Below are 59,276 nucleotides of genomic sequence, written 5' to 3'. Positions count from 1 at the left end.
TGACTGTAGAAGAGGTCTTTAATGAAATGTCTGTTAATCATGGTGTGGGTATTACCATGGACAGAGCATGGAGAGGAAGGAAGATTGCAAAGAAAATAATTGAGGGTGATGCAGATAAGGAGTATGCAATGATATGGAGATATGCAGCTGAGTTGAAGAGAGTTTGTAGGGATAATAATGTGAAGATAAATGTTGATGGTCCATCTGCAACTATTCAACCAAGGTTTTGATCTTTTTATTTCTGTTTTGATGGGTGTAAGAAAGGGTTCACATCTGCTTGCAGACCCTTTGTTGGAGTTGATGGTTGCCACTTGAAAACAAGATATGGGGGCCAACTGTTGATTGTTGTAGGAAGAGACCCAAATGACCAGTACTTTCCTATAGCTTTTGGGATAGTTGAAACTGAATGCAAGGAAAGTTGGAAATGGTTCATGCAGTTGCTGATGGAAGATATAGGTCAAGATAAGAGATATGTGTTCATATCAGATCAACAAAAGATATGTCTAGATCTATTCATGTTTCATCTATATATGTATCCATTGTTTCAGATCTAATCAGATCTATATCTATTTATTGTTTCAGATCTATTCAAATCTATATTTCATTGTGACCTGTGTATATATTTATTGTTATGCAGGGGTTGGTGTCAGTTTTTGATGAGATGTATGACAGTATTGATCATAGATTGTGCCTTAGACATTTGTATGCAAATTTCAAGAAGAAGTTTGGAGGAGGCAGTCAAATAAGAGATTTGATGATGGGAGCTGCAAAGGCCACTTACTATCAAGGATGGTTGGAAAAGATGAATGATTTGAAGAAGATAGATCTGGGAGCTTGGGAATGGCTTATGGCTGTAGAACCAAAAAAATGGTGTAAGCATGCCTTTACCTTTTACTCTAAGTGTGATGTGCTGATGAACAACATATCTGAATCATTTAATGCCACAATATTATCTGCTAGAGATAAACCTATTATAACTATGGCTGAATGGATTAGACATTATCTAATGAGAAGGATGGCAGCATCTGCTACTAAACTTCAAAAGTGGCAACATAATGTGATGCCTATGCATAGAAAGAGATTAGATAAAGAGATAACCTTAGCTGCTCATTGGACACCAACTTGGTCTGGAATAGGTGAACAATTTCAGGTTATACATTCATATAACCGTCAGCAATTTATTGTTGACATTGCAAAAAGGAGTTGCAGCTGTAACTTTTGGGAGTTAGTGGGAATACCATGTAGGCATGCTGTTGCTGCACTTGGTTATAGGAGGCAAAGGCCTGAATTGTATGTTGATGATTACTACTCTAGGAGTAAGTATGCCATGTGTTATAGTTTTGCAATTACTCCTATTAATGGTATGGATATGTGGCCTGAGGTAGAAGCTCCTGAACTTCTGCCTCCAAACTATAAGAATGGACCAGGAAGGCCTAGAAAGCTTAGGATCAGAGAGTTTGATGAAAATGGAGCTAGGATGAGAAGGCAAGGGGTGGCATATAGGTGCATAAAATGTGATAAATTTGGACACAATCAGAGGAGATGCAAGAGTGCTGTTCAGAATCCAGAGGCTGCAAAAAGGAAGGTACATTAATACATCTCAATATTGAATAATTAAACTTACTGATTATTGAATAATAATACATCTCATAATCTTAACTTGTGAATTTTTATGCCTGTTTATGTTGTAGAGGAAAACACCAAGGAGGAAGGCCACTTCAAAAGCAACTGTGCAAGAAGCTTCTCAACCAACATGGCCTCATGGATCTGGTTCTCAACCAACAGGGCCTCATGAATCTGGTTCTCAACCAACAATGAACACTGAACCTGTTCAAGGACCATCAAGGCACATTGCAAAAGTTGTCTATCACAACAGTCACCCTGAACGTCCATTCAAGATACAAAAAATGGCAAGTTCTAATGCTACTAAAACTGTACCAGAAATAATTGTTACTGACTTTTATGATTCCCTGCCTGCATCACAGATAGATAGTGGCCTTGGGCCAGATGTATTTGAGGATCTGGATGACCATGTGTTAGCAGCAATCACTGATCAAATGTTTGAGGCAGCAGAAAACAAATTCAAGACTGTGAATGATGTGAAGAGTTTGAAGCAACAGAAAGTGAAGACCTTGGGGTTGCAGAAATCTATAAAACCTAAAAATTCTATGAAGAGTTCTAGGCTGATGAAATTGAAGACCCAGGCAATCGAAGGTGATGGTTCCAGTATTGATCAACCTATGGTCATTGAAGAGTCTGAAGAGGGCACCTTGACTCAGGAGAATGATGATGTGCTACAAAGTGGGACATGTATGAATGTGTTAAGAGGCTTACCAAAACTGGTTATGAGAGGCTCCAATCCTGTTTGAACAACTGCTTTTGGTTTTATGCTTTTGTTTGTCTAAGTTCAGTTTAAGACTTATGCACTATAAGTGCTTTTGGTTGTATGCTTATGTTTGTCTAAGTTTAGTTTAACACTTATGCACTATAAGTGCTTTTGTTTGTATGCTTATGCTTGTCTAAGTTTAGTTTAAGACTTATGCACTATAAGTGCTTTTGTTGAAGTTACAGACATATGCACTATAAGTGCTTTTGGTTAATGTAATGACATATGCATATTAAGTGCTTTTCATTATTGCTTATGTTATGGCTTGTTTAGGATAATGCAAAGATTACTTCAAACATTACTTCAAACATTTTTCATAGATTACTAAAGGAGTTACATTAGTTGCTAAGATAAACAAAAGCATAACTGCTGACATAATTCTTACTACATAATCATAACATTACAATGACTTAATTACATTAACTTGAAAACAACTGAGAACACAATCCAAGACACAGCTAGCGCAACAATGAGGCCTAAATTTTTCTTCTTCTCAGCTTCAAACTTCAATTTCAGTTTCTCATGCTTCTTTGCACTTATTTCTTTTCCATCTTCTTTTCCATTTTCTTTCCCAAACTCTTTCCCAAAGTCTTTGCCAAATTCTCTCAAAAACTCCATTGTCATTACACAGTTGTTGCAACTAGATTCAGACTTCAAACAACCTGGTTCGTAGTACCTTCCAGATCTTTTTAGAAATTCATCAAGTTCATCATCCCAAATGAACAGCTCACAGCTATACTCAGCCTGCAATAAGTTTCAGGCTATAGGTTTAGCAACTATTACAAAACTCCATTGTTATTACACGCACAAAATTCACATCTGCAGAAAACTAAAAAAATCACTTACACCCGAAAATCGGCATCTCCAAAACTTTCTCTTGGGATTTTCATCTGTGTTTGAAATCAACAGCTTCATAACCTTCTCACAACCGCAGATTGGTGGTCTGTTTCCACCATTGTTACTAATTGATGAAGTTTTGCTTCCACCCATGATAAACCCTAATTTCTAATTTCTTCAATTAATTAGGATAGAATAGATGATAATGAGGCAACGTTGGATAAGAAGAGATGGAACAAAGGTCACAATGGAGGAATGAAGAGATGGAGAAGAAGGCAGAAATTTCGATGGAGGAAGGAAGAAGATGGAGATAGATTGGGTGGAATACTTTTTATATACTTTCTTTTTTATTTAAATTTAATTACTTTAATCTAGGTGGAAATTAAAAAAATGAAAAAATAAAAATAATACCTAGTTAGCACGCCACGTCACCATTTTTATCCAGTCAGCTGCTGATTGTTGGCTTCGGGGGGGTAAACCAAAGAATCTTGAAATTACAAGTGGGAATCTACAAGTTTTTTTTTTTACGGGGGGGTTTTTCAAAAGTCGCCCAAATGGCAGGGGGGTAAACCCCTATTAACCCTAATTTTTAAAAGTGTAAACAACTCCCTAAAACTATAGTTTCTAGGATGTGGGAACTGGATCTATCTTGTGTTATGTCATTCAAAACATGTTTGCATGAGTGGTCAATATACAATATGAGTATCATTCTTTGTTGTGGTGGTATAGAACCCACACAAAAAAAAAACAATGTTGTATCTGAATTTGGGGATATAGATTTCTTCTACAAAAACATGTTTTCTGTTCAAACAACATATGTGGATAAAACAAATTACTCTTGAAGTAGTGTTGTGGACTTACCGAGTTTGTTTGATTTTTACATTATAGATATACAAAAACCAGTTAATCACTTTGAAAGTATGTTGTTGCAGTCAGATGCAGGTCTCATCCACTCCATGTTCCAAATTTTGTTTCTATATTATTGTCAAACCCTTTGAACTTCATGACAAACTAGTATGTATTTGATTTGATCAGTTCGAACACTGTCACCTCGCCTATTAGTATATCATGATCTTTTATTTGCTCACACACTCAACCTTTGAGAGTTGAGACCTTCCAAAACATCACATGTTATGGTTATAGGTTATTTATAAACCATACATAATCAACTTTTGTTTGTGCAGCATGACATTATCCCTAATTACCATTAATTACCTCTATTTTTCATTTCCTCGTTAATATGAGTACATGACATTATCCCTAATTAATATTACAAACAAAACAGAACCAAACTGAACATTAATTGGTCAAACAAATAAAACATAAACTAAATATGTATTACGTAACAAATAGTTATGTACTTAGCAACAACACATTCCTCCTGTGATATTTATGTCATCACAAAAGAAATATTCACAACATATGTATTCACTCAATAATATACATGTTTGTCAACCATTGTCTCTTCAGTAGGAAAAAAAAGTAGATAAACAAAATAATTTCATCACGCATAACATAATTGTCCCTCTTGTTTTTACAGCAGTTGAAAATCCCATATCAAATATATGTTCAATTGAGAACAATTTAGGAGAAACAAGTTAATCAACAACGAGGTTTTTGGTAGTTTTTTTGCTCGAAGTATGGAGATTCCTTAAAATGTGACAGGTCAAATATGAAATATGTTTAAGAATAAATCTCCATACATAATTGCAGTTATTTACCAAACCAAACTAAGCCACTCTCTAGTTCATTGCAATAGATATCAGCTTGAAAATTTTAATTCTCGTCACCCCTCCCTAACTCTAGATCCCAGGACCAATGTCTAAATAAATTGTTGAGACAAGAGAGAATGACTGATTAAGAGAGATATGAACAATGTCACCAAAATCTAATGTCACACAAGTGCAATCCATCTTATGTAGAGGAAGATTAGATGAGATCACGCTTGTGTGAAATTTGTATGTAGAGTAAAAGTAAGATAAGCTAATATTACCCAGAAATAAATATACACCCCCCTTAAATAGACAGTTCTCTCAAACTTACATTTTTCTCCTGCTTTGTCATTACCATAATGGGAAAGTCAAGAAATATGAGTTTGATGTTCAATTGAAATGAAAAATCAAGAAAAATCCTATTGCATGATTTAGGAACTCATTGAAAATTTCTCTTGAGTGTGAGTAATCTAGATCATGATGTAAACCAATGAAGTAGTCAGAAATACACTTGCATTGATATAAAATTTATATGTGATATCCTCTCTTAGAGAGTTATCATCCTAACTATAATTTAAAATCAATTAAACTCAAACTCTTTCTTGTACTTCTCCCAGTAAGCACCTTTGGATAAGTCTGAAGATACTCTAAACAATTAGAATAGTCTCGTGAGACTCTAAACACTAGAACTTTATGGACTTGAGAAGAAGGAATATAGGTCTAAATTATGATCATTGTTGGGTAACTCATCATGATTTGATAACAACGAAGTGGTGGGAGCAACAAACTTATAGAGTATTGATGCTTCGTGAAATATTGGATGGATGCCTTGAGTATTGTAATAAGGTGATTATAGTTTATCGAAGTCTCTCTCGTGGATATGACAAATTCACCATGAATAAGATAGACTGAACTAGCCATCAGGTTGTTGATTAACCAATATAAACATATTATGTCATTCACTCTCTCTCTCTCTATATATATGTGTGTGTGTGTGTGTGTGTGTGTGTGTGTGTTTGTTTGTTTTACTTTGTACTCCCTCCGTCCCTATATGTAAATCCCCTTTGCATTTTTCACATTTCTTAAGAAAAGTTGTCAGTGTAATTAATGTGTCTGTTTTGTGTGTTAATATTATCAAATTGTCCATTGTTCGTATGTGTATTAAATTTGTTTTTTCAAATTTCAAGACAAGTTAGTAGTATTAATTAAGGGTGTGTTTAGGAAAAAAAATAATAAATGCATCTAGTAATTTGAAAAGGGATTTGCATTTAGGGACAAAAATAAAGTCAAATGGATGTTTACATGTAGGGACGGATGGAGTATTTTGTTTGATTTAATATTCTTGTTGGTTTAGTTTTTCGTTGGTTTACATGTCTCTGATGAAGTTAAATGTTTTGATAAATAAAATTTGTATTTCATAAAAATATTTGAAGTTGGAATTGACAAGAAAAAGAATTTATCAAAACGGAAAACACAATTCAAACCTCTCATTTATTTTGTTTTTTCACTTTCATAATCTTTTACATGTCGCATATATAAGTGATCATCACCTCCAGGTGAAAGGTAAGTTTTCTAATTCGATTCTCTAGATTATGCGTAAACCCTCACTAACTTGAGCATCAAAACACTTACAAATACACTACCTAGTTGGATGAGCATCTGTTGTCCATCCCCACATCAAAGTAGCTATGGTTGAAATTTGTAGATCCACTTCAGACTAGTAAGCGTACATGTTCCCTTGATATAATATAATATATGATAAAATCAAATGTAAATTATTTTTATTTTTATTCCATTTATTTTATGGAAGAAAACTCCATATGATTTGATAATTTGGACAAGTAACATGTTGGATTTATAATAGAGGTGGTCCATATACCTAATATAAGGTTTTAGATGAATATGTGATGTCTTCGTCTCTTATGATTTTAAAACATTGATCTATTGTTGCTCCCGTTCTACCATGCTCCCCCAACACTATGTTTTTTTAAGAAGTTAAATTAGTCGGCCTAAATTGACATTGAGGAGAATCGAAACTATGACATCACACAACAACAATTAAAAGGCATGTCAAATGTTTGCAAGATAACAACCTCAAACCATCAAACAACGTTGAAAAATCCTCAACTATAACTACATCTCACGAGAGCCATTGTGCACCCGTGTAAAAACCACTATAATGTTTTGATTTTATCTCATCTCATTATTGAAAGTTTGATGGCAGGGAGGGAGAAGGCGTAAAGGAAGGTAAAGTAGTTGTGACATATAGTGGATACCATTAACCATTAATATTCGTTTAATGTATAAAATAAGTAAGTCACTTACTACGATTTTTTTAGAGTAGTCACGGGCCGTGATTTATGTTTTTTTCTTCTTCGTGTATATTTTATGCAAACCAACTCATGCTAAATGACATAATTCAAGATACATCATTATAATAAGTTTCTTAAAATAAAAATTGCTAAAAAAAAAAAAGTTTCCTAAAAAATCATCATATGAAGTTTTTTTAAAGGTCAAAATAAAATATATTAACCAAAACGCAAATTTCTTTTCGTTATAAGAAGTGTAAAAAAAACACAAGAAAAGTTCATATAGTTACAACACAATAACGTACAAACAAAAGTTGAAACAACAAAACTAGCAAGTTAAGTGACTACTCTGGAACACATAATGGGATCAAGCCACAAAAAATAAAAGTAAAAAACGTTCAACCATAAAAAAGACAAGAACTTAACTTGATCGAGTAAATGTGCAAATATTCTTCCGTATGTTAAAAAATGCAGCAATTGTTTCCCTTCCAGATAGCTCAAACACACGGTTACCAGATTAGATGTATAAACGACCAAATATGTTTTCAGAAACCTTCTAGAGAACATAATTGAATTAGATGATCAGAGAGGCGCGCCGGGTTCAACAAGTATATACCCAGCCAATGCATGACTAATGACAAAACTCTTCCAAAGAAATCATAACCTAAAATGAAATGATCCACATTTTCAACGTTACCACAACCACTCACACAACTGAGCATCAACCTGAATAATACCTTGAATGAACACGTTATCTTTGGTAGGAATTCGATTACTTAACATCCGTCAAGCAAAAAGAGTTACTTTAAAAGGGACCACTTTATTTCATATAATGTTTGTAACATTAAACCGACTGCTGAGATCCACATATGACAACAAGTGGTAAACTTCACTAACTGTGTGCCCTTTAGCCGGCTCTAAGTGCCAGGACCACTTGTTCTCCACGCCATCCTACAAATCGATATAATTTAACAAGACATTACACTCCACCGACTACTCTTCCTCCCAGACCAACAACCACCGTCTCTAAGTTCACTTATCCCCCTACACTTCAACCTAAACTACTCATATCAACAACTGTTGTAACGCCCGTCTTAATTATTTGATTATTTAAAAAATATATTTATATATATAATTTAAGTGATTTTCATGATTGATATGTGTGAATTTTATGATTCATGAAGTTGAGTGGTTTATATGATTTATAAATGAATTATGTGGGGTATGTTGTTGTGATGAAGTTGTTATGTTGTTATGACTTATTTTATTATTAAATTAAATAAGATATGATAATTAAAATAAAAATATTAGAAGTTGGGCTGTGATGTGTAAAGAGTAAGTTTAGAGGTGAGAAGAGTAATACGAAAAGATAAATAGGGCAAACATAAGTTAGAAACGTTTTTACGTGAAACGCTTTTGGAGAAAAGTGAGAAAAGTCAGAAAAGAGGAGAACTAGAGGGAGAGCTGCGATTTCATCATAACCAGGTAAGGGTGAGACTAATTTTCAATATTATTAAGGGTATAATTCTATAGGATGAATTTAGCATGATTAGGTTAAGTTTTGGTGAGAATTGAGAATTAGGTTTAAGATCAATTTTGATGATTGAATCATGAACAGATGTTAGATTGATGCAAAATTAGTGTACATACCTTAGATATTACTTAAGATGATAATTAGATGCTATTTGGATGAAGGAATCATGAATATAGGTGAAAAGTTGTGATTTTTAGGTTTCTGGCCGTACTGACATTCATCGCTCGCATCTGCGAGCAAGAACACTCGCAACTGCGAGCTAGAACCCAGAGCTCGCAACTGCGAGCAATGCAACTCGCAACTGCGAGTGACCAGTAAGCTCGCCATTGCGAGCAGACTAACTCGCCACTGCGAGTAAGGACTTAGGAACCCAGAATGCACGTTTTGCTCGCCATTGCGAGCAAAGTTACTCGCCACTGCGAGTTAGGCTGTTAGTCGCCCAAAATTGTCCCGATGCGATCCTTTCGCACTTGTAGTCTTGAGTTGACTTTAGAAGTAAGTAAGAGAGCTGTTTAGGATACTTTCATAAGCTCCAGAAGTCTGTTAGGTGACTGAGATTAGTAGTGTTGTTGCATGAATGATATTATGATGCTTTATGATACTTATGTTGATGTAATTCATTCCTTAGATGATGTTAACGCATTCAAGTGTTATTAAATGTTGTATCTTGCTGCTGTTTCCTGCTATTGACTGTTAGCGTCTTGATGTTGCATGAGTCGGTCTATGTTGTTGGAATTTAAGACGTTGTCCATGATTATGAGTCGTTTGAGTTGTTCATGTTGTTGTCTAAGTTGTTGGAAGTTTGAGTTCATTGCATACTCATTAAAGTTGGGGGCTTTAGGCCCGGCAGCCTTTGTGCTCATTAAAGTTGGGGGCTTTAGGCCCGACAGCCTTTGTGCTCACACGTTGAAGAGCCTATTATGCTCATTTTGTTGTTGAATGGTACCACATGCATTTGCATATCAAGAAGTTTCATGTTGTTTAAGTTGTCAAGTTGTTGTTGAGTTGATAGAGTTGCATGGTCAAAGATGAGTTGTGTTGTCAAGTTGTTGTTGAGTTGATAGAGTTGCATGGTCAAAGATGAGTTGTGTCGTCAAGTTGAGTGTTAAGTTGATTATGATTTGCGATGAAAATTAGTAATGGTATTTGATGATTGTACTTGTTATGAAATGAAAAATATGCTAATTGTTAATTGTTGATATGTTATTAATGTTTAAGTTGTTAAATGCATTTTATTAGATTATATGCTTAATGTATTGATTATGAAATCTCACCCCTTCTGCGTATATGTTGCCTCGACCGTGGGTAATGTGCAGGTAATAAAGATTAGAGGCGTTCATGAGTGGACTCTTCACTTGGTGTCTAGGTGCTCTGATACGTAACGGGATGAGGGCTTGCTTTTACTTCTATTCCTTACGTGTCTCTTTTATGAACTAATTTACGAGATTTTCCAATAAGGCCTGCGTGCCAAGACTTTTAAATATTGAACTATTTTCCGCTGCAACAGTTTAAGATTTTCATGATGTTGAATTTGAAGGATAATTATTATTATCTGTTTTGAGGTGTTAAAGTAGTGTGTGACATTCCGTTATGAATTAAATACTATGATTTTAAATGAAATTTTTATGTTGGGAAAACGGGGTGTTACAACTGTCGACAACATGTTCTTCACCAAGTAAAAGAGATGTCTAAACCCCACTGTTAAATGACCTTCATCCAACTATGGTTCCTGTAAAAATAACGTAGAAGATCCATTTCCTACCACCAACCCCGCATTATCGTCAAACCAACTGCCTACTCTCAAACCAACACCGACATACAAACTCATCGAATCTCTCCACCAGACCGATTGTAATCTCCCTCCATCAGTAATTTGCGCCCTCCTCACCATAAGAGGCCACTCACACTTTATACCATAAACACCCATAATCAACTTGCAACCTCCAACACCATTTATCCAACAATGACATATTAAACTCCATAATTCTTTGAACCCCCATCCTACCATTCTCCTTATTCAAGCAAATTGCATCTCATTTAACCCACATAATTTTCTTAAAATCCTCAACCCCCCCCCCCCCCCCCCACACACACACACACACGCACACACAGATATATATATATATATATATATATATATATATATATATATATATATATATAGATTCAATATAAGATATTATATTTGAGGGAAACTCAAAAAGAAAAGAAAATAGATTTGCAAAGAGGACACGACAAATTTTAGAAGAACCTAACGACCCCCCAAAGAAAGGTTCTCACTCTTGAATTAAGTTAACCCACATATGGAGAATAATTTGTGGAATCAATAAATTGTACTAAAAAACAGCTATAAAAATCGAAACAAAAAATTCACATGTGAAAGAGACATTGTATTTTATATGTATGAGTTTCATATTTGGTCAAGGTCAAATCCAACTAAAAAGTGCGGCCCAATGCACAAATGATCCATCATTAACGATATGAATTCCACCGTGTTCAGCAACATAAAAAACCAAGGTTCCATGATCGAGTCATGTGAATCAGACACGATTCATGATTCATGCCAAATATATCATAATCGCTTAACATTTTCAAACTCATAACCTTTTACACGTCACATATATAAGGGACTCTCACCCCGTGTGAACGGTAGCATCCAAATTCAGTTAAATCTCTAATCTCTTTGTAAACCTCCACTCACTTGAACGTTAAAAGTCCTTACAAGCACACTAGTGCACCACCAATCTGATGAGCCACCATCATCTCTTGCCGCATCTAAGTAACGATAGTCGTCATCTTTAGGTCAATTCTAGATCAGTATGTGTACATGTTTCGTTAGCGCAATTTAATACACGATAAATCTAATATAATTTATTTTTGTTCCATTTATGTTATGGATGAAAACTCGAAACATAAGATTTTATAACTAGGAGTTTAATCAACTCTTAATACATCTTAATTTTCATTTTATCTTAATTCAAAATACGAAACAAAAGATGTATTATCTCATTACGTGCGTTTAATTACAGAATTTCAAAAGTACACACTTTTCATTTTCTCGTGTGATACGACACAAAATAGAGAAGCGAAACACTTTTTTCCTGATCACAAACCCTAATATCACGACAACACTTTCATATAAATAGATCTCAACTCTCCCCGATGCTCAAATCAAGAGTTGTAGCCTGAAACTCGTCACCTAGACAAAAAAGTCCACTCAAAATGTATTCGTCTCGCTGTTAACTTTTCAGAGTTTACTTATTTCTCAGTCAGTCAAGCAAACTATCACGCAATTGATAAGAAGATATTTTCCATCAATAATCTTTCATCACAATGCATAAACATGGTGGAAAGAAATCTAAGCAATCAAACTCTAAATCTAGTAGAGGCCACTCTCCAAGGTAATCAATACACAATCTTATCTATCAATTTTATTTGTTATTTTTATTCATTTCATATATTTTATTTTATTGATAATAAAAATTCAAAACTCTTGAACAACTTGAAGAGGTAAAATTGACTTGAAAAACCCTAATTCCCTTAAAACTCGAAACCCTAATTTTTCTTGAAAACCCTAATTTAAAAATGCTGTATCAGAAGAACCCGAAGCTCCTCACTTCGCCGCGGCTCCAGTCTCCGCCGGCCAGAATCTCTGCCGGAAAACGGAAACACCAGTCAAGGCGGCAAAACCGGCGTCGAAGTTGGGGAGTCTAGCGAGGAGAAGGAGATGTCGAGGTTGATGCTGAATCCGGTGAAGAATCACAAACCGGAAAAGTATGAGGATTTGGGATTGGATATTTCTTCTTCTCTGCTTTTCAGCTCGTTGGAGATGCATCTTCCACGAACCTTGCTCCGTGCGCCTCGTGACCAGAAAGCTTCATACATGCAAGAGATTTTGCATGAATACGCGCCTCCTGCATTGATATACAGAGTATGCTTCCATTTCTCCTTTCCTCCTTCTTAAATTTACATGCTGTTGTTATATTTTGAATTCGATTTTGCAATTTCTCACAAACACACTTCTCTGCATTTTCTATTGTATTGAAACTCTATCAGATATATCTTAACATTGTTTCACAACACAAATATTCGTCAAATATGTACATATATCGAGTGTTGTTGATAAAAACCCAGTTTCAAACAGCCAATGAAGGTTGCTCAATTGATAAGGAAGGAATTGACTCACCCGCAAGGTCGTGGGCTCAACTCCCGCTGGCCCTTGTTGGTGGGTGATCCGTAAGTACTTCTGCTAGAGGCTTGAGACATGACTTGACTGAGCCCTAGAGCTTAACTCACCTAAACTTTCAGTCAGCAAAAAAAAAAAAAAACTAGTTTCAAACCCTTTCAATTCATTTTCAGCACACTCTCTATTGCTGATGGCTCACAACATCATAAAAAAAATATTCCTCACTGTAGAGACATGATCACATTGTTGTGAATAATACCACCTTGAAGATTATGGAGATGACTTGGTTTTTATCTTCTCTTCATAATGATAATCATGATGATTGGGAAACAAAGGAATCATACAAATTTTTACTTCCAACTAAACATCAAACAGACATGCGAAATGGCACACTCAAAAGGTATTGGGTCGTCAAAGTTCTTGCCCCCAATATCGTAGAAGACTAATACACAGCGGTTGCGCATGAGAAGAGATGTCATTGATGATGAAGAATTTCTTAAGGCTGCTCGAACACTATTGCATATATCTCGCGGGGGTTATGAGGGATAAACTGCCAATCTTGTTATGAATCACCGTGACGGTCAAAGGCAATAGCTTTCTTGCAATATGATGAATGATAATGGGAAGATGAAGTAACAAGCTGTGGTGCTAACAAGTGGTCATGTTAAGCAATATTGATGAAACATGGAAGAATATTCGCCATAATGAAAACATCTTGGTGCTGAGGCTGAAGAATCCTAAAGAGAAGATTTTTCTAACATCACAAGATTGCAAGGAACCTGAAGGCTCTAATCATGATATTGAATAGAAGAAGATTAACGAAGGTGAAACCAAATTAGGGTTTCATTGAAAAATCATGATTAGAACCTAGCAGTTCCTTGCAATCTTGTGATGTTTGAAAAATCTTGTCTTTAGGATTCTTCAACCTCAACACCAAGTTGTTTTCATTGCGGCTATTATCCTTCCACATTTGATCTATATCACTTACAACATGACCACTTGTTAGCAACACACCTTGCTCCTTTATCTTCTCATTATCATCCATCATATTGCAAGAAAGTGTTTGCCTTTTACTATCACGGTGATTCACATCAAGATTGTCAGTTGATCCCTCATAACCCCCATGAGACATATCCTGTTGTAGTGTTCGAGCAGCATTAAGAAGTTCTTCATCATCAATAATATATCTTCTCCTGCGCAACTGCCGTTTATTGGTCTTGTACGATATTGGGGCGAGTATTTTGACAAGTCACACTGGTAGAAACTGATCATGGCTCTGTTCCAAGGAAGAGGCTGCAATGGGTGGGTGAATAATACCCTTTGAGTGTGCCATCTCATTTTTCTGTTCAATGCTTTGTCGGAAGTAAAAATCTTGTATGATTCTTCTTTTTCCCATAATCATGATTATCCCTGTGAAGAGAAGAAGAAAAAAACCAAGTAATCTTCAAGGTGGTCTTAATCACAGCATGGTGGTCATGTCTCTGTTTGTTTGTTTGAGGTTGATATAGAAAGGTTGGAGGAGCGGTGAGTGGTTTTGTGGCCGCTGAGGTCAATTTTTGTAACAAAACTCGCATCTGTAAGTTGTTGAAACTGCGTTTTTATTCTCATTTTCGAGAGACAGTTGATCATGAGCGTTTTTGGGTTTATTGGAAGAATGATGAAAAGGTGAAGAAGACTGTTTCATGATGTTGTGAGCTATCGGCACTGGGGAGTGTAGTGGAATTGAAAGGATTTCTAGGCTTTTATCATTTTCAAGAACAAATATTTGTCACAAGAATGAACCCTAATGGTTGAAGTGTCCAAATTATGTTTGGACACATTAGATCAATTGGTCCAGTCTGAATTTTTTAAATGAGTCTCAAAGCTGCTAATTTACATAAATGAAAGAGTGGTGGTTTGGAAATGAATTGTAATTTAGATTATAATAATTTTCAGTATTTTTCTTTTTAAAAAAGTTCATGTTTTGTTTTCTTCAGTCATTTGTTGGTTTCTCGAAGCTTGTGAGATATATTAATGACTCGTATGCTAAGAATGACTGTAGATTGCAAGTTTCAAGGATTAAGTAATTGAGCCATTGTTCATTACCATTTCAAAATCTGTCATATCTAGGTGTATATAACACGGTGGCAATTGACGGTCCTTGTTTGGTTCAAGGGATATACATGGTATTGTTAGTTTTAAATATTCCCCAGATTTGATTTTGCAGTTTAGGTACTTTTGAATAGGGGTGAGCAAAATTCCGTGATCCAACCGAAACCGAATAAACTGGTGAAAATAGAGGACATTCAGACCGGTCGGTTCAAGTCATGGGTTGAAAAAAAGAGAAAAGTAGGGTTAACACGGATACCAATTGGTTTCGGTTCTATAATTTGTCACCCATCGGTAACCATAACCGACCGAATATTTGAAAGAATTTGTATAATACAAGTCTTGTTAATGTGCTTGTCTAATCACAGCTTTAAAAAATGCAAACTTTTTCCTTGAACTCATAAAATCAATCACATTTTTTATGCCACACGTTCAACTTTTGCAGAAGCTACAGTCAAGCTACACACCTACACATTCAAATTGAGTAAGAAAAACAAGGCACATTCAACTTTTAGAACATATGCAGTACTGTCATATTAAAAAAGTAATAATTATGTACAATTAAAAAAGCAATTTTATATTTCAGAAAATAAAAAAGCAATTCCTTGGCCTTCTTCTACTCTAGAGTCCCTCCATTGTCTCCTCTGTGCTTTTCATGTCACCCGTGTTGTGTTGCCAAAATCAAGTTTACTCTTATCTGCCATTTTTTAATCTCTTGTGATCCCAAACTCATTCTTCTTTCTCTGTAGCCATTTTTGCGCAATACATTCAATTATTCACGGCGTTGTAATGGTGATTGAACCTCTTCTCCTTTTCATTCGTTCATACATCTCTCTCAAACACTAACATATCATGTCTTAACCGACCCAATCCGCCCGATATATCCGCCACCCGACCAAACCGTGCAAGGAATCAGTCAGAGATGGGTGGTTTTTTTCCTTCATCGGTTATTTCCGGTTGAGTTTTTCGGTCTGAATCTGACCGATGCTCTACCCTACTTTTGAATACGGTGAGACGGAGGAAACTTATTAAAGTTGTGAAGTTGATGTGATGTGGAGGAAGATAAACTCACTGAGAATGGGATTACTTAATAATATTTTTCTTCCATATTGTTCTATTATAACTTTCGGTGCATATTATTCTACTACCACCTAGTTTTGTGATGATTTCAATGTGATTATGGCAGGATCAATTGCAAAAAGAATATAGAGAGAAGATAATGTCAAGTTATCAGGTATGTAGTACCAAATGGTAATTCTTGGTCTATGTTTTGTTTGATTTTGTTGGCCTGAAATTAGTGTGGACTGTAGAGCCTAAAGCAGTGACAGACCCATGGGGTGGCATGAGTGGGCTGCATTCCCCCCATTCTAACACACACACACACACACACACACACACACATTATATACACTACTTTTATTTTGTTTTATGTATTATTATTATTAACAGAATTTAATTTGTATACTCTATTAGCGTAAAATAGTTTTACAAAAAGTCCAGTTAAATCTCACCATTTATATATCTCATGATATTATTTCTTAAAATACATATACAATAATCTAGATGGTGAGATGTGTGCATGTTGAACTATTACGATAAATTTTTATACAATATTTATTGATAACTTTTTTCAGCTCCCCATTGGATTGATTTTTGGATCTGTCCCTGCCTGAAAGAATAATTTTAGGGAAATAATGTCACCCAAGTAATTTTAAATCAATTAGATTTAAGAAATATTAGCGCTGGCTTGATCTAATAATGAATCTCAATTCCCAATTTTGGCAACTATGTGGTTTGCCCCTAATATGGAATACATATGAATTTTTTAACACTGAGCTAAACGATAAAATCTCCATCTCCTATTATTTGTGTTAACCTTAATGTATGGTTACCGTGTCTTTATCGGGAATGGGCCTGAGCCCAATAGATGGGTAAGGTGTGAATTACTGCAGTTGCAAACTATTACGGCTGGTTTGGTTGTGGGAATTACAACAATTGTTGCCAGTTACAAATTTTTACAGTCTTGCAATTATATTAAGCGGCGTTGGTTGATAGTCAATTAGGGAGAATGGAATGTGGCAGATCAATGCTCTATTCTTGCCATAGGAACTATACATTTCACAATACATTGCACATTCTATTGAATTTAGTTTTCTTGCATACTGCTAAATAGTTATATGAGTTGAAGTTATGCAATTTTCTTGGTTGCTTGGTTCTTTTTTAGCTTTTTAATATTTCAAAATCTATGAAGTTGCTATAAAAAACCGTATCCCATTCAAATCAGCAGACTCGTATGATTTAAGCTGAGACATATGTGCCTAAGCATAATGACAATCTTTCCCACATTTCCTCCTCTTTAACAAGACTTGCTGGTTTTCTGTCCCAATTTTGCAGCCTCTGCATCAAGAGTTGTATACTATGGATCCTGCAGCATTCTTTGTACCAACATTTCTGGAAGCGATTAATGATAATACAGAACAAAGCTTTAGAAGTATAATGTCTGAACCTGTCCCAGGCATTTTTACATTTGAAATGCTTCAACCACATTTTTGCGAGTTACTGATATCTGAGGTATTTATCATTTTATCAATTGGGGTCTAAGGCTCTAAGCATTATTTTATTCTTCCTTTAAGTAATAACCTGCAGCTGCAAGTGAATGTATATACAGGTGCTTATAACCTGCAGCTGCAAGTGAATGTGTATACAGGTGCTTATATTTTTTCTCTGTTTAATTTATTCTTTTGGTCTCTCTAGGCTGAACATTTTGAGAAGTGGGCATACAAAACAAAATTACGCGTAATGCGTCCCAATACAATGAATAAATACGGTGTCGTACTTGATGACTTTGGCTTTCAAACCATGCTTAACAAGTTTATTGAAGATTTTATTTCTCCATTGTCGAAAGGTGAGTGAAGTTTGCTTGTTTACTATTGCTCTTGGTGATTTGCCCAATTATATTTATGTATTTATACACTTGGAGAGACTGGCGACTGTATAAGTTATTCATTCTCTTGAGATGTATTTCACTCAATTGATTCTTTGTTATACAGTGTTCTATGCAGAATCTGGTGGAGCAACCCTGGATTCTCACCATGGGTTTATTGTTGAATGTGGTTTACATAGAGATGTTGAAACAGGTAAGAGTTATGGTTGGTTGGAGTTTATTTATCGTTGATGCTGATCTATCTTAAATTGAATGCATATTCTAGCTTGTGGTATGCATTGCACCCAGTTTTCTCGTAATAGTTGGATACAGTCTGGTTTTATCATCAGTATGTTTCTCATATTAAATATCTTATCATCTGTATGTTTCTCATATTTAATATTGCTTCGTTATATTTATGGAAAGTAGAATTTTATTTTATTCTACATGCCATGCCCATAATGTTGGCCATTCATTCTAGAGAAGGCTAGCATTGCAAAAATATATAATTACTGCTAAACAGCTCTTTGGTTACTAATATATTTTACTTTTATATTATACATCTGTTGCAATTTCAACTTATTTAACGCCTTTGCTCTTGGGAACTTTATTTTTCATTTTACAATATTGTATGCAATGAAGTCTAACAGATAGTCTTACATTTGTAGAATTCCATGTGGATGACTCAGAAGTTACCTTAAATGTTTGCCTGGGTAGGCAATTTTCAGGAGGAGAGTTGTATTTTCGGGGCATGCGATGCGATAAACATTTACATACGATAAGTCATTCAGAGGTAAGAGTTAAGAAATGGAGATGGGAGTATGGGACAACATAAAAGTAAACTGGCATTAGGATTTCTTTTAAAATTTTCATGTTAAGTATGCATTGCTCTAATCTCAAACTAGATTATCTGATCTTTTAATATTGATGTTGATGAAAAGGCAGTCATAGTTAATTTGATGTCAAGTGTCCGTGCTGATTTTTTTTTTTCTTTTTTCAAATGACTGAGAATAATAGAGCATACACATTGGAGAAATATACTTTTGATTTGATCTGGTATGATTTCAAACATACATATTAGAATGGATGTAGTATAAAAATACTTGTACTATTATTTATTTAATAACGCGTTGTAGCCGGCCCTAAAACACCATAGTTGGTTGGCGGGATAGCCTTTATTTTAACTTTTTATTTAGTCTGTAGTTTACACTTTACACAATGTATTTCTTTTTTGAATTAACCCCTTGGTTCCCAAGCAAATGGACTCTGATAATCCAGAGTTCGTTCGGAAGGTATGTTTGACCAATGATTGTTCCAGTCAGGGATCAAACTCGGGTACGCAAATACTAACCTATCTGTTTCCACCTTGGAAAATAGAAATACAAATACAACAGATAAGAGATAAAACAGAAAATAGATCAGATCTTAATCTAATGATAACTAGTTCAAACATTCTAATTTAAACTAATTCAAATTGTTATTACTAATTCCTAAATGACTTTTATAACTAGTATTTTTTTATTTTTTTTATAGAACTTTTACAACTAGTACTAGTAGTGCTAAGGGTGGATCATTACATCTTTCAGTTTTGTTTTTCATTGGTCTGATTACATTTGCATTTTTTATGGAGCAGGAGATATTTGATTATTCGCATGTCCCTGGTTGTGCTGTGCTTCATCATGGCCGTCATCGCCATGGAGCTAGAGCCACATTTGCTGGTCATCGGTTCAACCTACTTCTGTGGTGCAGAAGGTGCTTTCATATTTTGGTTGCCTTCATAACTGCTTATATTAGTCTAATATACCTTGTCATTCTATTCTCACATGCATAGTAAGGATGTTAGAGCTAGGGTTATTCAAGAACCAGTAGAGATTTAGAAATCACATAGAGATAGAGAGCAGTGTTGTTAAATAGCCGGTATAGTGCCACTAACCATGACGAAAGCTGATATGCTATTGCGGTCTTGCTACCACTGCAATAGCAAGAGAGAGAGACGTTTTACTGCTGCTTCCCCCAAAACCTCCCCTGGTGCCCTCCCCATAAACTATCTTTCAGCCCAGTGAATGAAATCTCTCCAAACATTAGGTTGCTCAACTGAAAAACAACATAGATAGGTTTCTAAAACTCTGTTGATCACTTCTGTCGGACCATCATAATCTGGATGATAGGCTGTGCTCATGCACAGCTGTGTGCCTTTCAATTTGAATGTTCCTGCCAAAAATTACCTGTAAAAAATAGGATCTCTATCACTCACTATGGATACAGGTATCCCATGCAGTTTCGACACTTCCCAGCAAAGATCTCAGCCGAAGACTAGGCTGTATAGGGGTGTTTCAAAGGTACAAAACGAGCATACTTGCTTAATCTGTCCACTATCACCCAGATTGTGTCGAACCCCTTGAATTTAGGCAGCCTAGTAATAAAATGATAACATCCATACTAATCTCTTCCCATACATCATCAGGAATAGGCAAAGGTCGTAGCAAACCCTGTGGTGATGCTGCCATGTATACTGCACCAGCAAACATGGCACTTTGCGACAAATTGGGTCAATGCCCCCATTATTCCCCTCCAATACAAAGATTGTGCTATTCTCCTGTAGGTTCTGAAAACCCCAGCATGGCCCCTAGTCAGTGTTGTGTGGAATTCCTGCAGCAACTGAAACTGAATTGGATGCAAGGACCAACCTCCCTTTGTAGTGTAACAGGTCCTGCTCCGCGGTATAATACGGGTGGGTGTCAGAGTCAGTCTTGAAATCTTCCATGAATTTTTTCTAACTCTGGATCGCCTGCACTTTTGCTGCTTATTCTGCATAATCTGGCCAGTAAACGCTGGAAATAGCCAAAACCTCCTCGTCTCTCCTTGATAAGGTATCAGCCACTCTATTTGCCACCCCTTGTTTGTAGACAACATCGAACTCATACCCCAACAACTTAGCTAACCAATTATGTTGGTTTTGAGTAGTAATTATCTGATCCAACAGGAATTTCAAACTCTTTGGATTAATTTAATCTGTAAATCTGGTTCACAAGAGGTAGGGTCTCTGATGTTGGATGCCCAACACCAAAGCCATTAATTCTCTCTCATAAATTAACTTGGACAAATAGCTTGGAGCCAGTGCTTTACTGAAATAGACAATGGGTTGCCTTTCCCGTGTAAGGCACTGCCCTTAATCCCTTACCGGAAGTATCACATTCATTACCAAAGTGCTTTGAAAAATCTGTTAAGGCCAACACATAGGCTGTAGTTAACACTGTTTGCAGCCTTCTAAATGCCTGTTCAGTTTCTGCATTCCATTTCCAGGCCCCCTTTTTGAGCAGTTCAGTCAAGGGCTTTGCAATTTTTCCGTAGTCCTTGTCAAACCTTCTTCAGTATCCAGTTAGTCCTGAAATTCCCTTTATTGCTTTCACTGACTGGAGAATTGGCCACTGCAAAATGCCACTGATCTTTTGAGGGTTCATGGCTACCACTCCTCTTGAGATGATGTGTCCCAAGTATTCCCAAAAATACATTTATTCCTGTAAGCAAAGTATCTTGCTTGCTGCAAAAGACTCAAAACGGATGCCTTTGTCAAATGGTCCTCCCAACTTCTGCTGTAAATCAGTTTATGACCCAAAAACTTGCGGAGGTAGGGCTGCAACAAAGAGTTCATGGCATTTTCGAACATGGCAGGGGAATTGGTATGTTCAAAAGGCATCACCCGGAACTCATTGAGATTTTTTACACTTGAGCTATCCAATCGAATGGATCGATCCCCTTAAACATCAACCGTTCCTTTTTCTTGAACCACTTAAGATCCCTAAATCTTGGATCTTGTTGCTGTTGCGACCCTGTGTCCTTCCCCAGTCGATGCCTTCTTCCTTCATGAAAGTCTTGAGCAACGTTTTGATTTCTTCTGTCGTAGCAATGCTGTCCTCAAATTTCGTAAGATGCAAAGAATGTTGAGAAGCCATTTTTTTCAAGAATTCAATCACAGTTTCCATATTACACCTACGTTGTTCCATTGTTGGCAGGTTGGACCAAATTGGTAGAGCTAGACTTATTCAAGAACCTGTAGAGAGATAGAGAGAATGAACGACAACCGCTTTCTGTTATTATTTCTACAAAGGCCTTTCACAACTGTAGGACGGTTTTATAAATGAATACAATGAATGGATCCTTGCATTCCCTACAATGCTCCTATTTATACCCTCCTTGTGTAGACTTTAGAATAGGAGGTTTATCAGAGATATTAGGGGTCCTAACAAAGGATGTGAAGAAATGCATCATAAGGTAGTGTTACTCAATGTTACATCTGATTAGAATCACCTTCATATACACAAAATCACCTTTGCATTTTGTTCTATGCTCACTGGATATGTTCATGTTAGGAAACCAATTAATGCGATAAGCATCAAATAATGAAGCAAAATTGTATAATTCCCCACCCGAATTCTTCCTTTTGGCTTTCTATATTTTCCCTTATTGTTTATTCAATGTTATTCCTATTGGGTGGGTAATAGCAGAAGTCTTGGATTGTGACTGTATTATGGTAGTATTGACCTGGAATGTTATTTTCCTCTTAATTTTTACATGAATAGGTTCATAATCTATATTGTTTTCTTGTTATTTTTATTACTCATTAAATTAAATATGAAAGTTGCTTTATTTCTGTGCAGTTCTTTTTATAGAGAAATGCAAAAGTTTAAAAGAGATTTCTCTGGCTGGTGTGTTGAGTGCAATCAAGAGAAGAAAGATAAGAAAGATAGGATGCTCTCGGCATATGATACTACCGGAATGGTAAATAACTGTGTAATCTGCATTCTTCATGCTCATGCATTACATTCTTGGAAGAGTGTATCAGTCGTATTAATATCTGTCACCTGGCTTCCCACACTGTGACCAGTACTGGCAGTGTTGGCCAATTGCTGCTACCTAGGATATAATTTTTTGCATCACTTGAATGATAGAGGAACTTTGCACTGCATGTGTTGAAAGAATCAAGTTATTCTATGAAACATCTTGCACTAAAGGAGTGTTTGGAAGAAGTTATTTTGGCTTATGTCATGACATGATTAGTTTGATACACTTATTACTTATGATAGGAGTGCTGTGCTAGCAGCACTCGCTCTAACACACTTTCAAACATTTTCTCTCTTATCGGGTGAAATTCATTCAGGTCCCACCATCTTGGGAATGCTCCCACATAAATTGCTGGGACACTACATGAATTCCACTCAATACGAGTGTGTTAGAGTGAGTGTGCTAGCACTTTTCACTTATGTTATGTGCAAAGCTATTTCTAGTTTATTTGGTTTTTCAATATAACCTGTGAACGAGCACTTAATTAACTTCTCTAGAATAACATATCGAATAAGTGTTCAATTTTGCTGTCTACCGAGAACATATTGAATTTTGCTGTTTACCGAGACTTATCATAAATAGCTGATAGAACTTATTGCATCAATCGATCCATTTGTGTTTCTCATCTTTCTTAATGAGATAAAGTTTGGTTGTATTGTTATGCACCCTATACTGGACGGAACACGATCTACCAACTAATTATGGCAAAGAAATCTGGTAGCATCAGCAAGCATATCTTTTGAATAGCCCTTAGTTTGAGCTTTGTTCAATTTCTTTCTTTGAAATATTAATAACTTGTTATGTACACAGCAAGTGATTCCTTAGGCTATATAGATTATAGACCCTGACTTGTGATATATCGCTCTATGATGATAGAAGTTCATGTTGAATTAGAAATGTTTAAAAATGCTAGATTGATGTTTTGCAGAATATAACTGTAAACTTTATGGTTATGCAGGAAATATTGAGGGAAGGTGGAACAGCTGCATAATCTATCTTGTACAGCATCAGTGGAAGTGAATGGTAAAAAATAGCGTAGCTTATTTATTCCAGACAGATTTTGATTATCCTTAACTTGTCTAGTCTAGGTTGTAAAAGTTATTTCCTGAAAGTGGTGCCTTACTACCTTTGTTAGCTTGGATTAACCGATAAAGTTGTTACTGTTCATCTGATGCCTCTTAAAAGTCTCGGATTGTGTTCCAGTAGGTATGTTTGGATGGTGGGATTTTGATGGGAGGGAAAGGGGAACTTATTTTTCTTTTCTAAATCAAGGAAACTATAAAATGAAAAGAACGATAGAGTAATTTTGAGATGCTCACAATTGTAGTTTCTTTAATATAATGAACTCGTTGATTCAACATAATATTTGTTAGGGATTTACTTTTCCCACCCTGTGGGTTTCCTCGCGCGCCCTATTTTTTTTTTCTTCCAAAAATGCCCTTGAGTTTCCGGATTTTATAATCCGGAATGATGTTTTCTTTTGTTAAAGGGTGAAAAAATGAGTAACGGATTTTTCCGGATTTTGTAATCCGGAAACTTCAAAAAATAGGGCGCGTTACATGATGTTTCTGGATTACATAAACACCCTTTTTCAAGGTAAAACAGTTCGGATTATATAATCCGAACTTTATTAGCACAAATTCTAAACATGTTTGTAACATGGATAGTCATTTTACTGACAATATTAATCTTCCTAACTCTCATCATTATGTTTTGGGTCATTGTTACTTGTTCTTAGTCAAAAATCGGGTTTTCGGGCTACTTGATCGGATTGCTCCGAAACTTCCCCAGAAAATCAGAAAAAATTCAAGAACCATGACTCCCATAGAAGGGACTTCTTACGGGACTCCGGCCCTCAAAATCCAAAATTCCATCGTTTAGACCCATTTTTAATTTTTCATATTAGAAAAATCCGAAAAAATTTGCATTAGTTTTATTTGATTTTTAGAATTTCTTGGTGCTATTTTTATATTTTTATGATTTTATTTGACAGGTTTTTAGCATTTTTTACTTAGTTTTTTTGTTGTTTTTAAAAGCAAAACTCAAAACTTGCTAAAATGTGATAGAGTCTGATGTATAATCATGTTTGTCTAAAATCCGAAATGTATATTTTAATATAAGAGAAGCTTGAATTACATTATCCTCATCTCTTATATTAAAACATACATTTCCTTTCCTCGAAAATTAAAGATAAAAAAAGTTATACTCCCCTTTCTTATGGAAATACTTGTGTGACATTAATGTCACGGTGACATTAAATCTGAGCCACACATTGGGTGACATTAGATGTGTTGTGTGGCCCAGATGCAATGGCAATGACAATGTGTGGCCTAGATGCAATGGCACGGTGACATTAATGTCACCAAAGTGCCACCCCCTTTCTTATGTTATGAGATGTTTGAATTGCGTTCTGACCCCCTCGAGAATTAAATATAGGGTTAATTATGTTTCTAGTCCCTATAAAATAGCGACCTTGTAAGTTTAGTCCTTACTTAATTTTAATAGCATTTTTAGTCCATATAAAAAAAAATTTACTTATAATTTTAGTCCCTGCTAAAACAAAGTTTGATTAATTATCCTTAAACTCTTAAATTTTTGAACGATTTTTTTGAGACAAGATTAGAACACTATGAAAGGTTCGTTTACTAAAATTTAGAATTTTCAGACATGAAATGAATTAAATATGATTTTTTTAAAACGACAAAAGTTAAAGATAAAAAGTAATAAAATCTGGATGTAGAAATCAAATTTTGCGATAATTTTTTGCGGAGGAACTTTTAGTAATGTTCTAAACATGTCTGCAAAAAATTGTTCAAAAATTTAAGAGTTTAAGCATAAATTAAACAAATTTGAATTGAGTAGGGACTAATACTCAGGGCAAATAAACAAAATTAGGGACTAAAAATGCTATTAAAATTAAGTAAGGACTAAACTTACAAGGTCGCTATTTTATAGGGACTAGAAACATAATTAACCCTTAAATATATATTACTCTTTAATCCATTTTAATATAAATAAACATTTTTATAATAACCAACTTTACCATTTTTAGTGGAAAGCCAACGTTTAAGAAACCAAACTTTTCTTTATAATTTTTTAATTAGTTTTGTTTTTATCATTTTAATCCGTTGTCCAATATTTTCTATTTTTTTGTGGATGAAATTCAATATTTTTTATTTGATTTTGCTTTATAGTTTATAATATGTCCTTAGTGGTGAAATTCGTTCTTGGTCACAAACACAAGTAAAAAATGTTTAGACAAACACACATAACTGAATAAAATTAAAGTAAAAATAATTGAATAATATGACTAAATTTTTTTCATTTATTTTTCTATGCTTGTGAGGGTGTCCAAATCTTTTTCTATTTGTATTTGTATTCAAACAAGTCTTTCTCGTTGTTAGTGATACTGTGAACTAATTTTTTTTTGTTGAAAATATATATGTTTATTAGAAGTTTAATAATTATATTAAAATGGGCTAAAAAGTTTAACCAAAGGGAGGGGAGTATAGATTTTAACATGAAAGATGAGGGGATAATGTAACTGTAGCTTCTTTCAGGAGAGGGGGTTGTAATTTTTTCTAATAAATTTTGCATAAAAGAAGAGACGAATATATGTTAACATGAGAGGTTGGTGTAATTTAAACATCTCTTAAAAAAATGGTGATTTACTCTATTTTTTAACCAATGGTTGTGTGTAATGCGGTAGGTGAACCAAATTTAACAATCTATAAGAGTTTAACCCACAAATTCAATGAATCGTCGTAAACATACAACGTTTTAACAACTGGACATAAATTTTTGAGATCTCTAATTTATGGTATAATTATTTATTTCAAACCGTTTGAATATGGACAAAACTATGATAACCATACCATGTCACTAGTAAACAAGTTAAATAGTCTCATTTGTGAGTTTTTTCAACATTGGTTATGGATCGGAGTACGAGTTTGCTTCATTCAACTATCTATTTGTGAACCAGACAAGCACAAATAAAAGATGGGAAATGTTAACAAGTGTTAAGAAGTTTAAAAATGAAATTTTATCTTGAGAATGATGTATTCAACACATTGAAAGTTTAAAAAGTAACTTTATCTACATAAAACTTGTAAATTATTTTTATATTTGAATCCTTAACTAGTGTCCTAAGAGCATTGGTTAACAAGATCCATAAAAGATTAGTGTGACTCGGTTCTTTTATTAATATGTGTTTCACTTGTCTCTTATAAATAAACATGAAATTGAGGTAGATAAATAAAAAAAGCGAAATGATATTTATAAAACTATTTTTTGATAATTTTTGTGACGACTTTATCTCTTATACTCACATTATGTTTTCATCTTCTCTCTATTGTTTTGATTTTTGTGTCAATATTTTATTTTCTTTATCAAATTTTGATTGTCTCAAAAGTTTTCATATAACTAGTTGTTCAAATAATACAACGCTAAAGCAAATATGGTTTGGATGGGTGGACAATGAACAATCTCCACCACCCCAACAACGACCGCCATTTTATATGAGTGAATTGAGCGGATTTTAAACAGTCCCTATAATCTCTATAATAAGGCAAAAAAAAAAGGTAGGTGATAATAGCAGCATATAATAATCATAAATAAAAAAAAAAGGATCTGAATTATGTGATTTATTTGCTCTCATGACAACATGCTGTCATAGTCCAAGTACGCATGTGCTTTTTTTTTTAGTTGATCTTGATAGACAAATGATTCATTTTCGACAACACCATATAAACACTCGCAGATTCGTAGTACATTCGTGTGACAACTGTAATGCAGCTGTTTGTTTGGTCGTTCTTACTCATCACTACAATATTTACATCTTTCACTCACTTAATAAAACCGGCAAATTCTACCGTACACCCAACATATTTGAATGTACCGGTACACCAAACCCTTAAATTTATATTTAAATGAGTTGTTTTTTGAAGAAAAATATTATTTTTTTATCATTTATAATTATAATGATTAAATCTTATTTACCAAAAACGTCAACGAAATAAAATTGAATTTTTATCGCTCATAATAGAGAATTTTGATCATTTTATATGATAATATGTAAAAAATTACTATGATTCTTATAAACAATAAATGATATATTTTTCTTATGAAATAATATTTTCTAAAATATAAATGCCGACAAATAACTATCTATTTCATAAAATTAATCGTTAATTTATAGATTTAAGAAGCAAGAGTACCGTTACACCTCAATTTACGAGTGTACCGTAGAAGTTCCCAATAAAACCATAGATATAATACAACTATAAAATCGAACTCAAGTAGCGAAGTATTCAATGAACTCCATCAAAATGCGAATCATTTGAAATTATTCGAATTTTAATTTATGACGGAAACAATTTTTAACCAAATTATTTCTTCCCTTCCATAATAAGTGAACCATTTGCAATAAAATATTGTCCAAAAAAAATTAATCAATTTCACTTTTCAACACAATATTAATTAAGTTTTTGCAATTATAACTCTAATTAATATTATTTTCATCACACTCAATCCAATATATATTCTACTTTACTTTTATGATAAAGAGGAATGCACCTATACGTGATAAGACACTCAAACCATTTTCTCTATCTTTCACTTATTCATTTTTTTAATAGAACGGAGAGAGTATATTCATTTTAGAGTCAAACTTCATATTATCAAGGTTTAAACCCACTTTTCACCTCTAAGTTTTTAAAAGTAGCAATTTTGGTTCCTTTTTAAAAAAATGGTAAAAATGACCCCTCATGTTTAGTCCCTTTTGCAAAACCTACGCAGAGGTGACATTTAACTTAGCTGATTCATATGACACTTGTGTAATTTTTTAATTTTAAATTAAATACAAAATCCAGCACATTATTCATTTAAATAAAACAATTAAAAAGGAAATTAAAAGCAAATTTCTCTCTCTTCTTGCCACAAACCCAGAAGAATTTCATCTCTCCTTCGTCAAATACAACTAAAAACCCAGCAACCTTTGAACAAATCTGAAATTTGTCATATACCCATAACTCAAATCGGAGCAAATCGAACAACACTCAAACTTTCATCTTTGAAACCAAATCGCAAATTCGAAATCTGTCATCAAAAGAGCAAAAGAAAACGGCGGTTAGTTTGGAGGAAAACGGAGGTTGCACTCTCCAACAACTCGTATCCTCACGCCGCCGTCGCCCTTGTTCTAGGTTCCCAGAATTGCAGCAGCATCAACAGCAAGTAATAATTGTTTTGTTTCTGATTTCACGAAGATAAACTTGTTGTTTTTTTTTTTTTTTTTTGTGAAAGCAAGTTCTCTGGGTTGGATTGTTATCGTACAAAGGACGGGTTTTTGAGAAAGTTTCAAATTCTATGATTTTGACCCATTAGTTTGTTTGTGATTTTTAATTAGGATTTTGATTTGTGAGTAAGGAATGGTTTTTACGTTTGGATCTGGTTAGAAAAAAGCTCTTTCATTTTTTATTTATTTTAAATTCGAAAAATATATGGTTGGCAAATTTTTAAATTAGGTGGCATGACACGTATGATTGACTTGGTCAAAATTGAGGTTTTGCAAAAGGGTCTAAACATGAGGGGTCTCTTTTGTCATTTTTTTAAAAGGGGGTCAAAATTGCTACTTTTGAAAACTTAGAAGGTGAAAAGTGGGTTTAAGCCTATTATCAAACGAGAATTAATACGAAGATAAAAATAAAAAGGATCATGTTAACTAGTGTCCATGACTTTAGTTAAGGAAGTAAAAATATATTTTTTTATTATTAAAAACAACAATTTATTGACTTTCATAAAATTAAATATTATACTTTTTGTCAATTTTCAATGCAAAATTTCTATATCAGTTTTCTTTAATGGGACACTAGTTGACGTTTCCCAAATAAAAATACATACTCCCTCCGTCCCACAATAGATGATCTATTTGAAAATATGCACTGTTGACCTAACATATTTTGATCACATTTTTCTACTAATATACAAAGATAAATAATATCATATAAAATGTCGTTGGATTTGTCTCGATGAATATTTTTAAAATATTAAATTTTCATAATTTTTTTTAATAAAGAATTAAAGATATTAAAGATAAAACATATGCATTGATATGTGTGACAGAATCAACTATATCACTTAGTATGAGACGGAAGGAGTAGAATACGTTATATGTGTGTAACCACCGCACATAAAAGCAAGCAAGCAACCATTCCCATCCTTATTACCCTTTCCACGCCCTCTTGTCGTCTCCCTTTTTTGCTCCCATTATTACCATCTTGTTAATACTTTGTCATATAAAAAACCTCTTTAAGAAATAAAAATTTAATTTTTTCTTAGGGGAATAAAAAATTTAATTAGTAAGTACTACCGTATAGTTGTACTATATATATTTAGCATTTAAAAAAAAATTAATTTATCTATCCAGTTTCCTTATACCATGGTTAGCATCTTATACATTCACCCAAACAAAAAAGAGCAATGATATTCTAACAACCAAAAATCAACAACTTTTGTGACAACCACCAATTTTCAAAGGAAAAGTAGATAGTGACACGGAAACCAAATCAATAGAGAGAGAAAGTAAAAAGATAATGTGAGTATGAGAGATAAAGTTGTCACATAGGTTGTCACAAAATGGTTGTTAGAATATCATTTCTCAAAAAAAAAAAGTTAACATCCACATGTAACTTAGTACACCATCCGGTCACTATTATAAGCAAAAATCTACATTTTAGATTCATTCATTTAATGATGTACATAGTCTTTATTATAGACCACATACATCATTAAATGAATGAACCTAAAATGTAGACTTTTGTTTATATTAGTGACTAGAGGGTGTATCATTTAACTTTCAGTTTTACTTGGCCTTAATTATTTCTTTTGAACAACTTGGCCTTAATATTAGTCAAAGCATAAATGTTGTTTATTTTAATCTCAACACTGAAACCCACCAAGCGAAATTAAAAGGAGGAGCATAAATAATAATGAGCCATTAATGCAATTTCCCTTTCTTGTACTAGTCATAGTACCTTCATATTCATATTCATATTCATTGCTTGTTGGGGTCCTCTTTTCTTTTTGTTTGAGAGAAACATAAACAGAACAGTCACCACTCACCAGATCTAATCTACTACGTACTAGATTTCACATCATCAAAAAACAACAAAGATGCATACAAAGACAGACTCAGAGGTTACTAGCTTAGATGCATCATCCACAACAAGATCTCCTCGTCGACCAGCATACTATGTTCAAAGTCCATCCCATGATGGTGAAAAAACCACTACCTCCTTTCATTCTACTCCTGTTATCAGCCCAATGGGTTCTCCTCCTCATTCTCACTCTTCCTCTAGCCGTTTCTCTGGTTCCCGGAAACTCAACAACAACAACCACCGTAGTAACACCAAACCATGGAAGGAAATTGATGTAATTGAAGAAGAAGGTCTTCTTAACAATCAAGATCATCATCATTCTCTTTCTCGTCGTTGGTATTTCCTTGCTTTCATTCTTGGCTTTTTCCTTTTGTTCACTCTTTTCTCTCTTATCCTTTGGGGTGCGAGTAGACCCATGAAACCCCATGTCATGATTAAGGTATACTTTTATTTTTATTTTTATCCTGTTTTCTAAATTCTTTTAATAGTTATGCCAAATGGATTTTAATCAATTTTTGTTTGATTTTGGGTTTTTTGTAGAGTATAAAATTTGAGCATGTTAGAGTTCAAGCTGGTTCAGATGCAACGGGTGTGGCCACTGATATGATTACAGTGAATGCAACTGTGAAATTCACTTATCGTAACAAGGGCACATTTTTTGGTGTTCATGTCTCATCCACACCTTTAGATCTATCCTATTCAGAAATCGTAATTGGCACTGGCAATGTAAGTCATAAGTTACTTGCTTTTTTTTATGTGTCAATGTTGTGTATGTCTGGTGTTCTAATAGATACGAATTCAGATTGATTGCAATTGGCAATTCCCGAGTTTACATGATAATCATATTAGTTGTCACTAGATCGAGATTGAATGGTTTAGATTGTGTTCGATCTCTATCTGACAACAATCGATACACTGATTGGAGTCAATCTGAATTCTGATGCACACATTAATTTTTAGTTTGATTTTAATATGAATTACTGAAAATTGTGTATCAATCTTTTTCTTTGGATTTGTGATTGCAGATGAAGAAGTTTTATCAATCAAGGAGGAGTCAAAGATTAGTGAGTGTGGCAGTGATGGGAAGCAAGATCCCATTGTATGGAAGTGGTGCTAGTCTTAGCAGCACAACTGGTATGCCAACTTTACCAGTGCCATTAAAATTGAGCTTTGAGATTAGATCTAGAGCTTATGTGCTTGGGAAATTGGTCAAACCAAAATACTACAAAAAGGTTCATTGTTCTGTCGTATTTGATCCCAAGAAAATCAATGTTTCTGTTTCCCTCAAGAAGTCTTGCACCTATGATTGAGAAGTGGAATGGAAGGAAGATGAAGAAGCACATGGAAATGGAAATGGAAATAAAATAATCATAGAAAAGTGATTCATTGGTTGAATAAAAAACAAAGGGGATACAGCTCATAGGAATAAGAAATGGAAAAACGCGTTTTTGTGACACTTTTGGCTTTTTTTAACACTCCACATTCTCTAAGTTCTAGTAGCATAAAGAAAGAAAGAAAGACATGTTTGGATTCGGTGGAAACTTGTTACTCACGATTACTACCTTTTTCTACTTTTTAATTTTGTCCCATCATGTGGTAATAAGGTTAAGGTGTCCTAATGTATTGTAATCAATCTGAATGTTGTAATTTCATTTTTACAGTTGAATTATTTATAGTGTAATTATAGCCGAAAAAGTTGAATCATTCGTTGATTAGTTTGTGATATAAAGTAAGTTGAATTATTCTTTGATTAGTTGGTGATGTCAGATATGTATTGTATTATAAACTCCATATGTGTGAAGTCACCGATTGTAAGATGGCCAGCTTGTTCCACACACACCGCCAATTTTCATATATGGAACTAAAAACATGTTGTATTTTAATCAAGTCAAAACATATTATCTTACATTTTTATTTTATTTATTTTACGAAAAATAAAAATTAAGACAAGAACTAAAGAACACGATTAAATAAAAAATAAAGACTAAGTTGGGGGAGAATGAACATCCACAAGTCCAAGAAAATTTTAAGATGATTTATATTGGCGTGGAGATCAAAAAAATTATGAAAAGTTGCAACACTCCTTAGAGTTAACTTCAACAGAGAAGAGAAGAAATTGAAAGCTCCCGCAAAAGCTTAAGGCAATGCCACATATCTCAAAGTTCAATAGAAATGAAATGACAGTAGAAATTCCTAAAATGTAATATATTATTGAAATTTGAAAAGCACCTATGATTGATGAATCTTGCAACATTCCCATTATGTGTTACATGATATGCATGTCTATCATTGCCGGTACTATACACAATCCTGTCATATAATAATTCTGAATTGATCTGCATATTCTGAATTGGGCAATTTACGGCTTAAACCTCGTTGCACTACCCGATTTCCACAATGCATGTCACATCCACATTTCCTCCAGCACTCCTTTATAAACTTCCTAACCAGATGCCCCTCGCTTGGTTCAGGTTTGGTCTCATTCTTAGTCCTCTCAATTGGGCACTCTTTACAATACACATAATGATGATGCTGGGGTTCCTTTACCATAGACATGCAATCTCTTGAAAACTTTTCACTCTACAAACCTTGCGAAGTGTAAGCAAACTCTACACCAGTTTCTTGAGAGCATGCACAAGGAATTGACAAGGAAAGACAGTCGCCTGAACAATCGGAGCAGCAATCCTCATCCACAATCCGAGCAAGTGAAATATTAACATTTGCACTTTGATACACTGTGTTACATGGAATGTAATTAAATTTTGGAAAATCTTCACTGTTGGTTTCGTCTAATAATGATATTTTAATGTTTTCAAAACCTTTTGTTATGTCTTCGACATATCGAAAGGATTTCTTTTTATCCTCAGAAAGAGTTTGCCTTGACCCATTTCGATTTAAACTCAAGCCAGTCCTTAATGCAGCATCACAGTTTAAAGAAGATTTAACTTCTCCCAAGGGTGAAGAAGAACCAATATCAATATTACCGTTACTGGTTCTGGTGTTATTATTTCATGTGGGAGTAGCCTATCTTGTGTGTATTCTGATACACATCTGACAGGGATTTGACAGTAAGATTTCCATTGGAAGCATTTAGTGAGCCTATAGAAAATCAACAAGCAGCATACATATAAAGAAACTTCAAACTAAGTTCAAGTCTGCAACAATATATGTTTTTCTTAGGCAGCTGACGCAAATTTTAACTTAGGCGAAGAATATATTTAAGTTATGAACATCCACCCTCAAACTTGCCGCAACCTAAGGGAGGAGGAGACCAATCAATGTGATCGATTAATATATTTGTCTAGGGATGTCAATGGGAAGGGAATGGGGCGGAGATCACTTCCTCGCTCTCCGCCCTGCCACTCGAATTGCCCCCACTCCCGTTCCCATTTTCTTCCCGTCCTCATTCATGCGGTCACTCAAATTGTCCCCCCATCCCCGAATGACAAATAAATACAACATGAAATATTTATATACACAATGCAAAATATATTTTGGTGAATTGCTCGGGGACATGATCCCCGTGTGGTGGGGGTATAATCCTTGTGCTCATCTCCAGACTACTTTTGGATGTCTTTCTCCCCCATTTTTGTTTCCAAGGGAAAGAATTCTTTGTGGGCGATCTCCAAATGAGACAGTCCCTACGGGAATCTCCATTTATAGATGCACATTGACATCTTTATTTTGTCCCGTAAATCTTCTCTCGCTTCACAATCTCAAAGAATGTGTATGATTGATTCATCGCAAGAAGCACAACATATACAAGTTGATTTTGCAACCACGTGTCTCTTTTGCGCTCGCCATTAGCTAAGAGTTTCTATGACAAGTTTTCAAAAGAAAAACACTGGTCCTGTAAAGTCGGTGCCTATGATAGAGGATCAGTGATTTGGTGATCAAAATCAAACCTATGTTATGTTGTTGATGGAATTTTTTCGGCATGAGTTGGCACCAGTCGCAAAGACTATATTGTTGGTCACAATGAGCTCCCAATCAAATCACTGGCACTATGGTAGAAGAGAACTGCACAGATAAAATTTGTTTGATAACATAAATAAATTAACTTATGACTTATCAAGTTAACTGATAAGTTTGTTTGATTAAATGAGACATATTTGTTAAAAGAGAGACTTCTCACACTTGTTTATAGCTTGAAATGTTATTTGAAGTAGTGCTTGAGTAAGAGATATTTTTTTAAGAGAGTTTGAGTAGGGGTAACCTTGGCGCAACTGGTAAAGTTGTTGTCATGTGACTGAAAGGTCACGGGTTCAAGTCCTGGAAACAGTCTCTTGTGTAAAAACAGGGTAAGACTGCGTACAATACACCAAATGGTGGAACCCCTTCCCGGACCCTGCATATGCGGGAGCTCTAGTGCACCGAGTTGCCCTTTTAGTTTGAGTAGGGGATATTATAAAGATATTTGAGTAGGGGATATTATAAAGATATAAGGATGACATGATGTATATATGAAGTGGAAGAGTTAAAGAGTACATTGACAAGGATGTCACTAATACTGACACAATGTACCAACAAATAAATATAATTCGATCGTGAACAAAAGTACTCCCTCCGTCCCGTTTTATCCGAGCCAGTTTGGTTTTTCACACAGATTAAGAAAAATGTATAAATAAAGGGGAAAGTGGAATATATTGTATTTGGAATGATGAAAGTAGTATTAATTAGAGTTATATTGTATTGGGAATGATGAAAGTTGTATTGAAAATTGAAATGACTCAGTTATTTTGGGACACTTTTTTTTAGAAAATGTGTCAGATATTCCGGGACGGAGGGAGTAACATTTTCTCCCATTGTCCATAGTGTTATTTTAATTTTTGTCATTCTGCAGTGCTATATTTGTCATATCTTTTTACTAATGTAAATAATTCAGGCTTATTCTATGACCTAGCATATTTTAGACCCAAATTAGCTATAAAGGTCGACTACAAGCCATGAAAAAAACTTTTGGACCAATTAGTGCAACAAACTTAAGCAAGTATGAAGTTGAAGAGTTAAAAGTGAGTTCATTGATATGGATGTTGATGACATCCTGTCATTACGTAATATTAGGGACTTATTGTGACATTTTGATAGAGTTCTCATGCAATTTATACTGTTCTGGAGTGCAATAAGCTTAAAATTTGAAGTCTGTTCGAAGGAAATCGCGCCACGCCAATTTCAAGCCGTGCTGCGATTTTTGAAGCAAAATTACATCCTCCCTGTTTGAGGGAAATCGCGGCACGCCATAATACAAGGCGCGGCGCGATTTTGATGGGTCAGGCCCATAACTTCTATAAATACTGCACTCAAGCTGAAGAACAAGAGTTACGATTTTGGAGAGCAAAGTGCGATTTTGAGACATCGGAGACGGCTAGAAGGGCGATTTCTTCATCCTTTTACCAATTCATGTATGTTTTAATTATTTCATTGATTATGCTATTTGTAAACTCGATTATGAGTAGCTAAATCTCTTAGAGATTAGATCCGAGATGAATCTTTGTAACCCTAATTGACACATGTTGCTGTGAAACTCTATTTTGTTTATGAATTCAATTCTAGTTTATTCAATTCAATTGTTCTTAATGCTTTTTATATCTTGATCACATATAACTTGATTTCGTGAGAATGAATGACCACTGACCATGGCTTTCAACTTAGACCTAATTGAATTGTTCTAATAAACAGGGTTAGTCTAGGAATAGATAATCGTTTGTTAGTGATAATAGGTTAACGTTCGGTAAACCTTCAAGAATTATTAGACCACCTAAGGAATTAGGGGCTGTAGTTTAAGAAGAGGGTCCTAACTCAAGGGATTGATTAGGGCTATTTTGTTAATCATCGTAAATTAGAAAAGGATTCATAACAAATAGGTGCAGTAGACCAATTAGGGGAACTTAGAGGATTCGACGGATCTGATCTCATCTCTCTCTTATTTTCTAACCAAATCTTTATTTTATGTTTATTTATTCTTTACGCAAATCAAATCTACTGCCTAGTGGCAAATAAAATAACTTTTACACATCCTAAATATTAACCTTATTGCTGAATTGAGATTAACACAGTCCTCGTGGGATCGATATTTTTACTACTTCGATAGTATTTGGTACACTTGCCAAACGTCTATCAAGTTTTTGGCGCCGTTGCCGGGGACTGTTGAGTCATTTCAATTTGGCAATTACGTTTTTATTTAGGATTTCTGTCATTTATATTTCTGTATATATATTTATAAAAAAAAAAATATTATGCTCTTTGTTTTCTTCTCATTGTACTGTGCTACTGAAAAGTTTATCCAAGTTTTGCAGCTATGATAGACAGGTTACTCCTCTATGACACCGAAGAGATTGCTAAGTTGCAGTATGAAAAATATATGCTATCTTTTAAGATCAAAATTTTGGACAACAAAATCTCGAGTTGTGGTCATTATGAGGCGAATCAACCAGGTAGTGATGGTGAAGGGAAGAAAGAGGTGATCAACATTGATTACAATACTCAACTTCAGAATATTTTAGATGATTTCTTGGTGTCAAATCAAGTTTCATTTGAGAAGTTTGATGTTCAGTGTGGTGATCTTGTTGAGAAAGCACATGAGTCTCAGAGGAAGCTGGTTCAGATGAAGAGTGAGTGTCACAAGGTTGAGGTGGAAGAAAAACCCAAAGTGAGGAGTGTTGATATTTTCCCGAAGTCTGAACCAACGGAGGTTGAGGAAATCACTCGTGTGCAGATGGATGCACGTCCTTCTCTACGGTGGGAGAGCTTAAATTCCAAAGGTTTAACTGTGAGTGCATGGGAACATTTACTTCTTTGTTACAAATTCATGGAATTCCTACCAAACAAGAGGAAGAAGAAGGATGATGTGTTCTTTCTGACATATTTGCCACCCTAACAGTGGTTGAAGCGTCAAGCTCAATGACGTAAAAGAAAGCGCTGGGTGGGAGGCAACCCACTGTTTAATTTTCAGGTATGATTTTATTGCTTTCAAAAATAAAAACACAAAAATATTTTTCTTTTCTTTTTAATATGAGGCAGGAAAGTTTTCGAAAATTTGTTCAAAATATACCTCTTGCCAAGAAAATCATGCAAGGTACTGATGTCTTGCATAATTCTCTCCTCAAAAGTTTTTCAAAAATTCAATGAACTCAGGCATTTTTCAAGAAAACAAAAAAAAAAAAAAATTGGCCTGAGGAAGCAAAATTACACACTTCCTGTAAAGAGGAAATCGCGGCACGCCATTATACAAGGCGCGGCGCGATTTTGATGGGTCAGGCCCATGACTTCTATAAATACTGCACTCAATCTGAAGAACAAGAGTTACGATTTTGGAGAGCAAAGTGCGATTTTGAGACATCGGAGACGGCTAGAAGGGCGATTTCTTCATCCTTTTACCAATTCATGTATGTTTTAATTATTTCATTGATTATGCTATTTGTAAACTCGATTATGAGTAGCTAAATCTCTTAGAGATTAGATCCGAGATGAATCTTTGTAACCCTAATTGACACATGTTGCTGTGAAACTCTATTTTGTTTATGAATTCAATTCTAGTTTATTCAATTCAATTGTTCTTAATGCTTTTTATATCTTGATCACATATAACTTGATTTCGTGAGAATGAATGACCACTGACCATGGCTTTCAACTTAGACCTAATTGAATTGTTCTAATAAACAGGGTTAGTCTAGGAATAGATAATCGTTTGTTAGTGATAATAGGTTAACGTTCGGTAAAACCTTCAAGAATTATTAGACCACCTAAGGAATTAGGGGCTGTAGTTTAAGAAGAGGGTCCTAACTCAAGGGATTGATTAGGGCTAATTTGTTAATCATCGTAAACTAGAAGAGGGTTCATAACAAATAGGTGCAGTAGACCAATTAGGGGAACTTAGAGGATTCGACGGATCTGATCTCATCTTTCTCTCATATTTTCTTAACCAAATCTTTATTTTCTGTTACTTGATTTAATTAAAATCAAACCAAATCTACCGCCTAGTGGCAAATCAAAATAAACCTTTACACATCCTAATTATATAACGAAATTGAATTATTGAAGTTAAAAACAGTCCTCGTGGGATCGATATTTTTACTACTTCGATAGTATTTGGTGCACTTGCCAAACGTCTATCAAGTTTTTGGCGCCGTTGCCGGGGATGAGGAAGCTCCCTGTTTTATCAAAATCGCGCCACGCCTTATATATGGAGTGCCGCGATTTTGCCCAAACAGCCTATAAATACCTCACTGTTCATCATCATTTTCATTCCATTCTTCCTACTTTTCTCTACCAAAACTTCCCTAAACTTCCCATTCACGAATTTTTCCCATCTTCATCTACTTTATCACTTCCTAAACATCATCAAACCACAATCCTATCATAAATTCATCAATCCAAACCATCATCATTCACATTCATTCACAACTTTCCCAAACTTCACAAAATTTCCCTTTCACCATCTTCCTTAACCACAAATGGCCTCCAATTCACGAAACACCCGCTCAAAGAAAGCCACCAACCCCAAGCCATCCACAAGCAAAGCCAAACGCCCTCGTGCCGCATCCAAACCACCCGAAAATGCCATTCATTTCATCAATGACCAAGCCCAAGAGTTCCACCAATCCATGAAAAGTTTCGAAGTTGTGGGGGAGAGAAAGTTTGACTTCACAAGGCTTGTTAAGTATCCATTCTTTGAGGCTGAATTACGAAGGAGAGGGTGGACGAGGTTGAATGAGATGATCGATGAAGCGAACAACAAAACTGTGATTGTCGAATTCTTTGCAAATGCACGGGTTTCCGATACACCCTTTCAATCTTTTGTACGAGGCAAGAACATTGATTTCAGCCCTGAAGCTCTTAATGCATGGCTGAATGTTCAACCACCGGAGGAGTGTTGGGTTGAGAAATTGAGGAGGGAAATCACTGATGGTTTCAATGCCACCGAGCAAGATCAAGGGGATGGCATCTTTGAAGGATTGAGGACACCAGGGGCTGGACACTCAGATGATGATGTGAATATGTGCTGATCTACTGATGGATTAGCATTTTCTGCTTTGTATTTTATTTTCAGTCATTTTTCTTTTGATGTATTTTCTTTATTTTCTTTTTAATGTCGAAGTCCATTGAACTTATTTCCCTATTGTAATTGCTCCTGCACTTGTTTATTATTAATGAATTTGTTTTGTTTCATGTGACCTATTCCAGTTTAGTAACAGTTGTTTGATGAAACGGTGTTCCAAAAGTTCTAAAGGAGGGGTGACTTGATTCAAAGGCGAAGTGTACGGCGTTGCTAGGTAGTCACATACTCCCAGAAATCTCAGCCATAAGGTTCATTGCCAAATCTTGTTTTTCAATTTACTTATATTTAGATTAGTTTTCCATGCGACTACATTTCTATAACTTGCATTGTTTCTCTATTATTGATTGGTCTCTGTCAATTACACACTGAGGCAAAAGTGCTTGGTCCTGTGAGCCTTTTTGAAGCCTACCCTGTTTTAATTTGTTAAATTTATCCTTTCTTAACCAATTGTGAGCCGGTAGGATTAGAACTTTTTGTTCGGTGACAAACTACATTACAAGCCTAGAAACTTTTAGGACTTGTCCCTTAATGTATTTTCTGAGTTAAGGCATTGTAGAATGTTGCTAAAGATTAAGTTTGGGGTTGCTATTGGAATTTGCAACCAACTAAGTTTGGGGTGGGGGTACTAGAGAATAAGAGAACAAAAATGAAAGAAATATGAAATTGTCATGCGAAATATACACAAAAATGGTGTATCAAAAAAAAAAGAGAAATTGAATGATGAAAAAGGGACAAAACATTGAAAATCCGAGTAACTTCAAACTCGATTGTCCCTAAATGTTAAAAATGTTCTCTAGTACCTTTGCATTGATTGTATTTCCACAAGGTGAATGAAGGAAGGAATGAATTTTGTGCTTTAACTTCCGTAGGAATGCCTAACTCAAATTTTTTGTAGCCTACTTATCCAAATATATCCCACCTTTCACCTAAGCCCCGTTATAACCCTAAAGACCTCAAAAGTGTGTAATGATATTGACTTTGATTGATATTTAGAAACTTTTCAAGCGTATGGTAATATGTAGACCTGCATGTCGACTGGTAGAACCCTGTTTCAATTTGATGCGAGGAGTTGTGAATTGGTGGATGCGAACAAGTCAAACTAGCTCATCTTTAGCTAGAAGGAGAATGAACTTTTGGGTACTATCGTTTTGTCAGGTAACTGTTATTTTACTGTCATTTGTCACTGTTGCAAGCAAATTCCTTGAGGACAAGGAATGGTTTAAGTTTGGGGTTGTGATGACATCCTGTCATTACGTAATATTAGGGACTTATTGTGACATTTTGATAGAGTTCTCATGCAATTTATACTGTTCTGGAGTGCAATAAGCTTAAAATTTGAAGTCTGTTCGAAGGAAATCGCGCCACGCCAATTTCAAGCCGTGCTGCGATTTTTGAAGCAAAATTACATCCTCCCTGTTTGAGGGAAATCGCGGCACGCCATAATACAAGGCGCGGCGCGATTTTGATGGATCAGGCCCATAACTTCTATAAATACTGCACTCAAGCTGAAGAACAAGAGTTACGATTTTGGAGAGCAAAGTGCGATTTTGAGACATCGGAGACGGCTAGAAGGGCGATTTCTTCATCCTTTTACCAATTCATGTATGTTTTAATTATTTCATTGATTATGCTATTTGTAAACTCGATTATGAGTAGCTAAATCTCTTAGAGATTAGATCCGAGATGAATCTTTGTAACCCTAATTGACACATGTTGCTGTGAAACTCTATTTTGTTTATGAATTCAATTCTAGTTTATTCAATTCAATTGTTCTTAATGCTTTTTATATCTTGATCACATATAACTTGATTTCGTGAGAATGAATGACCACTGACCATGGCTTTCAACTTAGACCTAATTGAATTGTTCTAATAAACAGGGTTAGTCTAGGAATAGATAATCGTTTGTTAGTGATAATAGGTTAACGTTCGGTAAACCTTCAAGAATTATTAGACCACCTAAGGAATTAGGGGCTGTAGTTTAAGAAGAGGGTCCTAACTCAAGGGATTGATTAGGGCTATTTTGTTAATCATCGTAAATTAGAAAAGGATTCATAACAAATAGGTGCAGTAGACCAATTAGGGGAACTTAGAGGATTCGACGGATCTGATCTCATCTCTCTCTTATTTTCTAACCAAATCTTTATTTTATGTTTATTTATTCTTTACGCAAATCAAATCTACTGCCTAGTGGCAAATAAAATAACTTTTACACATCCTAAATATTAACCTTATTGCTGAATTGAGATTAACACAGTCCTCGTGGGATCGATATTTTTACTACTTCGATAGTATTTGGTACACTTGCCAAACGTCTATCAGATGTCACTGATGTTGACAAAGTGTATCACACAAAAATAATCCGATCATGAATAAAGGTAATTTTCTCTCTTTTTTCATTGTGTTATTATAATCGAGTAAATAAGCAATTACCCTCTGAAATTGTAAGTTTCGTCAATTACTCCCCTGACATTAACAGAACTTCAATTACCCCCCTAAAATTGTTCAACGTTAATCAATTTACCCCCTCCGTCAAATTTTCTGTAGTCAACATGACATTTTGCAAATACCCCATGAAGTTTTGCACTTATGTGCAAAATGCCGATTGAACTTGATTTTTTTATTCTTATACTTGACTCAAAAAAATATTAAAGACAAACAATTAAAAGTTAGCTTTTATGTTTGGTCAATTCCCATCACATTATTCTGCACCATAATCGAAATTTATTTGTTTGATCTATTTATTTGCTGTTTTCTTTCTTTTTTGATAGCAAATCTTGTTAATATTTGATCTACTCATTAACCATTTTTGTTGTATGGTATGATGAGTAGCTGTCTACTATTGATCTCAAATGCTCCAAAAACATAATCTATATCTATATGCATAAAAGGAACACAAAAACCCTATCCAATCCAAACAATGGTCATGAGCTTCATGAATGGAAATTGTAAACAAACACAAATGGAAATAAACAAATGGACAGAGGAGAATGGCACCATAATCAACTTGTAAAGGAAGATCAATAAGTCAAAGGTGAAATCACAATGATGATACACGTCATTGATAAAATTCAATAATTCTATTCCAATAACTTCAAGGGGTATTTGTAAAACGTCATGTTGACTAACAGTAGAATTTGACGGAGGGGGTAAATTGATTAACGTTGTGCAATTTTAAGGGGGTAATTGAAATTTTGTTAATGTGAGTGGGGTAATTGACTAAACTTACAATTTCGGGGGGGGGGGGGGGGGGGGGTGGGGGGTGGGGGTGGGGGTGGTTGCCTGTTTACTCTATTTTAATTTGTCATTCTATAGGGTTATTAGAGTAAATCATCAAATTGGTCCTTGTCTGTGTAGTAACTCACAAATTAGTCTCTGATGTTATTAATATTTCAAACTAGTCTGTGTCTTTGTTAAAAGTTTCTCAATTTGACCCGTCGTCATGTGACAAAAACATGAAACCTCATTTTGTTCCCTAAAAAAAAGGACCTAATTTTGAAACTTTTGACAAAGATATGGATTACTTTGAATGGTTAACAGAGCCAAAGACCAGTTTGAGAGTGACTTACAAAAACAGAAACCAATTTAATGATTTCCTCATTTTTATTATATTTTGTATCAAACTATTACTTTATCATATCTATTTACTTTACTGTTACTATTATGGTATGAGTAAGTCACGCTGACTTACATATGTCTACGATCTAGTATATGTTAGATCCATGTTAGGTCTTTTTTTTTTCTTTTTTAATAAAAAAATAGTATATGTTAGATCCATGTTAGGTCTTTTTTTTTTTTTCTTTTTTAATAAAAAAAATAGAGTCTACATTATTTTTTTCACACATTTAAATGTATTATTATAAATCAAAAATGAAATATGATATCATATATAATTAAAGGCTAAAATATGCTTTTAGTCCCTGTAAATATAGCGCGCTTGGGTTTTGGTCCCTGGTAAAAAAAAATTGAAATCCATCCCTCCAAAATATTTTGTTTTTTAAAATATGCTTTTCTCAATGTTTTTAAAAAACTTTTTTTATCTATTAATTTATTTAAATCAATTAAATGCCACATGTACCGTTTATATACGGTCAACAAGTGCCATCTAAGCAAAATGGTGACAAATCAGCAAATAAGTGGGGCCAAAGACTATTTTAAAAAACAAAATATTTTGCAGGGATGGATTTCAATTTTTTTTTACCAGAGACCAAAACCCAAACTCGTTATATTTGCAGGGACCAAAAGCATATTAAATTCTCTAAAACGTCTTATTAGATATCAAATAGAGTTAATCCCAGTGATTTATTTATTTCTTAGTCTATTACTTTTCTGAGAGAAACTTAATCGATTACATTCATATGAAAATGTCTTAATAAATATTTTTTAAACGAGCCGCGGGCTAGCTATCCCCACTGGGCAAGCTAACTATAGGAGGATGGATTCGTATTCATTAAACGGGTCGGTGGATGACATATTTTATCATCCTTAACCATAGAGATATGTTATTTGAACAACTATTTATGACAATTTTTGGAACAATCATAAATCTATAAAAAAAAAGTAAATATTGATATAGAAAACCAAAACAATTGGGAGAGATAAAAAGAGGACGTGAGTATTAAAGAAAAGGTTGTGACGTATTTTTGGACACATATCTTGACTAGAATTTTGCAGAATAAAGACGCACCTAGAAGGGAAGGGTATTTGCATTGCACTAAAGGGAAACCTCCGCTCCACGTTCCTTTCTTTCAGTTTACTCTCCTCTTGTTTTGGTTTGTATCGTATCGTATCGTATCGTATCCACACATTTCATTTCAATCTCAATTTCTTCTTTTCATTCATTCTAACTTTTTTCCTTACAGGTTCGTTCGTCTTCTTCTTCTTCTTCTTCTTCACAAATCACACCTATTCTCATCGGAATTCGAGGTTCAACTTCAACAACGGATCAACATCTTCACTTTCACCTTGACGGCTCTAATCGCAGCATTCCATTCATCATTTCATGCTGATTTAGTTTTTTTAGGGTTTCGCTTCTTAATTACTTCCTTTGTAATTTCTTCTTTTTATTTTCCTTCAACAACAAACTTTTTAGTCAATTTGTTTGTAATTATTCTCCATACTTTATACTCAAAGTTTATACTTTTGGATTGTTCTTCCCCATTATTACGCACGCACAATCATCACTTTCTTATTACTGTTAGTAACTTTTTTTTTTTTTTTTTTTAATTTTTGCTTTTGCTATTACTATTGTTTTGTACGTTTCTATTGGAAAACAAAGTAATAATAAGAAAGCGTTATACCATTCTAAGAATATATATTTACTTATTGCAATAATAATATATCAAAAAACAAGAGAAAAAAAAAAGTGTAGTAATTTGTTGATGGGGAGCACTGGGTTAAGCAACCGCGATATCGGGCAGCGCCAAAGGTTAGGGATAACCGAGCCGATCTCATTGAGCGGACCAACTGAATATGATGTCGCCAAGACGCGTGAGCTCGAGAAGGTTCTGTTTTTGCGCCTATAGCGAATTGATTATTCTCTGTTTTTGAGATTTTACTAGCTATGTTGTGCTGAATTTGGATTTTGCTTGTTTAATGTTTAGTACTTGCAAGACGCCGGCTTGTATGAGAATCAGGACGAAGCGATTTGTAGGGAGGAAGTGCTTGGCAGGCTAGACCAGGTTGGATTTATTTTGTTGATCGATTGCGTTGAGAATAAGAGATGATATTCTTAGTACTTATTTGATGATTTGCTATACTTGTACGAATAATATTAATTGTTGATTCATTGATAACAATTGAGATCATTTACTTCATCATCTAGAGTAATTTGAATTATTTAGGGTTTTGTCCCTTTTTGTGATTTCGATCCCAAGTGACAGAGGGAAAGAGAAGCAGACGCCTTATTTGGAAATATTTCCAAGTTGAGGGCTTTGTGTAATCATTTTCTTGTTGCATTTCACGTTATACCATATTGGAAATGTGGTTGAGCACCTCATGAACTCATATATTTTGGATGTGATGTTGTGAAATGAGTTAGATTGTGAAGATTTGGGTCAAAACCGTTAGCCGTGCAAAGGGATTTAACGAACAACTGGTCAAAGAAGCAAATGCCATGATTTTTACTTTTGGATCATATCGCCTAGGGGTATGGTGCTGTTTTTCCTTCCAAAATTTTCTTGTATGCGTGCACCCTCACACTCACTTATGCAATTTTTATCTTTACATTTTATGAACAGAAGATTTTGGAAAGAGGTAATTAGAACAGCGCTATCATATCGCTTGCCACTCCAATAGATTCATTATTTTCAATTTATATCTTTCCATATCAAATGTGATGGTCAAATTTGTGGACCGGAAATATTGTATTTACTTATAGCTCCAGTGTATTTATTCAATCATTTATTTTGTTGGTTTTATCATATTACCATTTTTAATTCAAATTTTGTAGGTGCATGGCCCCGGAGCAGATATTGACGTTCTTTGTGTGGGACCTAGACATGCAACCAGAAAGGTGTGATAATTCTTGCCAATTTTAAAAGTTGACTTAGGGTTTTCAGGTCATATCTTCCTTCCCACTAAAATTGTTGTCTGAATTGGCTTTAGGAAGATTTCTTTGGTGAGCTGCATAAAATGCTATCTGAAATGCCTGAAGTGACAGAGTTGCACCCAGTGCCTGATGCTCATGTTCCAGTGATGGGTTTCAAGTTCAATGGCATCTCTTTGGATCTCCTTTATGCACAATTATCTTTGTGGGTTATTCCTGAAGTAAGTGATTTATGGAAGACTTCTTGATGTGTGAAATACACCTCCCTTCATCACCTCTGCATTTTGCTTGAAACTATTTTGAAGTGTGATTTGTATTTTATATTTTTTACTTACCACTAAGTAATACTGTTTGTTATTGGATAGGACTTGGATTTATCACAGGAAGCAATATTACAAAATACAGACGAACAAACTGTTCGCAGTCTTAATGGTTGTAGAGTGACTGATCAAATCTTGCATTTGGTTCCAAATATTCAGGTAGACAAAGATAGAACTTTTACGGTCAGCTTTGATATGACTTCTGGCTTTCATGTCATTGATTATATTTCTATTTCTCAAGTGCAGAATTTTCGTACGACATTGAGATGCGTGAAGTTATGGGCTAAGCGTCGTGGTGTTTATTCAAATGTATGCAAGGAAGCTCGAGCTGTAGATGGCTTATCTGCTGTTCATTTTCTATCTTGACCTGAACTTCAATGTTACTTGTAATTATGATCTGATTTGCCTAACTTTTCTTCATGATATGTCACGGGCAGGTTGCAGGTTTTCTTGGTGGAATAAACTGGGCATTGCTTGTTGGTCGAATATGCCAGCTATATCCAAATGCACTGCCTAATATGTTGGTGTCTCGATTCTTTAGGGTATACACTCAATGGCGTTGGCCAAACCCAGTAATGCTTTGTGCTATTAGGGAAGGATCTCTTGGACTTCAAGTTTGGGATCCTAGAAGAAATCCCAAGGATAAATACCATCTAATGCCAATAATTACTCCTGCTTATCCGTGCATGAATTCTAGCTACAATGTTTCATTAAGTACATTGCGTGTTATGACAGAGGAATTTCAGAGGGGAGATGAAATATGTGAGGTATCATTCTTTACTTTGAAAGAAAAAAATGCGATGTTATGACATATTGTTCAAAATGTTTGTTTTTTGAAAATTTGAAGAGATAGTATCTGTGTGTGACTGTGTGTTATTTATTTTAATACTTTTTATGGGGGTACCATTAGGCCTACTGCTCAAAAAGATAAAAAACTAAACATATACAGAAGCAAGATGCAAAGCAACTCTCACAATATTAGTAATAGGGCCCATTTGTTATAGATTAAAATAAAAGTGAATTTGATATAAATAATTTAGAGATTATTGTTAAGAAAAGCATAGGCTATGCTTAAAAAAATTATGAATGTTAAAATAGATTTTCATAATATATTTATAATAGCATAGACACCATAAATTATGTTTTCTCTCTTCCATTAAAAATGATTTTCTTCAAAAGCTAATAAAATTTCATACATAAAAACCATTTTTAACAAACTCATTTTTTAAAAAGTCTTCACACAAACATAACTAAAGCATCAAAAATGTTTTTTTAAAAAAAAATAATAAACAAACAGGCACATAGTAGTAGTTAGTAGAGACAAATCCCTTGGAGGTAAGTCCCAAATTTTCACTCTATACTCTAGAGCCATGGTCGAAGCTCCATTTAGCACACCAATCTGTACAGTTGTCACTTTCAGCATACTTTACCTACAAACCACCTCCCGGTCCTTGTTGCCCCAGTCGTGCATCTGTGTGATAATAAGTCTAGTAGCATTTTTAGCCGTGTTCCCTCAGAGGTTGGCCAATACTATTTTTCTCTTTTTTGCAAACAGCAGCATTCAATGAACATTTATGTTGCTTAATATAAGGTTTCTGATATTTTTAGGCTATGGAGGCTAACAAGGCTGATTGGGATACTCTTTTTGAGCCCTATCCGTTTTTTGAATCTTATAAGAATTATTTGCGGATAGACATTTCAGCAGAGAATGTTGATGATCTTAGAAACTGGAAAGGCTGGGTTAAGTCTCGCTTGCGCCAGTTGACATTGAAGGTATATAGTAATTTAAGTTTTCCTCTTTGTAGTTTCATTTATTTTATTTGTCTCCTCTGCCTCTTTCTGTTTTATTTTCTCAAAAAGAGTTAGGGGGTGCGAATATTTTCTCTCCTCTTTGTTTATATACATAACCTAATTTGACTGTCCTTTGAACATCTAGATTGAGAGGAACACTTATGGCATGCTTCAGTGTCATCCACATCCTGGTGATTTTTCAGAAAAATCTAGACCTTTACACTGTTCTTACTTCATGGGTCTGCAACGTAAGCAAGGAGTTCCTGCCAAAGAAGGCGGACAATTTGATATGAGATTAACTGTTGAAGAATTTAAGCATTCTGTCAATGCGTACACGCAATGGAAACCTGGAATGAATATATCCATCTCCCATGTGAAACGCCGCAATATACCCTCCTTTGTATTTCCTGGTGGTATTCGGCCTAAATGTCCATCCAAAGTAACCTGGGTGAGTAAGCGACGTTCAGAGCTTAGGGTTTCCGGCCATGGTCAAGCAGAAAAGTCTCAAGAGGGTAAAGAGTTGGGAGCAAACAATGATAGGAAGAGAAAGCAAGCAGAAGATAGTCGGGATGACTTGAGAAACTCCCGGTCCTTTTCCTCTCTGCCTCCCTCTAGCAGGGATGTTCATGAAGATGGAAATCCTGTCAGCATTTCTAGTTCTTGTTCTGTGAAATGTGATGACACAGAACTCAACTGTATGAGTGAACAAAAGAGCGAGAAACCTGATTTGAATTTTTCAGGGGAGTGTCCTTCTGGGGATAGAGAGACCAATGGATCAGTGAAAAGCAACTCACAAATTATCCCTCTACTTGCTGCTACTGATAGATCTAATTTTGAAGAAGCTGAAAAGGTCGTCATCCAGAAGATTGTGTGTGGTCCATGTGAGGTACATCAAGCCTTTCCTGAAGAACCTGATGAGCTTGAAGATGATCTTGAGTATAGAAATAAAGTCAAAGATTTTGGTGGGAACTTGGCAAACATCAATTTGGACTCTACAAAGTCTGCAGTGGCAGCAGAACCTGTTTTTTCTCAAAAGGAAAATAGTAGTTCAACTCATATATACTCTAATGGGGGCTTGGAGGAGCTTGAGGTTAACATCTTAATATATATCTTACATTTGGAATATTTTCAATCATTCTGCAACAATAATATTATAATAGATCATAGTACCAGCTTTTTCTAACTGATTGTGAATATCTGAAGTCTGAACTTTCTGCTATAGTTGCTCACAACTTTGTCAAATCTGCGCATATGGATGTTCCTAGTTTTTTTAGTTATAATTTAGATTAAAATTTATACTAACTTGTATCATAAATGATATTTTGCACACAAATTCGACAATAAAAATTGACAGCAATTTGGATGCTTTACGCCGTTTGAATATGTGGTTAATTACGTTCAGTGGATGGATAATGAATATAATAAGGTGTCACAGCTCATCAACCATCTGCAGATGAACTTAATTAACCACGATTTTGAATGTCATTAACCATGAATTTCAAGTTTTTGAGTATGGTTGATATCCATTATAACCATCCAAATAATGTTTAACTGTACGTGATATCTATTAATCATAACTTGCGGTCAAATATACACCTAATAATCGTGGTTATTGACATTAAAAATTGTGGTTAATTGTGTTATGCATATGATTAATGAGTTGCGACACCTTATTATATTTATTGACCATCTACTAAATATAATTAACCATACATTTGAACTACATTAACCTTATAAATTGTTGTTGATTTTTGTGTCAAAATAACACAACTCAGCTTGTATGTAGATCTTGTCATTTATCGCATGAAGTTTGCAGGCTTTATAGGGTATTGAATTCGCATTTCTTTCTGTCACTTAATAATATGAGCTGATTCAATAACTTGGATTCTGTTTCTCTGCTTTTGTTTTATGTAGAATCCATATATCCTTAATTTTTATTTTCTGTCACACAGTGCCTTTGGGGGCAATTAAGCCCTTATTTTTATTTCAACCATGGTATATCATTAAGAAATCAAAGTGGTTCTGACTTTTTTCTATCCCTTCTTCTGTTGTTTACACTTTTTGTAAAGCCTGCTGAGCTTACAGCTCCATTGTTCAGTGGAAATCCAGCACCAGTGCCACAGCGGAAGCCTCTTATTAGGTAAACCATAATAAGTTGTTGAACGATGTCTACTTATCATGATTTGTTTGATTTCCATTTTCTTGTATTTGGCTTTAGAGTTTATGTCATGATTAGGCTGGATCAAATTTAGTTAGTTGATCATTCATTATTCTTCTTATTCTCAGGTTGAATTTCACCTCCTTGGGGAAAACTGCTGACAAAAGTTCTTAGATACTTGAAAGCTTTATCTGCTGAAGCTAGGGGAGGATGTAAATGCTTTTTTTTCTAGTTTTTCTTTCTTTCTGTCTTCCTGATTTGCAAGAATGTTGATACTGCAGATAATAAGCGAGGTAGAAGAACATGTAGCCATCAATTTCACTTATTTGCAGCATGAGAACTGTTGAACATTAAGATTCTGATAACTTAAAAAAGTGCAACTTTCCATTGCCCAACATGTCTGCTATCTTTTTCAATTTCAAGTTTAAGCTTTCTGTGTATGGTTTGATATTTTTAACATGAGATGGATTTTCGTAATAACTCCTTAAGTGCCGCATAATCCACATCTATAATTTAGGAACTCAATATAGATAGTTGAAATAATGGAAATGGAACTAGAGACGTATAACTCTCCTCATACATCCCACTCGAGTAATTTTTTTTTGTCATTTACTTAATTTAATACTTTTTTGTATGTTCTAAGTAAAAATTAAAATAACTATAAAAATTAATTATAGTTTGTTATATAAACATATACTGTACATGGCAAACTAAAACATTTGCGTTGTAACAAAAAAAAAAAATTTGCGTTCAGGTGATTAATGAACTCAAATGACAAATTATTCTTGAGAACTTGAATTTGATTGTGAAACAATTTTTGGCCGGATTTTACTTGCCCCTGATCAAACTTCAGGTTACAATGCTTCTTTTCTTAAAAATCAGAGGCTTAACACAAAAAAACACGTGAGAAACTTTTTTTTGGTAATAACATGACAACATTTGTTGTTAAGTAAAATTGATGTTTGTTTTAGGGTCATGCTAACCTGTGTCCTCGAGGCACTGCTTAAGAAGTCAAATATAATAATATTTGTATTAAATGCTTAAATAATGAGCCAAAAGGGTAATATTTGCATTCAAAGTTGTGTAATCAATGCATTAAATGCTTTCTTTTTGGCATAAAATTTCCTCTCTGTCTTCCTAAACTAGTGCTCCGGAGCACCGGTTAGCATTACCCATTTTTCATATATAATTTTTACACGTATTTTTGTAAATAAGAAACCGTTCGAGCGTACAAAAGTGTATGTATGAAAAATATTTGTCGCTAAAGTTAAAGCTAATGTTTTTTTTTTTAATAATTTGTCACTTGAGAAACATGATTTTATTTTCAATAATTTATTTTCTTATCTTATCCGGTTGATTTCTAACCTATGATAATGCTTTTATTTAGAGAGACATGATATGATAAGTTTAAGGATTAACTTATCATATCCTTCAGTGTCATCAAACAATAAAACACTAAATTAAGACAAGATACAATTATTCTATCCTACTCCATCCGTTTCAAAATGAGTGTCGCTTTAGCAAAAAAAAATTGTTTCAAAGTGAATGTCGCTTTCAGTTTCCAATGTAATAATAACTTTTTCTTTTCAATTGTACCCTTCAATCAATACTCTACACACTACTTTCAAAATATTACTTTTAAAACTAACCAATAGTTAATAAGGATAATTTGGTAAAATAACCATTCTCTTTCTTTTAATCATTGTATTTCTTAATATGTGTGTAAACATCTAAAACGACACTCATTTTAAAACGGAGGGAATATTTCTTATCTGCACGCTGAACAAGCTCTAATGTCTAGAAAAATCTCAATTTCTAATAGGAATATAGGATATTAGGTTTCACCAATATTTGGTATCTATCTTGTGTCATCAATAATATGAAAGCACCCATTAATACCTAAGTTCACGCATGCTTTCAAGATGACACAGTTAAGATTATAATCCAATATTGCAAGACATAACGAATTGATAAAGAAAGTCATCATTAGAAATTGTCCAAGGAGTCTAGGATGGTTCAGAAAATTCTTAAGTAACATGCATACATTATCTGTAGTCAGCATTTGTTACTTGTGCTAACGACATATTGTTATAAACTTTTTCAATTTTCAAAATAGTGATAGCAAATAATTGAAAGAGGTGGCCCTCCATTACTATTCACAACATTATTCATGGTGCCATAACATCAATTATGATCATGAAATCAAATTTTTTGATATCACTTTTACTTTTCCATTTACTTTTCTCTAGCAACTTTAGTTTTTGTTCCATGGTATGCTTTCTTCACTAACTTTTTAATTTTTTATTTACAAATCTTTCTTCATTTTCATGTGCTGTGGATGAGTTTTAGTCATCAAGGAATTATTTAAAAAAAAAAACAAAAAAAAACTGTGGCAAGCGTATTCTTCTTAGCCGATCTATCTTGAAACCTTTGTTTAGGGTGTGTTTAGCCTAACTTCTATTAACCATCGAAGACGCCCTTAAAAGTAAAAGCCCGCAGTCCTTCTTGCACTTACAGCTGTCATGATTATTTGATCGGCTTCGGTTCAACAAAAAAAAGTTCCAACAATATATATCTCGCATTTACATAAGTCACTCCTAGTGACGGTACCTTGAGGAGTGAGGCATACATATATCACGGTACAAGTTGAGTTATAGAGTAGTGAGGAATTATGGGACAAAAAATACATCCGCTTGGTTTCAGACTTGGTACAACTCAAAATCATGATTCTATTTGGTTTGCACAACCAAGAAATTATTCCGAGAATCTAAAAGAAGATAAAATAATACGAGATTGTATCAAGGCATACATATATATTTTTCTTTATTTTTTGTCGTACCGACACCGATCAAGTGAATGTCTATATGAAGGAGATGACAATAAGCCTCTACTTCCAAAAGGAAAAAACTACCATCATTGAAATTAAACAAAAAAAAAAACAAGTATAGGTCCACACAATTGCCTTTTGTATTTCAAAATGGTTCAAGGATTTTAACTTTCAAGGATGCCCCAATTGCTTTTTAGCGGTGCAACTTTTCTTTGTCCATCTATTAGTATTGTGTAAGGTAACCATTAGCGAGCTTTCAAATTCATCTTTAACCTCAAAGGGAGTGTTATTATTTACTTAAGCACTACTACCTACCAACTAGTCTTTCATACACGAGTCTTCTTCAGTCTTTACTCTTTTTTTTGCTATTACATGTTACAACCATTCTTCCATCATCACAACTTTAAATTTTCTTCAAAATTTATCTACAAATTTCCTTACAAGCCACTTTTCTTTAACAATAGCACTAGAAGATGGCTGCAACTATGATAGGAGGAGCTTTTCTATCTGCAACTGTTCAAACCTTAGTTGAGAAACTTGCTTCAACAGAATTTCTTGATTACATCAAAAACACCAAGATCAATGTCTCACACTTGAAGCAATTACAAACAACATTGCTCACTCTTCAGGTTGTGCTAGATGATGCAGAGGAGAAGCAGATCACCAACCTTGCTGTCAAACAATGGCTTGATGACTTGAAAAATACAATATTTGATGCTGAGGATTTGCTCAATCAAATTAGTTATGATTCCCTGCGTTGCAAAGTGGAGAATACACAAGTTGCCAACAAAACTAATCAGGTCTGGAACTTCCTTTCATCTCCTTTTAAAAACTTCTACGGAGAGATCAATTCTCAAATGAAGATTATGTGTGAATCCCTGCAAATTTTTGCACAACATAAAGATATAATTGGTTTGCAAACTAAAAGTGCTAGAGTTTCTCATAGAACACCTTCAAGTTCAGGGGTTAATGAATCTATCATGGTGGGCAGGAAAGATGATAAAGATAGACTCATAGATATGCTGGTATCAGACAGCACCAGCAGAAATAATAATTTAGGTGTTGTTGCCATCTTAGGTATGGGAGGTGTCGGTAAGACAACTCTCGCACAACTTGTTTACAATGATATAAAAGTTGAACAACATTTCGATCTCAAAGCATGGATATGTGTATCAGAGGATTTCAATGTTGTTAGAATAACAAAGTCTCTTCTTGAATGTGTTGTTAGAAAAACTACATATGTCGATTCAAATGTGTGGGAAAGCAATAATCTTGATATCCTTCAAGTTGAATTAATGAAACATTTGATGGATAGAAGATTTTTGTTTGTGTTGGACGACATATGGAATGACAATTATATCGATTGGTCTGAGTTAATAATGCCCTTGACTAACCGAGGAACTGAAAGCAAGGTGATCATAACAACACGTGAACAAAAAGTTGCAGAGGTTGCACACACATTTCCGATTCATAAATTAGAACCTCTATCTGATGAAGATTGTTGGTCTTTACTCTCAAAGCATGCATTTGACAGTGAAGACCGTGTTCGAGGTAAATACCCAAACCTAGAAGAGATTGGCAGGAAGATCGCTAAAAAATGTGGTGGATTGCCAATAGCTGCCAAAACACTGGGAGGACTTATGCGTTCAAAGATAGTTGAAAAGGAGTGGACTTCAATTCTGAATAGCGACATATGGAACTTAAGAAATGATACAATTTTGCCTGCTTTGCATTTGAGTTATCAATATCTTCCTTCTCATTTGAAAAGATGTTTCGCCTATTGTTCCATTTTTCCAAAGGGTTACCCACTTGATAAGAAAAAAATGGTTATGTTATGGATGGCAGAAGGCTTCCTTGATATTTCTCAAGGTGAAAAAGTGGCGGAGGAAGTTGGTTATGATTGTTTTGCTGAATTGTTATCTAGATCGTTAATTCAACTATTAAGTGATGATGCTCATGGAGAAAAGTTTGTCATGCATGACCTTGTCAACGATTTAGCAACATTCATATCAGGAAAATGCTGTTCTAGGCTTGAATGTGGTCACATCTCTGAAAATGTTCGCCATTTGTCATATAACCAAGAAGAGTATGACATTTTCATGAAGTTTAAGAATTTCTACAATTTCAAATCCTTGCGAAGCTTCTTACCCATTTACTTTCGACCCACTTACTTATGGAGAGCAGAAAACTACTTATCCCTCAAGGTGGTTGATGATTTGATACCCACACTCAAAAGGTTGCGCACGTTATCACTATCAGCTTATAGAAACATCACCAAACTACCAGATTCAATTGGCAATTTGGTGCATTTGCGGTATCTGGATCTCTCCTTTACAAGAATCAAAAGCTTGCCTGATACCACATGTAACCTTTACAATCTGGAAACCTTGATTTTAGTTGGTTGTTGCAATCTCACTGAATTGCCGGTGAATATGGGAAATTTAATAAATTTACGTCATCTTGACATAATTGGAACTGATATAAAGGAGTTGCCCATAGAAATTGGTGGACTAGAAAACCTTCAAACTCTAACTGTTTTTGTAGTGGGGAAGCGACAAGCAGGGTTAGGTATCAAAGAGCTTAAGAAATTCCCACACCTACAAGGAAAACTCATCATGAAGAACTTGCATAATGTCATAGATGCCAAGGAGGCACACTATGCCAACCTGAAAAGCAAAGAGCAAATTGAAAACTTAGAGCTGCTATGGGGAAAACATAGTGAAGACTCGCTAAAAGTGAAAGTCGTGCTTGATATGTTGCAACCACCGATGAACCTGAAGAGTCTGAAAATTGACTTCTATGGTGGGACAAGCTTTCCAAATTGGTTGGGAGGTTTTTCGTTTTCTAACATGGCGTCCCTTTGCATCAGTAATTGTGAGTATTGTGTAACACTTCCACCGCTGGGGCAACTGCCTTTTCTCAAGGATCTAGAAATATATGGTATGAAGAATTTGGAGATAATTGGCCCGGAGTTCTACTATGTCCAAGCAGGAGAAGGTTCCAATTCCTCCTTCCAACCATTCCCGTCCCTTGAGCATATCAAACTTCACAAAATGCCAAATTGGAAGGAGTGGATTCCCTTTGAAGGAAGCAATTTTGCTTTTCCTCGTCTTAGAATTTTGATGTTACACGATTGTCCAAAACTTAGGCGACATTTGCCAAGTCATCTTTCTTCCATAGAAGAAATTGAAATAAAAGATTGTGCTCTTCTATTGGAAACAACACCTGCTTTTCCCTGGCTATCATCAATAAAAAAAATGAAAATAAAAAAACATACAGATTTTCTAGGGTATTCCATAAAAACTCCACCGACGTTGCTTGAGAGTGATTCTCCATGTATTCTACAACATGTAACGATCAGTCACTTTTATGATCTATTTGCTTTGCCTAAAATGATTTTCAGAAGCTCTTGTCTTCAACACTTGGAACTCTATGCTATTCAGTCTCTCATAGCAGTTCCGCTAGATGGCTTACCCACTTCATTGCGGTCACTTGCTATTGTTAGGTGTAAGAGGCTGGCATTCATGCCTCCTGAAATATGGAGCAATTACACATCACTTGAGAGTTTGTGGCTACGAAGTAGCTGCGACGCACTTAAATCATTCCCACTTGATGGTTTCCCTGTGCTCCAAAGACTTAACATTAGTGGTTGTAGGAGTCTGGATTCAATTTTCATTTTGGAAAATCCTTCACCTCGGCCATCAAGCCTCCGATCACTTATAATCACATCCCACGACTCTATTGAATCACTTAAAGTCAATCTTCGGATGGATACACTTACTGCTCTTGAAGAGTTGTCACTTCAAAGTCTGAAGCTGTCATTTTGTGAAGGTGTTTGCCTACCTCCCAAATTACAATCATTTAAGATTCAGTTCGAAAGAACAATGCCGCCTGTAACGGAATGGGGTCTCCAAGGCCTTACTGCTCTTTCAAGCTTGAGTATTGGAGGTTGTGATGATATTGTTAAGACCTTGTTAATGGAGCCGTTGCTACCCGTCTCCCTTGTGTCTCTGACTATCAGTTATCTGCATGAAATGAAGTCCTTTCAAGGAAATGGGCTTCAACACCTCTCCTCTCTCGAAAATCTCCACTTTCGTAAGTGTCAACAGCTTGAGTCATTTCCAGAAAACTGTCTTCCTTCCTCGCTGAAATCACTTCAATTTTGGTTTTGTGAAAGACTTGAATCATTACTAGAAGAAAGCCTCCCCGACTCTCTTAATCGACTAGTCATTTGGCGATGCCCTGTATTAGAAGAAAGGTATAGAAGGAAGGAACATTGGTCCAAAATTGCTAAAATCCCTGTCATAGAAATAGATGGCCAAGTCACAATATGAGCCATGGCATAGTAAGAGAGAAAAGTTGCATTCTCATTTCAGGTACGTTTTTTATTTACGTTAAAAAATAATTTCTCATCTGTGTGCATAATCCAAAGAGATCTCTATAACTATAACATAGTGATATCTATGAGATTTATGATGTTCATCTGATTATCAACACACTGAGTAAAATCATACTCTCATTGGTCAATATGACTCTTGCTAGCTATATATGTTATATTATTTTTATTAGAAAATTATCAGTGGTTAATTTTTTTGTTAACTGGAATCTTAATGGAATTTCTGAAGAACATTTTATATAGTAATGAAAATTTTAACAAAAAAAAAATGCTCTTTTGGCCACTTTAATTCCCTCATTTACCTCATTTCTCCTACACCTACCTACCTACCATTTTACTAACTAGTCACTTGCTGATATATTATTTGTCAAACATTTTCACTTCCTGAATGATTTTGTGCAAACTATTAATTGAACTATCACTCACATGTATTTCAATACTGAAAGAAAAAAAATTGAATATTATATTTTTTGTATTCTTTTCAGGAGAAGCCTAAGTGAATTGAAGACATAAGTGGGGGCAGGGCATGTTATTATTGTCATAATTTTTCTTGTAAAGTTGTTTAAGCGAAGCCAAATGGTTGTCATTGATTGCCACAAGATTGGATTTACTTAAGCTAATATTCAGTCTCTATTTTCTTATTATTTGAATGCATTTTGTATATTTTTCATTCATAGCTGTAAGTGAATGCTCACATGATTCAGAAATTAGTATAATGTTTGCAATCTTCTGTTCCACTGATTTATTAGTATGTGGCAACAGCAGATCCAGTAAGAATTCATGTTGTTCTTGGTTCTAAATATTGACAATATTTGACTCTTTAGTTTCTTCAATCCTTGCTCCATTGCTTCTAACCATAACGTTTGTAATGACCATGCCTAAGTATCATCAGTGAAAAACTTGTAAAAATCATAGCACAGTCACATAGCTGTCTGGTTCGGATGAATTTCCATTGTTTCAAGGATATTTCCCTTCTTTTATCCTTTTATGACTTTGAATGATTTCTTTACCTAAAATACACGTAAGCCTATATAACTACTTTAACTCTAAAATGACTCTAAAAAATGGGCTGAAAACCTATATGATTTTTTGTCATCAAACTACAATAAAAGTGGGCTGAAATATTAGTGGACTCTTAACTGAGGAAGAAATGAAAATTACTTTTCTGACATAGAATACTTCCTATTGACACAAGTAAATGACCAAATTA

General features: G+C 34.7%; 6 protein-coding genes and 1 pseudogene across 23 annotated transcripts; 5 read left to right on the top strand and 2 right to left on the bottom strand.

Moving 5' to 3' along the window:
- Nucleotides 1–635: 635 nt before the first annotated feature.
- On the top strand, nucleotides 636–2,633 carry LOC146934764 (uncharacterized). Its single transcript, XM_085706700.1, has 2 exons — nucleotides 636–1,585; nucleotides 1,692–2,633. The coding sequence occupies exons 1-2, from the start codon at nucleotides 662–664 to the stop codon at nucleotides 2,367–2,369; spliced, it is 1,602 nt and encodes a 533-aa protein (XP_085562826.1). The 5' UTR covers nucleotides 636–661; the 3' UTR covers nucleotides 2,370–2,633.
- A 39-nt stretch (nucleotides 2,634–2,672) lies between these two features.
- On the bottom strand, nucleotides 2,673–3,799 carry LOC146934763 (uncharacterized). The gene is made up of 2 exons (XM_085707942.1): nucleotides 3,218–3,799; nucleotides 2,673–3,130 (listed from the first exon to the last, which is right to left on the bottom strand). The coding sequence occupies exons 1-2, from the start codon at nucleotides 3,374–3,376 to the stop codon at nucleotides 2,801–2,803; spliced, it is 489 nt and encodes a 162-aa protein (XP_085564068.1). The 5' UTR covers nucleotides 3,377–3,799; the 3' UTR covers nucleotides 2,673–2,800.
- Nucleotides 3,800–11,951: 8,152 nt separating this feature from the next.
- On the top strand, nucleotides 11,952–24,180 carry LOC146934762 (2-oxoglutarate and iron-dependent oxygenase domain-containing protein CP2-like). The gene is made up of 10 exons (XM_085706699.1): nucleotides 11,952–12,179; nucleotides 12,376–12,709; nucleotides 16,239–16,286; nucleotides 17,447–17,623; nucleotides 17,807–17,957; nucleotides 18,103–18,189; nucleotides 18,644–18,768; nucleotides 19,609–19,727; nucleotides 22,634–22,754; nucleotides 23,776–24,180. Exons 1-10 carry the CDS (start codon nucleotides 12,112–12,114, stop codon nucleotides 23,806–23,808), a joined length of 1,263 nt encoding a protein of 420 aa, XP_085562825.1. The 5' UTR covers nucleotides 11,952–12,111; the 3' UTR covers nucleotides 23,809–24,180.
- A 6,651-nt stretch (nucleotides 24,181–30,831) lies between these two features.
- On the top strand, nucleotides 30,832–32,723 carry LOC146934761 (uncharacterized). Its single transcript, XM_085706698.1, has 3 exons — nucleotides 30,832–31,409; nucleotides 31,511–31,696; nucleotides 31,996–32,723. The coding sequence occupies exons 1-3, from the start codon at nucleotides 30,987–30,989 to the stop codon at nucleotides 32,278–32,280; spliced, it is 894 nt and encodes a 297-aa protein (XP_085562824.1). The 5' UTR covers nucleotides 30,832–30,986; the 3' UTR covers nucleotides 32,281–32,723.
- LOC146934760 (uncharacterized) lies at nucleotides 32,416–34,909 on the bottom strand (annotated as a pseudogene). Its single transcript, XR_015008049.1, has 4 exons — nucleotides 34,876–34,909; nucleotides 34,528–34,766; nucleotides 34,319–34,409; nucleotides 32,416–34,069 (listed from the first exon to the last, which is right to left on the bottom strand). The product of XR_015008049.1 is annotated as an uncharacterized LOC146934760 (transcript).
- Nucleotides 34,910–44,655: 9,746 nt separating this feature from the next.
- PAPS1 (poly(A) polymerase 1) lies at nucleotides 44,656–51,241 on the top strand. Of its 17 annotated transcripts, none has more exons than XM_085706697.1 (13): nucleotides 44,656–44,803; nucleotides 44,890–45,531; nucleotides 45,631–45,708; nucleotides 46,068–46,175; nucleotides 46,479–46,541; nucleotides 46,638–46,795; nucleotides 46,940–47,053; nucleotides 47,141–47,203; nucleotides 47,332–47,661; nucleotides 48,503–48,667; nucleotides 48,831–49,775; nucleotides 50,755–50,825; nucleotides 50,972–51,241. In XM_085706697.1, exons 6-13 carry the CDS (start codon nucleotides 46,661–46,663, stop codon nucleotides 51,015–51,017), a joined length of 1,869 nt encoding a protein of 622 aa, XP_085562823.1. In that variant the 5' UTR covers nucleotides 44,656–44,803; nucleotides 44,890–45,531; nucleotides 45,631–45,708; nucleotides 46,068–46,175; nucleotides 46,479–46,541; nucleotides 46,638–46,660; the 3' UTR covers nucleotides 51,018–51,241. The 17 variants fall into 17 exon arrangements, with proteins under 17 accessions (XP_085562823.1, XP_085562813.1, XP_085562819.1 ...); XM_085706687.1 differs by having other exon boundaries at nucleotides 46,634–46,795; XM_085706688.1 differs by having other exon boundaries at nucleotides 44,660–44,813; nucleotides 46,634–46,795.
- Nucleotides 51,242–53,205: 1,964 nt separating this feature from the next.
- On the top strand, nucleotides 53,206–58,899 carry LOC146934758 (putative disease resistance RPP13-like protein 1). Its single transcript, XM_085706679.1, has 2 exons — nucleotides 53,206–58,046; nucleotides 58,552–58,899. Exon 1 carries the CDS (start codon nucleotides 54,144–54,146, stop codon nucleotides 58,002–58,004), a length of 3,861 nt encoding a protein of 1,286 aa, XP_085562805.1. The 5' UTR covers nucleotides 53,206–54,143; the 3' UTR covers nucleotides 58,005–58,046; nucleotides 58,552–58,899.
- The last annotated feature ends 377 nt before the right edge of the window (nucleotides 58,900–59,276 follow it).

Source organism: Medicago sativa, chromosome 4, assembly GCF_051527215.1.
Source record: "Medicago sativa cultivar Bolivia chromosome 4, Bolivia_mono, whole genome shotgun sequence".
NCBI lineage: Eukaryota > Viridiplantae > Streptophyta > Magnoliopsida > Fabales > Fabaceae > Medicago > Medicago sativa.
Note: the sequence above shows the minus strand (reverse complement) of the source record. Positions and strands in the feature narration are given on the sequence as shown.

Coding starts and splice junctions, on each gene's coding strand:
- LOC146934764 (XM_085706700.1), top strand. CDS start 662: ATGTATGACAGTATTGATCATAGATTGTGCCTTAGACATTTGTATGCA. Junction 1,586..1,691: donor CAGAGGCTGCAAAAAGGAAG/GTACATTAATAC, acceptor TTTATGTTGTAG/AGGAAAACACCAAGGAGGAA.
- LOC146934762 (XM_085706699.1), top strand. CDS start 12,112: ATGCATAAACATGGTGGAAAGAAATCTAAGCAATCAAACTCTAAATCT. Junction 17,624..17,806: donor GCGAGTTACTGATATCTGAG/GTATTTATCATT, acceptor TGGTCTCTCTAG/GCTGAACATTTTGAGAAGTG. Junction 18,190..18,643: donor ACATAGAGATGTTGAAACAG/GTAAGAGTTATG, acceptor TTACATTTGTAG/AATTCCATGTGGATGACTCA.
- LOC146934763 (XM_085707942.1), bottom strand. CDS start 3,376: ATGGGTGGAAGCAAAACTTCATCAATTAGTAACAATGGTGGAAACAGA. Junction 3,131..3,217: donor CGGGTGTAAGTGATTTTTTT/AGTTTTCTGCAG, acceptor AACTTATTGCAG/GCTGAGTATAGCTGTGAGCT.
- LOC146934761 (XM_085706698.1), top strand. CDS start 30,987: ATGCATACAAAGACAGACTCAGAGGTTACTAGCTTAGATGCATCATCC. Junction 31,410..31,510: donor AACCCCATGTCATGATTAAG/GTATACTTTTAT, acceptor GGTTTTTTGTAG/AGTATAAAATTTGAGCATGT. Junction 31,697..31,995: donor TCGTAATTGGCACTGGCAAT/GTAAGTCATAAG, acceptor TTGTGATTGCAG/ATGAAGAAGTTTTATCAATC.
- PAPS1 (XM_085706683.1), top strand. CDS start 45,409: ATGGGGAGCACTGGGTTAAGCAACCGCGATATCGGGCAGCGCCAAAGG. Junction 46,796..46,939: donor CTTTGTGGGTTATTCCTGAA/GTAAGTGATTTA, acceptor GTTATTGGATAG/GACTTGGATTTATCACAGGA. Junction 49,776..50,754: donor GGGGCTTGGAGGAGCTTGAG/GTTAACATCTTA, acceptor CTTTTTGTAAAG/CCTGCTGAGCTTACAGCTCC.
- LOC146934758 (XM_085706679.1), top strand. CDS start 54,144: ATGGCTGCAACTATGATAGGAGGAGCTTTTCTATCTGCAACTGTTCAA.